At 39.4% G+C, this 72,089-nt stretch overlaps 1 pseudogene; it reads right to left on the minus strand.

The window, feature by feature from the left end:
* Positions 1-23,310: 23,310 nt before the first annotated feature.
* LOC114470476 (uncharacterized) lies at positions 23,311-23,428 on the minus strand (annotated as a pseudogene).
* Between the last annotated feature and the right edge of the window lie 48,661 nt (positions 23,429-72,089).

A 72,089-nucleotide genomic window follows, 5' to 3' on the forward strand; every position in this document is an offset into this window, starting at 1 on the left:
AAGCAAAGATGAGCTGCAACTCTTGGCTTATTAAAGACAAGGCAGGCCTCGGCTGTGAAATATGTAAAAAAAAAAAAAAAAAGGAGTGAGGATACAAAGGTCTCCATGGTTGTTGTTTTTCAACCCCGACTCCCTCTTCCCTGTTCTCTTCCCCCTCACCAAGGTGTAACACTGCCCTCTCTTTTTTTATATCCTCCCTTTAATAAAGTGTTTCTTACCCTTCCTTAGGGAGGGCTGGTGATGGTCACAATTATGCAATAAAATACATTCTTTTATTTAATTGCAATAACAAAACATGCATTGCTGTCCTAAAACTGATTGCTCTACTTGTAGCGTTGACCTTCGACAGCATATACAGACAAAGTGAAAAAAATAAATGAAAAAAAGTTTGCTATTTGTTGGTTTATGGTCATCCCTGGTGGGCACTTGAACATCGGTGTTGGTCAGTCCGTTCTTCTGTCTATTAGCTACTAAAGAGTCTGCTGGAGCATCTGTCCATCCTGACTCCTGAACTTGAATAGGAGCCATTATTCCAATGTTTTCGCTGTACCTCTTTTTTCCTTTGCTTATTTAAGATGTCTTTACTTTGGGGTACCAGCCAGTGTGACATTTCTAAATGCATCCATATTGTTTCTTAAGTGTGTATAAGTACTCTGAGTCACGTCTACAGCTTTTTAGGGTTGTGCACATCCATACTGTCCCTCGGGTAGCCAGCCATTCTCAATCATTACTCTGATAGTTTGAAGCTCAAGTAGTGAGTCAGTCTCATTTCCAAGTAAGCCAGCAGGCAGCCTGCGTCACTCAAACTTAACCTTGTGGATTCTAAGTGTTACACATCATTATAGAGGAATGTAATGGCCTGTGGCTTGGTGGCTTGTTTAAGAGACAGACACAAGTACAGCTCCTGTATCTACCCCCTGTCTCTTCTTTTACAGTATTTCTAAGTTGTCTGGAAGTGTAGGGATACTTGAAACCAAACCATTGGCAAGTGCTTGGCAAATTCATTCTGCAGGTGATGCAACCTCATCATTTTTGTGAGCATGGAAGAGTAATAACTCCCTCTTGAATGTGTGTATTACAACTCGATACGCAGGTGTTCCTTAGCAATTCTTTCATTCATCCATCATCCGACCGGCTTGTCCCCTGTCAGGGTCGCGGGGGTCTGATGGTGCCCATCTCCACCACTCAGAGGGCACTAGGTGAGGGTACACCTTGGACATCACAGGGCAAACTCCACACAGAATGGACCCAAGAGTGAACCAAAGGGTTTGAACCCAGGACCTTCTGACTGTGAGGCACTTTTCACCACAGCTGGTAAAAAGTGACACAACCACAATTTACCAGCTTGACTTATTTTTCTTTAGATGTATGGCTTTCATAAGAAGTTCATACTGAGAAAGTCAAACAAAACTTTCATTACCTGCATTTAACAACATTTAACTTCAGTGTTAAGCATTGAAGTTAAATGTTGTTAAATGCAGGTATTTCAGATGTGCAGATAACCAGTGTTTGGAATAACGGCGTTTAAAATAACGGCGTTAGGTAACGGCGTTTGTTTTTCAGTAACGGGGTAATCTAACTAATTACTTTTTATGCCGTTATAACGCCGTTATTGTTACTGAACGTTAAATGCGGTGCGTTGCATGTATTGATTGAATAAACTTTTATCCGAAAGCATCCCTGGCTCCGTACGCAGCTGTAGTGATGAGAAGGGTTAAAAACAAGGTAAGTGATTATGATTGGCTAAGGCGGTGTCATGTTTCATGATAGCCAATCAGAGCCAGTGTTTTTACACATGTGCCAGCAAGAGGAGGCGGGTTAAAAACAAGGTGAGCGATTGTGATTGGCTAAGGCGAACACACACACGAACACGCAAACACACACGCGCGCACACACGATTTGATGAAGCAGCAGTGATGGCGAGCGTGGAGCAGTCGAATGAAAAGTTGTCATTTTTAAGGTGACGATACAAACACTACTTTAAATTAATTGTGGTCAAAGGCAAGAACGTGCATGTGAAGTGTACATTATATCCAGGAGTGAAGAGTTTGTTGACAGCCGTTGTAAGCAACTCAAATTTAATGAAGCACCTCACACAACACGCATCTAAAAAAATGAATTCTTTGACATATAGCAACTTTTTTTTTTTTTTTTCACAGTAAGGCAAATAGTTACTTTTCTTGGTAATGAGTTACTTTTATTATAGAGTAATTCAGTTACTAATGCAGTGACTTTTTGGAACAAGTAGTGAGTAACTATAACTAATTACTTTTTTAAAGTAACGTTCCCAACACTGCAGACAACTAATTATACACTTTTAGTCAGTTTTATTCTGAATGAGCGAACGAGCAGAGAACACGCACACACACACACACACACACACACGTTCATCATTAAAGGGACTAAAATACAATCAAATGACACATAGCACTCTGTTTAAAAGCATACTTTGGGAAGAAGGGTGGAACTTGAATTAACCTGTGTTGGAGATAGAAAGAAGGAGCAGTTATTCAGTGGTCTCTGGCATCATGCCTGGCCAACTCTGAGGTGAGATATACTCTTATGGATCTAAAGTCAGTACCTTGCAATATTCTGTCCCTTCACGTTCATAATAACCTTGCCATTGTGACTTATTAGAGATAGGGCAGGCAGGGAAAAAGCAAGGGAAATGAAAGAAACGGTTTAAAAATTCTGCTCACAATTTGAAAAGATGCCTGAAGATGAAATTCTGTCCAGCTAAAGATCTGATCTGTGTGTGTGTGTGCGTGTGTTAAAAAGATCTAAATCTGTAAAGCACACCTGAGAGAAAAGAAGAAAAATAATCTTTGGGAGTCTTATGTGTTTCTTTTTTTTCACCTGCCTCTGCACATGTCAGACTGTAATGCATCTGCTGGCCCTGTGGTCTATTCTCTGTCTGCGCCTCCCCCTCTCCTCTCTAAACTTCCCTTGGGTTGGTGACTCTATAGACCTTGAGTCCAGCTTTCCCAGACGGTGATTTAAAATAACAATTGCATGCGTATCAGATTTCAGGCCTCTGAAATACATGTGAGATGAGGTAATGTGATCAGCCCAGGGATCCATCCAAACCCCTCTCTCTCTCTCTCTCTCTCTCTGAGCATGCTTGTGCAAGTGTAGACTTTACTGTTAGTATTTATGTTTTTAATTAACAATTAAACAGACTGTACCATAGCAATGCAGTGGAACTGTTTTATTTTTTGTTTTGTTTCTTATTTATTTATGTTTTAAAACAAATAATACATGTAAAACGCATATGAAAAATCAACTACTACACAGAACTTAGCTAATCTTAGTAATATGGTCACTAAGCATCAAAGTTGAGTGCCTGTTTTCAATTACATCCTAAGTTAAAACCACATTATGCTCTTACATGACTCCATTGAGTTAAAATTACAACTCAATTAATACCTCATAAAATGGCCACAGAGTTAACGATTGAGCAAAGAGACCAAGCCATAACATTACCCATTCCATTTAAATCTGAAGTCAGGGTTGCCTCACTGCACAGAGAGACAAAGAACGTTTCACGACCCAGTAAGTACCAGCAAGTAATCTTAATCTAAAAAAATAGAATATTATGAAAAAGCTTAATATTTTTGTCACTCAGTTCAGAAAGTCAAACCCATATATGATAGAGGCTCATGGCACAGAGTGAAATAATTCAAGCATTTATTTCTTGAAACTTTGATGATTATGGCTTAAAGATAATGAAAACCCAAAATGCAATGTATCAGAAAATTAGAATATTGTGAAAAAGTTCCGTGTTGGAAAGTCATGGGTCCTTTCTCAATCTGTGCACTTGTGCAGACTTGTGTGCTTGTGGACTTGTGCATCATCATGCGCAGCCTAAGTTCTGTACCAATTCAAAGTTCGCTTCTCAGCAAGTCCGCTGTAAATACCTGAATGAGAACTTGTTCCGCCCTTTTTACCGAGCATGCATCAGAGGAGACTTGTACATACTCCGCCAGCTATATTTCCCAGCATGCACTTCAAAAATGCGGATGATTCCTTTATTATTACCATTTTGTAAATTTTTCTTTTCCTTTTCTTCTTCACTTATTATTTTTCTATTATTATCTTTAACCATTGAAATAATAAATGTATTTATCTTCTTCATCCTTCTATCATTAATAGCCAACTATTCTTATTTTTCTTTTTAATTATTTTATTATTACCACTATTTTGTAACTATGTTTTTTCTTTTCCCTTTATTTATTATTGTTATCTATGTCATCTATACCTGTCCGATCCATTGTAAATGATCCTTTATAATTGTTTGGATACATTGTGTGTATCTCCTATTGCCTGGTTGCTTCTTAGGATTTTTTTCAAAGGTGTTTTGGCTATCCAATTAGCCATGGCCAGATTACCTATTTATAGGGACTGTCAATATATTAAACAAAACATACATACACACGTCTATTATATTTAAATTTTTGTTCCTATTTCTTTTTAAAAAAAATTTTACCAAATGTTTTTTTAGTTTACAAAATAATACTCAATGATACATATAATTTTCTTTGATGTATACAGTGGAGCGCACATACTTCACACTGTTGCGCACAGATGTCAGGAAGTTTGCTTTTTTCCAAAATTCCAAATATGCGAAGTCTGCGCTTGCGCACTCCGCAAGTCCGTTCTCCAAGTTTGCTCCCACGAGTCCATACCCAGGAGTTCACAAGTACGGAGTGTGCATACTTAGAATTGAGAAACGGCCATGGTATCACACCCTAATCAGCTAATTACCTCAAAACACCAGCAAAGGTTTCCTGAGCTTTTAAATGGTCTCAGTCTGGGTCAGTAGGCTACACAATCATGGGGAAGACTTTGATGAAAAAGCTAGTTGTTCACAGAGTGCTGTATCCAAGCATATTCATAGATAGTTGAGTGGAAGGAAAAAGTGTGGTAGGAAAAGGTGCACCAGCAAAAGCGATGACCACAGCCTTGAGAGGATTGTCAAGCAAAATGCATTCAAGAATTTGTGGGAGCTTCACTAGGAGTGGACTGAGGCTGGAGTCAGCGCATCAAGAGCCACTACGCACAGACGAATCCTAGACATGGGATACAAATGTTGTATTCCTCATGTCAAACCACTCCTGAACAAGAGACAACATCAGAAGCGTCTTACCTGGACTGTGGAGAAAAAGAACTGGACTGTTGCTCATATCATTTGCATATCATATGGAAATCAAGGTCCCAGAGTCTGGAGGAAGAGTGGAGAGGCTCAGAATCCACGTTACTTGTGTCCAGTGTGAAGTTTCCGCAGTCTGTGATGATTTGGACTGCTATGTCATCTGCTGGTGTCGGTCCACTGTGTTTTCTGAAGTCTACAGTCAACGCAACCCTCTACCAGGAAATGTTTGAGCACGTCATGCTTCCGTCTGCTGACAAGCTTTATGGAGATGCTGATTTCATTTTCCAGCAGGACTTGGCACCTGCCCACACTGCCAAAGGTACCAAAAGCTGGTTCAATGACCATGGTGTTACTGGGCTTGATTGGCCTGAACCCCATAGAGAATCTATGAGGTATTGTCAAGAGGAAGGTGAGAGGCATCAGACCGAACAATGCAGATGACCTGAAGGCTGCTATCAAAGCACCCTGGGGTTCCATTACACCTGAGCAGTGCCACAGGTTACTTGCCTCCATGCCACGCCACATTGATAGTCATCATGCAAAAGGAGGTCCAACCAAATATTGAGTGCATAGAAATGAACAAACTTTTAAGAAGTCTTACATTTTTTGTTTAAAATACCCTTTTTCATTATCTGTAAGCCATAATCATCAAAAATTCAAGAAATAAAGGGATGGAATATTTCACTCAATGTGTCATGAGCCTATATCATATATGGGTTTAACTTTCTGAAAAGAGTGACCAAAAATGTTAAAGTTTTTCATGACGTCCAATTTTTTTTTTATATGCACCTGTAATAGCTTCCATAAAGCCACTCATATGGCACAGAGGGCCAGGCCTGTGGGGACCATTAAAAATCCTGTGGCTCAAGACATCCTTCACAAGATCGGTGTAGAAGTCCTTTGGTTTGTGTGGCACTGTTGGAGGGCAGCTAAATGAAGTGATAAGTGTGCTTGTTGGAAGCAAAGAGCCAGAGAGTGAGGAAGCAGGCCAAAATAATGGAATAAATACTACAATTGAACACTATGCAGGGAAGCAATGATTTATCTTTTCAGTATCAGGAGATGATTATTATTAGGTTAATGTAACCCAGTCATATTTATCATTAGAACTTGTGAAACTTCAGTAAAACGCCTGGTGTTTGCCAACATATTTAAATCCAGCAAAATGGAAAACACAATCTTTACTCAGTGAAATAACATCAGCAACCAAATATTTTCTGCCTGCGTACAGTTTCTGTAATGAGACTAGGGTTCTGCATGCCAAACTTCAGTCCATCTTTCTGCAATTATTTTCCTCCATCTCTGAAATTACACTCCCCTTATAAGTATGGATTTACAAAACATGCAGTTGTGTTTTTAATCTCTCAAGAAAATGGTCATCTTATTGCAGAAAGTAGGCAAAAATCCCTAGTTTATATCATCCCAGTCATGTCTTCTATTGTTCCAGCTACTTCTTTCCAATGACAGGTACCATTCAATTACATAACCGTTGGTTAAGAAGCCATTTTCCATTTCTCCCCTTTATTGAATACTGGCCATATATATAGACAGGGCCATGTTGGGATGGTTGATAATGGGGTGAAAGACTAGGCTTCACCCATTTTGTCAGAGGAAGCTGAGAAAGAAGAGCTTCTTATCAGCACACCACAGCTGCCAATTTCTCACCAAATTGGCTTCTTTGTGACATCTCCCCTGTTCTTATTCCCCTTTTACACTTCCCACAATTCAACTTTTGCTGCTTCCCCTCTCCTTGTGCAACTTTTATTGAAATTCCCTTTCTGCACTATTGATCCTTCCTTTGGATGGAATTCTTCGTGCTGCTACACAATAGTTGCTTGCTTGCACATTTAGAGGAAGCTGGAGCACTCAGAATAAAACCTCAACAAGCTTAGAAAGAACATGAAAACTCCACAGGGGCAGACCGGCCCTTGAACCAAAGACTTTTAAGCATTACCTCCTCCAAGGAGGTAATATTTTCACTACTATTTATTTGTCTGTTAGCAGGATTGCTTCAAAAGCAACATTTTAACCAAAGATAGACCATACAAGATGAAAGATTCCAATACATTTTGGAAGGGATCCAGATCCACATACAGTACTTGATCAGTTTTCATCATTGATGAAATTTCCAAAAATGTATATCGGTTCACAATTGACCATTTTTTATTAAATTTGACTCAGTTATGTTAGGTTTTTTCCGCAATTACCCCAGTTTAGTCTGGATTGCACCTCGATTGTGCATTCCATCGAAATTCCATTTCATTTTTATTTGAAAGAATTTGAATTGTACACTTCAACTTTTGAGCTATTGCTATACTTTGAGATACAGTTACTTTGCTGCAGGATGGTATTTAACAGATACTTTTTAATATTCATGGTTTTGAATCAACTGCAATTGAACAATGAATCAAGCTGAAAAAAGTTTTAAGAGGTTAAAATAAAATGTTTACTTTATAAATATTGAAGGTCTGTCTATTTACATTGCTACAATGAAAACATAATCCTCCCTCCAAGAAGTGTACAAAAAAGAGAACATTTATTTTCAAGCAATGAATCCAGTTTTTAAGTGAAAACACAAAAACAACTGGGTCCAAATAATGCGCCAAGCCTAACACACTGTCCCTTTCTTTTTCAATATTTTTCCCAATATTCCCAAACATTCCCTTTCATCCATGTATGTGTGCAATTAAAGTGCAATCTTCTCTCCAGCTCCCCCCTCTTTCCCATATGTTGTTGAGTGGCGAAGCTGTTGAGAAATAGAAGTGTTAACCACTTCTCCAAACCGCAGGCAGAAGGGCTGCATTCCTCCCCGAGTACTCAACGTGGTGTTTATCTGCATCCATGCACTCTGTCGCCATGGCAACCCCAACCAAATACACCGGCCTGTTCAGCTCTGTTTAATTTTTTTTCCTCCTTTTTTTGATTTCATCACTGGGCTCCCATGCTCACTCTCACTAAGATAAACAGAAATGAAGCCCATACTCAGCCAAGCCTGCTGGAGTTTATTTTGAGTCTCCGCCCGCTTCAGTCCATGACGTTGTTTCGCCATCCCTCTAACTTTTCACAGCTTTGAAATTGGAAAATACTCAGCGTTTGTGAGGAGACTGGAGGAACTGTGGTTGGATTTGGCTGGACTTAGCCGAGACATAACGCCCCAAATAGTTCTGGAGCAGCGTGTTTGTTGCATGGTTTATGACATGTAAAATTCAGCGATTAGACCGGTCCTAAAAAGAGTGGTCTCTGGGAGAGACAAATACTTATTATTCAATATTGTTATCTAACATTCCCTCTATTTGACATTTTTTTTTTTTTTAATCAGTGGGCAAACTCATGGTCAAACTCATTCTACTATAATTTGCAAATGCTGATGAGTCGAGGCCTAAAACTTCTATGAACGGAGGAGCCTGTAAGACAACACTTTGTTCTCTTAATTAGCACTCCTTTTTCTCCATTCAGCTGCTGTTCCAATGGTTGACTATTCCTTTATTAGGCAGGATTCCATCTCCAGCTTTCCAATAGGCACTTAACTCCTGCCTAATAGAGGATTTTCCCACACTTCCTCTGACAACTCATTCAACTGAGAAGAGTTAATTTGTTTCTAATGCTTGACTAATGGAGGATTCTAGTGGCAGGAATTGAGTACAGGTTTTTTTTTCCCCGAAGGATAGACTTGAGAATATAGCACAAACTGGTCTTTAAGATGATACAGAACCCCAGTTTACCCCAAACCTTCCATGATTAAAAAGATGGCAAGTGAACTAGCAAGAGTGGAAAAGTTCTACTCCACTATATTGAACTGAGTGCCAAAAGCTCCCAAAAGTCCATTCAGAAGACTGAAATTTTCACACAAAAAAGCAACTCTGTCCTGCAATGGTGCATACGCTGTTGCTCAAAGTGAATGTCAAAGAAGGGATTCTTTGGGGCTATCTCGGTTGTGCAGTGGCCAGTCGGTTAACCTTTGATTGACAGCTGGTCTCGCTATCAACTGTCCTGCTGCACAGCAGGAGTGTCGCAGGGAGGGAGCAGGAGGAGCGGGCGAGGACAAAAGAGCCTTGCTAGCTGAAAAGAATGCAGCTCACCAAAGTCAGGCTAGAAAAGCCCAGAATGTGGCTTCTCTGATCAATCCAATTTCTTCTGCAGGCTCTGGCTTTTTCTCTCTTAAACGTCTCTTGAATGAGTCAAGGTAACCTCTGTTTAACCTGCCACATTCTTTACAAATTATACTCTTTATAAAACCATATCTAGCCTGGATATGGTTTTATAGAGTATAATCCAGGAATTCTCTTCACATGCGCTTATTGTGTTTGAGTCCACACAGTACTGATATATCCTACTCAAGTAGAAGAAGTTACTTGTTTGAAATTGTACTAAAGTACAAGTAAGTCATACACAAAATACCAATGTACAAGTATAAAGTCACTTAATTTTTGTTCACTTTTGATCATTCTTGACAGGGTTACCTTGCATACAGTAAACATGTCATAAACGTAATAGATTTTTGAGGTTTAATTTGAACTTATCTGCATTTTACTATTCCCAACAAACATTTGTGCTTTCTCTACGGTCTCATATCATATTACTCCGGGCTGCATCAGCACTTAAGCTTTTAACATGTTCCAGGAAGTGAAGTGCATCCACTGCAATATGCATGACAACAGCATGAAAAGGCAAGTGTCGGATAATAGAAAATATTTGGCTTTGAACACACCTGTGTTCTGCAAGAGCAAGCAAGCAGCAAGTAATGTAAGCTGGTGACAGATGATCATCAGGGCATTTTGTTTAAGTGGAGCGATGCAATGATCTGTGGGTAGGGCTATTTTAAAGGTATACCATGGACTCTGTTATTACATATCAGACAGCGTGGGGGTGAGGAAAGATATGAAGATGAGACTTTAACGAGGCAGCGGTGACTCTCTGCACACCTGCTCAGCTCCTGATTGCCGAGGGATTTGTCCATCCCCAAACCTGCTACAACGCCACACAGAGAATTGAAATCCTGATGGAAATATGGGCAGATCAAAGAGGATCCGTCAGAAATAAATATGTTAATAGTTGTGGGTATTAGCATAAGAGAGAAGTGATATCTGATAATGTATGGGATAGATTTATTTTCTTTTGTTCTCCTTCAAAGTTGCTTGGTTTTTATCAAATCGGATAAAAATATCTTTGCTGAAGATAGATTTCATCAAGGTCAAACTGAAAACAACTTCATTTTATTTATTTATTTATTTTTTAATCTCCTTCCTCCGATATCTCTTTGGATTTGAAAATACTTTTTTTCCTCTTTCCCACATGAAGACAGGGACACTAGCGGGTTATTGATCCACTGCTTCATTGTTTAATGTCTGTGCGTTCAATGTATGTTTGTGTTTGTGCCAAGAATAAATGTGTGCCTGCTCTTATAGCTTTGTTGTTGTTTGCCATGCCTGTGGAATCAAGAAAAGAGCGCACACAAGAAAAGATGGTGACTTGTCAGGATAATTAGGACTGGTAATGAGATGTGCCGGGTGGAGTCCATGTACCTTGCTATTGCTGATGACCAATGTCCTTGAAGTCCATCAGAGCTATGAAGGTGGAGATATACAGCCAGTTCAGCACAGAAGCAATAACATATCGACAACACTGTACTACAAAAACAGCATATGTGATGCGTTTTAGAAATAAATCTATTAATCTTGTGTTACACAAAACACCATACTGGTCTTTGCCTGTAAAACTTGCAGCTGCTTGCCTGATTTATTGAATTATCATGTTTAGTATTATATTTACTCTTGCGACAGCAGATTATTTAGATTCTTTATAGCACTAGAGAGCAGGCCAGACTAACACCTTACCCAGAGCTGTGTGCTCCTCATTGGACACCACAATGCAAAAGACGAAAGATTAAAATAATTGATCAATTTACTCTGGGACCAAACTAATCAATGAGATACATTATTAAAAGAAGGCTATTGATCAGCATGGAGGCAAGCAGAGTAAAATGTTTACCGCAGCAGAGAAACTAGGATCAATTGTGCAGCCAATGTAGTTGAATAGAGCCCTGCATGGATCGATGTGTGATGGAGCAATAGGCCTTATGGATTTGCCCACTGTCCACTGTCCCGTTCTAGCAGAGCAAGAATAAAAGATGGAAAACCAGTAAAACACTGGAGATCACATGTAGAAGGGAAGGGTGTGCCATCTTTTTCTGCCACAATCGTCAACAAAAATGTATATGAACAATCGGAACCTAGAGCAGTTCTTTAAGGGTCAGTGTATATTCTGGTCATTGGATTTTTCATTCAGAAAAATGGTAAATGGTAAAAATGGACTTGATTTTATATAGCGCTTTATCACCACACTGAAGCAGTCTCAAAGCGCTTTACATATCAGCTCATTCACCCAATCACTCTCACATTCACACACCAGTGGGACAGGACTGCCATGCAAGGCGCTAGTCGACCACTGGGAGCAACTTAGGGTTCAGTGTCTTGCCCAAGGACACTTCGACACAGAGTCAGGTACTGGGATCGAACCCCCAACCTCTCCCAAGATATTAACCCTTGTGCAATATAAATAACATATACATGCAGGGCTTTAAATTAACTTTTTAGATCACCAACCAGCATGACGAGTATATTCTTAAAGTTATCAGCCACCCAGATTTTCCACCAGCGAAAATAAACTACATGATGAGTACCACAGAATAGATTTAAGCGTTTATGTTTCTTTAAATAGTTTCTTTTTTTAGTTGATTCCAGAAATACATTAAAATGGTAAAAATATAAACATTTGATTTAAAAGCAATGTTGTAACAATGGCTAAAAGGTGCGATATTGAACTTTGGGTGTGTCGGAGAAGTGAACTTTTAATAAAGTATATTCTCATAACTTAATAAACAAACTTAACTCAGATGAAAATTGGATCCCTGGAACACTGTTTGAAGTTTGACATGTACTGTAGAGAAAAAATGCTTTACTAATGTAACATCTCCACATTTATTTGTTTTTTCCTAACTCATTTTACAACTTAACTTCAGCTCCTATTGTTTGTTTTGTGCCGTTCCGTTTGTCTTCTCCGATACCAAAAGTAGCATGTACGCTATTCTATTTAAAGTACAGTTTAGGTACTAACAGATAGCAATACATTTATGATTTGGGCTAGACTCAGAAGATTAGGTTTGACTTTTTGAGTGGAGAATGAGACACTGAAAATGGTTTAGATTTTAGTGATACCATATATTATATTAGTGAAAACAACCAACATTAAACATTAAAAATACAAATGGCGATACATAGAGTAACAGTATGTACAATTAATTTTGTCATTGGACATTAAATAATTTTGCAGTACACATATGGTCCATAAATGCCAAAAAAAAAAAAAAAGAGTTCAAGTTTTGCCTGTAATGGCAAGGCGCAACCACAGTTTACGGCCCAACGGTTGAGTGTCCAATGAAATATCTGGTGTGTGCACACATTATCAAAACCATTCAGAATTACCAGTACTCAATAACACAAGCTGCATTACAATTAGCAGTATTTCAATTAAAGTAATCCAATATTGTACAATGTAATCAGTTCATAACATAAAAATATGATTGAGTAATTAATATATTTGTTATATTAATGCATTCATTACAGTGCTCATGCATCAAGAAGACCAGCAAACACAAATAAAGTGCATGGAAGCCCAGTGATTAACTGGACTGCATTAAAGTACATTGGATACCAATACAAGTAAACTGGCTTTAAAGTGCTTAAATTACATTCATAATTATCAAAAATATAATATAAAGTCATAAAAAATGAGTTACAATGCTAACATTTCATTCAGCAGGAGAAACACACAGAGAAACTAGGCATACAAGATGCTATTGACCACACCAATCAATCAATCGGTAGTGGTAGCGGCTCGGCTAAGCTAACCCATTCAAATGAATAACATTAGTGCGACTCACCAATTCCATTGTTTAAGCGGTACACAGCTCTGTTTCAGACACTTGGTGGCTCTGGTAGTCAACTCCTACAGTATGACATTTATTGTATTTAATTTCGGGACATTTACTTTTCATTTAAGCGACTCGTTACTACCTTCTCGTTACTACCGGCAACCACAGCTGTGTTTATGTTAAGATGATTGGGCGCGCTATGTCACATGACTGCGTGGCGTGAGGACATACAACATAATCACGTAACCATATCAATCACGCTAACGTAAGCACGTAGCCAATTGCTGTATGACACGTCACAACATAGTGATCATAAGAAAAGCAGGATTAATACAACTATATTACGTTTTAAAATCTAAACACACAATCTTCAAATTTTTTGGTGAAAAACAGCCCAATCTGGCAATAATCACTCGTTGCATCGTTTCTGCAGCCTGTCGATTCAAACAGACGAGGTGTTATTTGTTTCGTTCCTCACCCACCAAAACGGACTGTAACACTACAATGTTACCCGCCAAAGTCAATTGGCGGGTTGGCTGGTCTTAATTTAAAGCCCTATATACTGTATATGTATGGTTAATATTTGCTCTTAACATCACATTTCTGAATTAAAGTTCTAATTATGTTTTGTTTGTTTTAATAAAATGTAATAAAAAAGAAAATCAATACGCAATTAAGATATGAGTGGAAAAAATGAAATTAATTTACAAATGAAGCAAGGTTTTTCATTTATTTGAGCATCATTTTAAACGTGACACATTTGTGTCAGTCTACGCAGAACACATAGGAACAATGTCAGTTTGGCCAACACATCAGCCTCATACCAGCCTATAGAATATAGAGTTTTACTGTATGTATTATTTATTTCTTCCAATTGAAGCTTGTATATTGTGTTTTTCTGTCTATCTTGGGTCCATACACTCTGCGCTTCTTCTTGTTGCTGCTGTCCACAACCTAAAACAATAAAACCATCATGAATTGCAAGGCATGGGGATCAGATGTGTAATGCAACAGCACCACATACTTCAGGCTCAGCAGATAATGGTTGTGTGGTTCAAGTTCACGTGGATTTGGCATCAACACTCCTCATGAATCCTACTCTTGATGGCTGCAGAGGCTACGGTTCTTGGAACCGATCTTGTTGGGTTGTTTCTTTCTTACAATGGACTTTTTATTTTGTTAAGTGCACTGAGATGACTTTGTTGTAATTTGCGCTATGTGAATAAAGTTGAATTGAATTGAACATGTTCTCTTCTCTGGCTTTCAGGTCTCACCAGTGCTCTACCTAGTTCCTTCTGTTCCACTCGGTTCACAACCATCCAGATGACAAAAGCATTGTAGGCCTAGACATCCAACATGTCAAAAATCATCACCAGGGGCCAGTGTAAGTAATTATTTCACAGCTGTAGTTAGTTACCAGCTTGTCCATGTTGTCCACTCCTCATTCAGTACCATTCTAATACATGGTGATCTCTGGTTTTTGACGCTCCTGGCCACAAATGATCCCATCCCTGCAGTGTACTCATGCCCTCTCTCTCTCATTGTGTATGCAATACAAATGTATGGGGGGGTTTTTTCAAAGAAATGTTCATCACATAAAATGAGCCAAGGCCAATGAATCTGACTTTGATAAAATAATTACTAATTATTATTACTCATTGTTTTCAATGAAAATTGAAAACAGGTCCCATCGATCAGGACAACACACAAGGGTTAAAAAACATTTTATTTTACAACTCAAAAATGAAGGCTTAAATCCAAATATGATGAAGAAAAACGCCTTGAATTCAAATCTTAATTTTTAAACTTTAAAATGACAATCAAATAACCACTTATTTTTTGTCTTTTTTAATATATTTTTCTAAACAGAAAAATCCAATGGCCAAAACATACACTATCCTTTAGGGCTTTTTCATGCACAATATAACATATACTCCTATACTGCTTGCACTGACATAGCTGGTCTCCAGTGACGTGCCGTGACCACTAGGGGTGGGTAAGCACATTGCATGTCGAGACCACCTATGACAATTTCATATGTTTCTGCTAGCAAGTGTTAATTCAATTCAAATCAATTTTATTGATATTATTCTCTGGTAACTCAGGTCTTGGTCTCCATTTTTTAAAAGCTGTCGTTTTTCCTCAAAAAAAAGTTTCTCTATCATCTCTGGCGCTGTCATCCTGACTGTAGTGTTATCCCGCCCACTAGCTACAGAACGTATCAGCAGCGGTCACGTGGCATCTATTCACTAATGTACTGTGAACTTACCTATAGCATTTAGCATAGCGCGGTTACGTCCAAAGGCAGCTCTCTACGCTGCCTTTGGACGTAAATGGTTGTCATCTTGGGTACCTGACACGTAAAAACTTGCAATGGGAACGGAGGCAGAGGAGCAACGTGCCTTTGGGAGAGGGCGTGGCCTCCCTCTGCCTTAAAGCGAAGTAAAAAAAAAAAAAAAAAAAAAAAAAAAAAGACTGCAGCTGTTCCAGGAAATAGCGGACACTTTCAAACTTATAGGTACTGTAGGCTATTGGAAATGGAAAAATAAATAATTTTTAATTATATTATAATTAAAACAAATAATCAAAAAATCAATTCACCCTTGGGTAGGCACTGCCTACCTTGCCTACCCTGACGGCACGTCACTGCTGGTCTCAGTAGGTTGAAGGTTCTAATGTAAGTCTATAGTCTAAATATTGCAATAACACATTTTTGTCTTCACCAAAAACAATGGATAGTTTTACACAGCACATCTGAAGAATACTTGAAACACACAAAATCATTGGCTTAAAGAGTCCAAACTGGACCTGGACACTTGAGCATATAAAAAAAACACATACACACACAAAAGCATTTAAGGGATTTAGATCATTTTCACTCCCAATATTAATACTAATATTTTTTATTTAATTTTAAACATTTGTTTATTTTTCAGGTAATGTTTGATTAAGTCCATCCTAAAAACCAATTGTGCAAAGTGCAGACCCACTGACACGCAATGCGTTGTCAACTGTAGGAATTATTGATTGTAGAAAGGAACATTTTTTTTTAAAGTCAACACACACCACTGCTCCGCCATCAGTTCAAGGAGCTATTTTCCACACAAAAGAAAGCTTTGAGGGGAGAAAAGAGAGGGGCAGAAAAAAGAAACAGATTTTAAAATGTGCTCTAAAGACCAGCAGACTCAAGGCTCCTCTCTTCTCTCTCTTCTTTTTTGGCTCCTTTCTTTGCAGCTATAGAAGGGAACAGAATGATTGTGGGGTGAGATCGGGGGTGGTGGTGGGGGGGAAACCTGGGTTACTGAATAGACCTTAACACTTTTACAGATTTCCTCTCTCTACCATGGAGGACATCTGACCTTTGAGGGGCGAGAATGGGGGAGGCAGAGATAAAGAAGGGGGCAGTTGGAAGAGAAGGGAGGGAAATCATAATGAAAAGTGGTAATTCCTTAGAGAGCGAGTGAGAAAGAAATTTCTAAGGGCCAGTAATGAGATCGTCTGACTAGCGGGTTTCCATAGCAACCACCACAGTATTACTATACACTACACTGTATGAATGAGAGAAAGACCATCTATTGTGGCCACAAGTGGATGGGTCAAAAAGAGAAAGAAAAAGTATGAACTGAGAGAAGCTGCTTGATGTTCAACTGGTGACACATTAAATGCCCATAAATGCACCACATAAAGGTTAAAGGGTTCACGTTTTGCAAAGAAATCCAAGAACATTCTTTTTTCTTGGCAGATTCACAGCACTATAACATTGCCGTCTTAATTTAAGGCAATAATTCACCTCATCAGTTTTTGTAGGGACAACTTGCTCTATTTCTATAGTGTTCACTGTTTAATCGGCCAGCATGGGATGCAGGTGGTGGAGATTTAACCCTTTTACAATCGTGTCTGTATTTGTGAGGTCAGACTCTCGTAGCTCCGAGTTGAGCAGCAGATCTGATTACTGAGGTCTCTTTACAACGCCTGCTTCCACCACCTGCTCCCACTCCACTTTTCCAGCCTCTGATAAACTATCATCACCACAGATTGAGACAAATGATCTCCCTGTCTCTTGCAGTGCCACTGCCATACTGTTTGTGCATGTGTCAGTGTCAATGTGTGTGTCCAACAAAAGCATTTTATGGAACTCGAGAACCGTCAAAAACAGAACAGTCCACACAACGGCTGTAATTACTTCCTGCTCATGTGAATAAAAATCAGAATAATATGGATTACCTCCTAAGAACTAAAAATATCCAGAGAGACGCCACAAGAGATCTGTTTGCCTATGATTCTTTGTTACACTTGCCTTTTTGGGTCTGCACAGTGTAATCGTGTGACATCGGCCTGCAAAACGAACATTTCCTTCCTTGAAGGAAGCACTGGTTCATGTGAGCCCCGGAGACAGGAGGCGGTGCGGGTCAGTGATAATCACACTGAATGGACAATGCCATAGATAGGTTTGGGCAAGCTAACACGCATGCCTTGCCCGACAGGGAGGGCCTTCAGGAACTGGCCAAGAATACACACATTATGAGGTCAACAACAAACAAAAAAGTCAGATAAGAAGCACATGCATCCTTTTTCGATTTGTTAAGTACAAAGACATGTTCTTCATCTAGTAGACTGTGTATATTTTACAATAAAGTCTTTATATGGGCAAGTTTGTGTGTACATATGCATACACACATTTGTTCATTGGGCAAACATGATGTGTAGGTTATACTGAATACAACTATAAAATGGCTAATTAGCTAATGTAAATGTTAGCTAAATGAAAATGCATTTGATCCGTGCAATACAGACCTCATACACTGTAGGCCAAGGACACAGACGTACTGCTGTCAGTCAGGAAAGACGCTGAGTAAAACAGTGTAGCTGGATGAAAACTGAAATTTTCTATGCTATAGAGGCGTTTGGACTGTTGGACTTTGGGTTGTTAAGTGATTTGATGCAGGACTGACTCTGGCTGCATCATGATGATGACAATTATCCCTTCCACCACCATTCACCAGTCTCCCTGGATCCATGACAGACTCAGAAATGTTACCATCCTAATTGATCCGATTTAGTGACACAAGTTAGAGGATTCCATACATCTTAACACCTCAGACTAAAATGATCCAGTTAATTAGTGGACACACCATAACCACAAAGGACTTGCCGTAAACATCTCAAGGTCTCATGATCTAGTTCACTGACAGGATGAATTACATTCAATGAAATATTAGACTCAGATAAACTGGATGAAAATAAGCATAAAATAACCACTTACATTGAATTTTTAATCAGCATCTGTCAAACAGATCACTGTAGTTAAGTGGCGGTGGGAATGAAACAGTTAAAGATGCGGGCTTGTAATCAGAGGGTCACATTTGCAACATTAAACGATGCATCGACTCACATTTTTGTTGTCAACCCTATCAATTATGTCATTAATAGAGCTGTCAAAATTGACGCGTTATTAACACGTTAACGCAAATTCCCTTTAACGCCACTATTTTTTTTAATGCGTGATTAACGTACGCCCCGTTGCAGGAGATTGATTGAGCTTGGAGCCATCAGTAGAAGGCGGTAATGCCCCAAATGGTGGAGGTCGACCACCGATAAAAACCACAAAGAAGAACATCCAGGCGGCCCCGTGCGTGGTTTTCGATTCAGGTAGCAACGTGTTTGTGGATAAAGGTAGTGCAGCATGAAGCTATCGACACAGAAAAAGGGCTTTTCGATGGAAAGTTCAGCTTCAAAGTGCATGCAAGTACTCAGCAACGCCTGCTACATCTGTACCATGCGAGAGGTTATTTTCACTGTCTGGGCATGTTGTTCAGAAAAAGAGAACTACCCTGTCGTCTGAAAATGTAAACATGCTTGTGTGTTTGAGCAACTGGCACAGTGCTAAGAAACCAAAGTAATGTGAACAACCCACATATATAGAAGCTCTTTGGTTTTGTTCATTTTGTCAAGAATAGGATGGGAAAGGATACGCTGAATACAATATGAGAGCTGTTAATGGCACAATTTATTTGTTTTATTTTTTTTTTTTGTAACACCCTATGTTGAGCCTACTTTGTAGTTTGGGATGATTTTGTGTCATGTTTTATTTCTACCCATGTGAGGTGGTTAGCCACAATCATATTGTGTGCTATTTGCTTTGAGGTGGTACATTTAGATCAGGTGTTCTCAAATGGTCTCACCCTTGGACCCACATTTTGCCACGGTCATTAAATCGCGACCCATTTTTTTTTTTTTTTAGAAGTCAACCAACCAAGTTTATTTTTTCAAAAATAGCTGAAAACACATACATAATCTTTTTAAAAACATAAATCTATGTATTTTCCTGTGCAACATGCATTTCACAGCATGCCTGTCAAAAGAAAAGTTTCTTTAAAGATAAAAGGAATATTGAGTATTTATTTTTGACCAGCTGTCCGCGACCCACCCAGTACAGGTCGGTGAACCACTTTTGGGTACCGACCCACCAGTTGAGAATTGCTGGTTTAGATGACGAATTGAAAATGTCTCTGCTGTGATGCAGTAGGTTCAATTATTTTAAGCTCTTTGAAAACTGGATGTTTAATAATTCTTTCCAAATGTTCAGTTGGACACATTGTCGATTTTGAATTTATGTTAATGTGCCCATTTGATGATTCCTGTTGGGCTGAGTTTTAAATGTTGCAATAATAAATATGTTTGCATAATGTAAGCATATTGGTCCACGCCTATGTTTATAAGAGTATAATAAAGTTGAAAAATATCCTTTTAATGTATCAGAACAGATAACAAATGTGCAATTATTCATGAGTTAATTATGGAAGTCGTGCAATTAATTGCGATTAAAAAAATGAATCATTTGAGACCCCGAGTTACTAATCATTTTTGCATTATTGTACATGTTGTGGTTGCCGCAAATCTCGAGTCAGTCTATATATTTACAGAAGTTCTATTTTTACTTTTGCCAACCCTGGCAAGATTCTCAAACTCCGCCTATGCTGGTTCAAATCTAACCTGGGCAATGACTGTGGGATGTTGAGCAAGTACTTTAACCCTAACTGCTCGTGTTTCACTTTTGATAAACATGATATTGTCATGAAATGGATTGTACTTTGGCAGGTGTCTCAGAAATTAGGCAATAACAGGAGTCAATAATCTACCACCACAGGAAAGGGCTGCTGATCTGATATAGCATGGTTACTTATGTTCAAAAATACAAAATGATCTCAGCTTCAAAATCAAAAGAATCTAAAAACATCAATGAAAGACACAATTGAATCCCAACTTCATCCTCAAAGCTTTTGTTTCCATAAACAATTGATTATTTGAGAATAGCAATTTTACAAGAAAACTAATTTGCCAAGAACCAATGCCAGTTGACTTTTTATAATAAATTATACACAAATGTTCTCACCCATTCAAACAAAAGGGTTGTTTATTCCTTGCAGAGGTTTTTGAACCAACAAATCAATGGAACTTTGAATGTTTGTACTAAAATGTATGAGCGATATGCTATTATGCAATGAAGAAAATAATATTAAAAACAAATGGCCTCAAACATTTAAAAAAGCAGGTGGTGGAACAACAAAGATCTACAGTCACATAACTTCAATCCAATAATCCAAGAGGACGTCATTTGGAGGTGGAAAAAGCAGTGAAGTACGTGACTACACCAGTGGAAAAACAAAGAACAATGCCAACATTTTGAGAAAACTAAAATATAGTGTTTATTTTTTTCTCTTTCCATCTTTCTAAACTGGCAGTGTGTCCAATGTTCATCCTCCATGTCTGTAAAATAAATGCTACATACTGTGTTAACTGTATTTGGACCAATGAGAGAGTGATATAACTTGGGAAAGATTTTGTGTCCTTGCCGTTTGCTCTTTATGTTTAATAAAGAGAGTAACCAAGGCAACCTCAGGATGTGTTGTTGTTCTAAAGCTGTAAAAGGGAAATAAATGCCATTTCTATCTATGTCTTATCAGCTCTGGACCGGGGGACACAAGCTGCCCTTCCTTGTCCCTGCGCCTACCTCTTTTAGGAATCTGGGGCCACCACTCACCATTGTGCTGTCCTTCAGGAAGTACGGTTCACTGCTCACTCCCAGCATTCACTGGGTTTCCTGTGTCAGGTTACCATGTCCTGTGTTTATTTTCTTTGCTTTTTCTCTGTATCCACCCAATAGGATTTTTCTAACACCCATCAAAAGAAAGGATGGCACTATCTACATTTTCAGGGAGGGTTGTAACAACTGCTTTTATCTTTCTGAAGAGATACAGTAAACAGAAGTGCAGTTCTTGGCAGGTGTAAAAAAAAAAAAACTAAAAATTAAAATTAAATTTCTTTTTTTTTAATCATTACAGATCTTTGTAATAATATTTCTAAATCGACAGCTGTGTCTGATTTCTTTTCAGCAAATTCAAAATAAGAGACTGAAAAGATCATGATGCCATGATGCACACTTCAGTAATTCTTAAAGTGTGCTTTAAGACCAAACATTGGAATTGTTTGTCGGAATATCAAAAATGTGTATATCAAAGCGTTTCTTGCTAAAAGCCAACATTGGTGCTGCATAGTGAGCTGCAGCCACCAGGGGGCCCTGCTGACTGGGTGCAGTATAGGTCATAAACCCCGCCTCCTCAATGATAACAGATGTTGGTCAAACTGTAAAGTTAAAATACTCATCACATAATTTTTTTTCCAAACATAAACTCTGCTGTGATCATTAGTTATTATTACCTACATTGTGTTCAAGTGCTCATTTTTCTGTGAAGTTTGTTTTTAAGTTATTTGAGGTAAAAAATGGGATTTGACGTCATATATGACGATGATTGACAGCCTCAGATCTTGCGTAGCTCTCTTTGTAAATAGCATAAGCAGTTACGTCGTGAAGGAAAGCTGAGACGCCATTAAACTTTCTCGTTCAGTTTGTTGGTCTTTTTTGAGCTACTAGTGCTAGTACTAACCTCTATGATCTGATCATCTGAACAAGACGTTGGCAAAATTCCCAGTGGGAAAGAAACTTAAGTTTGTGGCATAGCTGGGCTGCGTAACTCATCAGGGCAGTACTCTCAATGGGTGGGGGCGTGTTACCAGGGCTCCTCCCACCAGACACTGGCTCCAAATGACGTAAAATTTGCAAGATGGGAGCGCCCCTAAGCGCTGTATTTTGGCTTCAGTGGGAACAGCTACAGTGCACACCCACTGCTTTAAACAGTATAACAGTTATTTTTGGTGTTCCCAAAAATATATATACAATCCTGTATTTTACAAATAAAAATGCATGTTTGTTTCTTGCATTGATAATTCAGGTAAAAATGTTGGTAGAGTAGTTTATAATTGGTTGTTTTTTTTCCACTTTTCCTGAAAGATTTCATATCTGTAGCAATATTAATGTTTTCTAAGCTGTTCGCATCAACACAAATGGGCTGAAGAAGTAAATGGTTACTGTCTCTAACTTGGAGACAATCGAGTTTTCCAGAAAAAAAAACAGTTGCCCTCTCTTCCTAGAATCACATCACGAAGTAAGCAAGCCTACATATAACCTGTGCCTTTCCCATGACTTACTGTAGGACAACATTGAATTCTAATGAAAACCTCAAATGTTTAAATGAATATTAAAGCAGAACTAAGTAACTTTTTCAACTTAATAAATCCTTCTCGTAGTCCATCTGAAGGTAATGCAAGTGTTTATGGGGTGATTGATGTCTCTGTCTATGGCCAGAAAACCACGCTTGTAACTTTCCCTGCCTCCGACCCAGTACCAGTCTCGCAGCTCTGTTCTCATTCTCGTTACAAGATGTACTGCTTTACGACAGCCCAATACACACTAATGCTAGACTATCATCAGTTCCGTGGCTGCTCACGGTAGTCTACAAATTCACTTTTCTCAAACGTATATCATGGCGGAGCCAATAAAAAAGGCAGAGAAGACCTTTGTCTGAGGAGGGGAGGAAAAAGAAACGGGATAATAATGCAATAATTTTATATAGCGCTTTATCATAGACACTCAAAGACGCTTTACAGAATTAAGGCATTATTCTTTCACTCCACACTTAGTGGTGGTAAACTGCTATTGTAGCCACAGCTGCCCTGGGGCAGACTGACAGAAGCGAGGCTACCATAGTGCGCCATCGGACCCTCCGACCACCACCAACACTCACTCACACATTACGTTCATACTAGGCAATGTAGGTGAAGTGCCTTGCCCAAGGACACAATGACAGATATCACCGGAGCGACTGCCACCCCACTGTGGCACCTGGAATTCTCAGTGGTCTCCCATCCAACTACGAACCAGGCCCAGACCTGCTTAGCTTCCGAGATCTACCGGGATCGGGCAATGACAGGCTGGTGTGGCCACAGGATAGGATCGACAAAGGGCTCAAACACGAATCCACTTGGGGAAGGCATATGCTGGATGGCAATGTTCATGTTCAATAGTACCCACCTCTTCAGACATTTCTTCATGTAGCTGTGGGTGGGGGAGGCGGCGGGGGGTGCAGAGTGTTTACGACAGTGACATAGCCAAAAGGGACCTTTAGGAGGAGCGCTAAGCACAAGTTACTCAGTTCTGCTTTAAAACTGTTTTAAAGGGAATTTTAATTTGGTGCAAATAATAGTTTGACTTTCTTCTATTTCCTCATAACTTACAGTTTTTTTTACTTCAAATTTAGAATTTCAATCACCAGCTTTATTTTTCCCTCACATGTTTTTTTACAACTGTCCAAAGGACAAGCAGACTTTGGTGAAGGACGTTCGCTCGCCTTTTACAAAGACCTAAACTTTGGCCTGTTTTTAAATACACAAGCCTCTCAAGTCTGTGGAGAAAAAGTCTTCTCAGCCTCAACCAAAAGGACCTCAATCAATTTTAAATTAAGCAGTCCGTTCAATGGACATTGCCTTTGACAGATAAGCCTGTTACACCTTGAGAAAAAGGCAAAAGGAACGACTTTTAAACAATCTCTTTAAAGTAATTATTGCACGGATTGTTTTTCCCCTCTTTCCACACTTCTAAAACAAACTGCTTTGGAAAACTTAGAAGGCTGTGATTGATAGAGAGCATGAATGATGTATAAAGTCTATTTTGCAGGGATCGATACTGAATTTCATTAGGACACATCTCACCACACACATACACGCCATTCTTACTGAGGGCATTACTGAGCTTTCCCTGTTACAAGTTATCTGCTGTATTTCCATTGATGAACATAACAGGGTGAGAGTGTGCCTGTATCATCCTACATCAGCTTCCCCTAAACAAGGTGCCCCGTCTACTGCTGACTTTCACAGTTCACTTAAAGTTGCGATGATACGGTTAAGCTTTCCCCATGCTTCCTCCAAGTGTTCACCTGCATGCTAAACACTGACCCCTCAACCAAAGTAACGCGGCTCTTCTTCATTTACCTCCGTGAGATTCCCCCCGAGAATAACTCACCTCTATTGTCCTTGCTCTGACTCTTAAGTATGCCCACTGTGATGACTAGGCTGCTCCTGCATTCACATCCAACATTCACCCCTGTGTGGATCATCCACCTTGACAGGAGAGAAGGAAACTGAAAAGGAGTGAAAATATACTCGGGGAAAACGAACAGCATCCCAAAGAAGCTCTCGTGCTTGATTTGACCACTTGTCCTTAAAACGATCATAAGAAAAATACGCCGCCACAGTAGCTGAAGAAACGTGTCACATCATGTCGACATTAATAACTAAAATCAAATCATACTTTCAATTGAAGAAACAACTTTGCTGTGATTAGAGTGAAGGTGGCTCTATTTTTATATTATTATTTTTGTCAGTTTTCGTAGACAGCATTTCTTTCATTTGACGAAAACGAAACGTTGACTAAGGCTGAATAGTGAATTTTTCCAGATATATTTCAGAGCTGCTCTAAATATTTAAGGGAGGGAAGTCAATGTCTAATCAACTTTTTGATTTGGGAAAAAAAAGTGATGCTAAATTGTTGATAGTTCACTTGTTTTATTTGGTTTGTTTGCATTAATTTTACTACTGCTTTTATAGCATTCATTTTGTTATTTGCAATGCATAACTTTTTCAGGAAGAGCAGACCCACTGAAATGTTAGTTTTACTGTCTGGATCAATGATCTTCAGATAGTAATGAACACATACAGTATGTCTGTAGGTATTTAGAAACCTTATTACCATCCCACTTCAGGCTGAATATATTTATTTCTTTTGTTAAATGCATAAACTCTTATGCTTGATATTTTAAGCAACTATATCTGGAACAGATTTAGTTGATGCAAATCTTAATGCCATTCAGTTGGCTAAACCACAACTGAAATAGTTCTGATGAATAAACTTTGCTTAAAACTAAGTTGCATTTTATAAACAATGATCAACTCACAGATTCTTTCTTTTATAATTTTGTTAATTTTAGATACTTTAAAATATTCATACTGTATCCACATGGCAATAACATACTGACAACAAAATAGAGCTTTTACTTTGTGTATGGTTTGATCCACTACTGCTGATGTTATCGATGGTGTTGCTCGATAGGGCACTTACTTCTCTTTGGGAGACCATCGAGGAAAAAAGGTTTGCACTCTGGTATTTATCCTCTTCGGCATGAGTTAGTAAGAACTGGTTCAGTCCTGATGAGTGGTTCTAAAAGATATAAACAAACTACAATCATAACAGGGGACGGGACCCGGATAAGCAAACTGCTTCTCTCGTCTCCTTTTTCGGCATGTACAAAAAAAAAAAAAAAAAAAAAAAAAAAAGAAAAAAAAGTGAATGTAACCATGTCGGAAATAAACTGAATAAATAAATAAAAAAATTAAAAAAAATAATATTCAAATTAAGTACAATAAAGTGTAAATATAAACAAACGTAGAATTGTAATCATAATGAATGTTATAAGTTAAATGTAGATAATTCAAATAATATGTAGTAAAGTCAAATTAACCAGATCAACACTTCATTACAAATGACTTAGAGCAAGAATCAACCATTAACAAAGCATAAACAAAAATGTAATCCTCACTAATAAATAAACTTTACTTACAAGGAAGCTTTTCAAAAGACACATGGCACACGCCACCAAACAATTCCAGCTGCAGGTAAAGAGGAAGTCCCGCCCCTTTCAGGGCTGTATTTGAAGTATATATGAAGAAGGAAAAGCACTGGTTGCTCACTGCAGTCACTCCACCATGTGGAGTGGAGGGGAAATTAAGTTTGTAGTTTTTAACAGTGTGGTTACGTGTAGCTTAAAAAAAACTGAATAAATGTTTTAAATGCTTGTAAACAGGTTTGCTCAGCTGGAATTGGACAAGACATAGCTTAATCAACACACTCAGATATTGCGATTGATGACTGAGTCATTAGTGCATGTAGTGTTTGCTCGATTAGGATCATACACAGCGTTCTGCGAATGCACCACTCTTTCTGAGATGACCGTCTCCTGATAGAAGTAGAAGAAGATTGAGTTACTACCAGGAAAACACAGATCCACATGGTGGGTAAAAATCGGAAGATGCGGTATTGGATGAACGAGGAAAGCTATTCATGAAGCTTAAAGGTGCAGTCCGCAACTCTCAGATCCCTCTCTCCCCGCTGCTCTCTTGCCTTGCCTCCAAACTTTCCAAAGTCCCTCCCTCAGAGGAGCTAACAAGCTAACGTTAGTCTGACAGCAACAACACAGTAATATAACATGCTCTGTTAAAAGCATATTACTGCAGCGCTTCTCTCTCTCAATGTGCCACACCTCAGTAGCAGCAGCAACAACACAGCGTCACTTACAGCAGCCCACACAGAGGCTGCTGCACACACACAAACAACTCATGCACTACAGAGTTCTAGCGTAACAAATACAAATCAAACATAATGTAAATCAAGCAGCAGTAATTACCTTTCAAGCAGAAAAATTGCTAATTCCATCTTCTACTCCTCCAGACCATACACTGTAAAAAAAAAAAAAAAAAATGCGTCCCAGCCGAGGAAAGGAGTGGGAATTGTGAGCAACAGCTGTCAGAACAGTCCATCAAACACAATCCTGGCTCTTATTGGTTCTTTTTGCTCGGTTGCGGTGCATTTTGGAAATCTGCCAAAGGCTGCTGGAGCAGCAGGGGGCTCAATGGGTCTGTTTTTTTCACACAAACTACTTGTTTGATGTAAAGCTGTCCTTACATAGTGACAGCTTTAGCAATTATGGCAAAAAGTCCCTTTTATAAGAGTTGCAGACTGCACCTTTAAGGACCTGCAAATCCTTTTAAAAAATGGACAGTAGAAAAAGGAAGAACTCTGGGACAACTGGAACTTAATCAATACACACTGTAATGTAGAGGATACATCTCTGGTTTGGTTTTCTCTCCTGTATTTTTACTACAGTATAGTATGTATAGATAAGACGAGGCGTCATCAACTTGAGACCATAGCTTGATAGCTGTGTTTTCAATAAACTTGTTATAAACTTTTAAATTCCTTTCCCTTGTGGACTCTTATGACGACCTATAAGATTACAGGAAGGGGTGGTTTATGAACCCTTTTATCATTTTATATAAAGGTGCACATGCTCAACACAAGTCAGCAGTAAGTTCATCAGATAAAGGAAGAAATGCTTATATTAGCTCAATTGATCCGTGAGGGTTTGATAAATTTCAAAGTTCAAGAAAATTACAAAATAAAATAACCTACTAACAGAGCGCAGATGTTGAGACAGAAATGCGATAAAGAATAGCAACGTGTCCGTGGAGGAAAGGGGCTTTTGCACCTGAAGAACAACACAACACTAAACATGTGCACGTATAATAACTTTCTTCTATAGCCGAGAGCAAAAAGTGACTTCATGTTGGATTGAAATAGATGCAAAGGGAACAAAGTTGGTGAAGAAACCAAAACGGAAAAGTGTGAGTTAGGCACGTAATCTCAGTACTGTTCTATCTTTTCACCCCCACACATCCACCCACCAAACTGTTTTCTGGGAATTACATTCCACATGTAAAATATGCAATCCAAAAGCCCCCTGGGCCCCCCTAAGAAATAAAGACGACAGTTACTGTGGCAACCTTACACAACAGCCACACTCAACATCCCGCTGATGGACAGCGCGCTCTGTGAAGCCAGAACACAGGTGCCTTTTTAAAATATATGTCAGAGTGCTAATAATTAAAACGCCAATAACATAACCCCAGTAAATGCTTCCTCAATCCTTATTTCTATATTATATTTGATCAGACTAGATACAACTTGTTTTTTTATGATTACAATAGCACAAATGGTTTTGTTGCTTGACTATTCAAAGCCACTAATGGCAGAACAAAAGCAGCAGAGCTTAGATTTACCAACACTTAACACGTAAAAACATCAGTTGGCAAAAAGTGAGATTAAATGTAACAAGTGTCGAATGTGATAATAAAAAGAGAGAACAACCACAGAGGAGAGATGTGAGCGATAAAGGCAGAAAGAGGGGGAGTGGGAGTCGTGTTTGAGGATGTGTTAGTGGCACGGAGCGTGGGTCCAGTTCCCACTAAACACTTGATCAGCCTAATTAAAAGAACGTTGGCATGATGTGTTTTGAACAGTGGGGAGTCAGGCTTCGTGCCAGCTCTGTACTCACCTCCTCTCTCCCACTCACATCCAGACACTGCCATCAATCACAACAACATGAGGCATAGAACACAGAGATAGAGAATCCTGGACAAATTCTCAGGACATCGTGATCCATGATCAACCAGAAAAATACATTTTAAGAAAATCCTTTTTAATAAACAAAGCTTCGAACACAGCTGAGGTTGGCTTTCAAAGCTCGGCTGTCACCGACCAATGGTTCTACTGTTTGTCCTGTGAGTGTGAGAAGTGCATCCAGCAAAGTATCCTGAGTCCTAAAGTGAGTCATCTTTGGCAACTCCTAGAAAGAAAACCAGTCCTTTGGAGCACTACTGTATATATGAATCAAACTTATGCCTGTAGATGGACTGCCAGGATTTAATGCGTTGCACATTTCTGTAGCATGCAAAGACACTGTATCCTAGCACATACACACAGACACAACACAGACACATGAAATAAACTATTCAAGTTTGGTAAATTATTATTTTTTCCCTCTCTAAAATAGACACATGGAGGTTGCAACAACTGTAGAACATCATCTACTAAAAATGTTTGCTTAGTTAGAACATATTATCTTTTAAAGAGTGAAATATTTATTGGCTGGAAGACTGGAAATTATTAGAAATGTAGTGAACTTAAAATGTATGAAAGAAATCTTCACTTGTTCCTCCAAATGATGTGAGGGGGAGTCTTTTTTACCGTGCCATGCACATTGAAGACACAACAATTTGAGTTTTTGCATTTTTGACGCACATTTATTGAACAGCAATTGTTACAGTTATCAGTCGCCTTATACAATTCACTGCTCATTAGCATCATTGTTATTTCCTTCAAGGAGGAAATATTTTCAACATTTCATCATCATATTTCCATCTGTTCACAAGATTACGTCATGTCTTCTTACAGATTTTGACAAGATCTTAACCAAAGATAGACCATACACGATAGTAGACTCCAGAAAATTCTGGAAGAGATCCAGATTTTTATGGATCAGTTTAAAAAAATCAAAAAGTCCCTATCCCTCATCTTTGGCGGCATTTCAAAAACTCATGTCCAGGTTTGTACTTGGCTGTTGGTACCTGCAATAAAAACTGGCAATGGAAACACCTGAATTCCAAAAAAAAAACACTCAAATATCACTAAAAACTTTTTATGCCTTCATGACGAGGTTTTTCAGACGTTATGGAAAAACACTATGGAAGCGCTTTTTTCACAATTACACGACACAGGACGTGAGATACCTGGTCACATGACCACTTCACGGGATGAGATTTCTCAAAACAACCTTCAATGAAAACACGTTCTAAGCGCAATTATACTTTTATTTTGTGAAAATCTGTAATGAAAACAGCTACTAATTGGGGGGAAATCCAATGGTAAATGGCCACGGTTTCATGATGTTTTTTTTATTCGGAATTGGTTATTTCCAAATTAATTAATTTTGAATTAAAGTGTTCTGCTTTGTGTTTACATTGAAATAGTAATTCCCGAACTGAGGTTATACTCAGCCTGTGCAGCAGTATGGGGACGCATTTCCTCCGTCTCCGGGTTTTAGTATCACCTGTCTGATCTCCATGTGTGTGTAATAAGTCCATGTGTTCGTGTTAATTTCTGCACGTTTATGCCTCCATCTATCCACTCTTTTCAATAAATCCATGTCATTTAAGGCTCTTAATATTATTATGTCAGCTCTAGTCCGGGCGGCCATGTTGGATTATGTCGTCACCAAATGCTTCATGGCCGCAAGTCGCACATGCGGAAAATGACCGGAATTAACTTAAAGCGGCTTTAAGTGGTGTTAACTGTTTACAAGAAAGAGGAATTATTTATTTCGGAATTAAAAACGGAATAAACCAGCCACCTAATTCGGAATTAACTTTAATTCGGAATTGAATTAGCATTAGGAATTATGTCAAGGTCAGGTTAAAGAGGAATTAACTTTTATTCTGCGGAATTAAAGCTCCCATGTAAATGTGGCCATTGCAAGGTATAATGATCCTTTGCATGTCACCGTGCCACTAGAGTTTAAACCCTTTCATTGTAAGTGTTGTTCTTCCACTGTTTGGAGGAGACAGCAGGGGACAGGCAGGTAATGGGATTACCACACCCTGTTTGGGTTCAAAGCCAGGGGAGCTCTAAACTGTAGGACAGAGATCTGAGCGGTGTCGAGGGACTATCACCTGAATGTTAGAAGTCTTCAACCTGCACAAACTCATTCAGATAGGCAACAGAGAAGACAAAACCTGCAGGTGAGTTGAACGTGTTTTGCCTATGTGTGAACTATATTGCACACGTACAAATGTTCACGGTGTGATTTTTATGTTCTCAGATAATCCTACAATCTCTGTTTCGGTTCTTATATTATTGATCTATTAGATTTACAATGAAAATGTCATGAAATACAAACTTAGTTAAATGATGAAGATGTGCTCTTGATATGTTGTCATGTTTTCTAACATTTTCCCTTGTATTTGATTACACTTTATGTAGTGATCATCACAGCAAACTAACTTCACACAACCGTAAACACTACCCTCTCCACCAATTCAGTACAGACATTTTCAAACTTCCATCCCTTAAATCCCTTCACTCTTGACATTCTTACAACCAAACCCTCTTAGCAGCAAAACTGAGACATACGGCATAAAAAGAGGCATTACGAACATTATAGAAAGTGAAACAAAGAGACCAGACACAGAAAGACAATGAGAGGAGGAAGGAGAGATGGAGCTCAGTTTAGAAACTCAGGAAGAAGAGGTGAGGGTACAGCATGAAATGGTGCTGCTGTTAAGTGGTGCAACAAGAAATTACAAACACTTTCACTTTTCCAATGGTCTCTTACTGAGGCCGGGAGTGTAGAAGTGCAGACCTGTCAGCCATTGTTAACACATGTGTCCAGGCTTCCTCCAGGCCGTTTACTCAAAGAATGAAGGAGGCTCTGCACCAGAGATTTATGGCTGCCGAGGAAGAAGAGGAAGTGTGTTATTGATAAGTTGCTGAGAAAAGGTGAGGGGCACACACTGCAGTAATTAGAGGATGAACTTGCAGGCCATTGATTAAGTTTAGCCACAGACAATAACCAGAGTCACTCTATACAGTATAGAGAGTCTACAACGCACTCTGTCCTTATTGTATGTAACTGACCTCAACTCTGAACTGAGAACACAGCCTACAGAGGTGGATTATCATTTTATTTTAAATATTTTAAATAGTAATAAGGTATAGTAAAAATAAAAAAAATAAAAAAGTTTCTTTTTTTTAATTAATAGATCAAGACATTGACAGATAAACTCAGTCTCTCCCTATTATTTTTGGGGGCAAATTTCAGGAGCTGAGACTGATGCAAGATTCAACTTTGCTCTCAGGCAGGGTAACCATGGTTTGCTCCCCCTCTTTTTTTTTTTTTTTTTTTTTTTAATTATTATAACACAATACATACACAATAAATACCAAACAACTGTATAAGACAAGTGACAAGTATAAATTATCTTGTCACTTTGTGCACTAATCCTGGCTACTCTGTATTTATAACACACTTTAATAAACATGATCAAAAACTATTTCAAGAGGGGAAAAATGTCCTTGGAATTGCCAGAAATTTGTGTTATCAAAATGGGGTGATGACCCAAAAAATGTTGGGACCCACTGGTTTAAGACAACATATGATTGGGCTCTTAGGTACTTGCAAAGCAGAATGCTTTGCTGTAAGGAACAAAGGTTTCTATACAGGAGATAAAGGCAAGAAAAGCTGCACCAGCTTTTTTAATGCCAATTCGATAAAAGAAGTGATTTGATTTTACATAATTCCCCCAATAAAGTCTGGCTTTCGCTTCCTTAGGAAAGGCTGATGATGGTCATAATCATGCAATATAATGAGTTGATTAGCTTATTGCAAGAAAAAATATGCACAGATTTCACGAAGAGATTGGACTACATTTAGAGTCAAACGACAAATGCACATATGGGGATGATAATAATAATAATAATAATAATAATAATAATAATAATAATAATAATAATAATAACTCATCTGACATTATGTGCAATGCACATCTGTCAAGGATCATCAAAGCATTGAGTACTGGCTAACTACACCCATTAACACATTTCATGTTCTCGCAACATTTGTGTGACTCGAGAAACAGAAGAAGAAGAAACAGATAATATAGATGTGGTTTTGGGTCTGGAAAAGGCCATAATAAGATTTGGAGGGAAGAGCAAGAAATGGCATTTTGGCACTGCTTCCACTTTTTAAACAGCCCTAATAGAATTTTTTTGCTCTCAGGCAGAACATACATCTTTTTAACCATTTTTTTATTAAAGATTACGTTTAGTTTGTAATGTTTATCTCTGCACATATGCAGAGCAGTCAAATAATCCTCTCTGGTCAATGAAGGTCAAGATGTAGTTGCAGTAGTGCTATAAATATCCTAAGTTTCAAACACTGAAAAAAATTCACTGGGTCTCCATGGTTTCAAGATGTCATTTGAACATAGAGAATCTCAAATGAACAGACTCAAGCTCAAGGAACACAGCTGTAAAATAGGTGGATTTTCCCCAGCAGCAGGAAAACCCTGGGTTAACTACCCAGTATGGGGCTGCAGACCTTTCTTTGTGGAGGCTGTATGATCTTCTCTTGTTTGTGTTGGATTCCCCATCACTGAACAATCACAATAGTCAATATTGGTCCATTGTAGAGGTTCAGGATTAATTCCATGAAAAAAACAGAGAGAGAAACCTGTAATTTTATTATATCATTCCTTGTAAAATTAGCGTCAACAAATTTGCTGATCCAATAATAAATACTAAAGGTGGGAACATATGTAGCGCAACAAGATTAAAACGTCACAAGATGTATCGGAGAGGGCATTGCGATGTACACCAGATTGTCATGGTTTGATTTTTTTTTATTTTCCTTTGTATAATATTGTATTATTATCTTGAGCCCACTATCGTGAAGCCAGTGTACCTGTGTCACGGTCTGAGTTTACCTCATACTGAGATTGATTATGAGCATGCCCACTAGCGGAAAATGAATTTTTCCTAGTTCCGCTGTGATTTTTGCTACGTACGTACGTAATAGTGTCTCATGCAGCAATGTCAATACAAATAGCAATAGTTTATTCTCCAAAAAAACATGAATATAATAAAACTCAATACGAAAATTTTCAATACGAGAATTATTTATTTTTCAAAAAAACATAATTATAATATACATACATTACAATAAATAACAGTTAACCTAATGTAACCTTACAATAACAAGCTGTTGTATTCATATAAATTAGCAATCTGATCATGACAGTCATTTTCTTTTTTATCATTGGTCAATTTTTTATCGATGGTCGACTGATGTGATGTTTTAAGCATTTTTTTTAAAATCAGTACAGCAATCTCTGTATGACATTGTGCATGGCATTTCCAGCACGGGTACATCTCAGTACGTAGCAGTCACGTACTGAAATTGAATTGTGACAATCTCAGTACGTGACACCGTCCCTAAAAAATCCCCTCCTACACACTATTATTTTGAAAATGAGGCCTTCCCAAACTGAGCTAACACTATAGGACTCTTGCCTATGAAATCATAAAGGTTCTGTGTCTACATATGGGTGGAGGGAGGTTAAAGAGCCGCTTCTGTAAAGCTTAGCATTATCCCAGCATTCACCAATGTTTCCAGTGACCACAGACCTGGAAGACTTCCCATTCCTTCGAGACACTGCTTAGCAGAGGGACCCACTATTGTTTGAATTGGCTGCATATTCCAGTGTTTTCAGCTTTTCCTAAAAGAGGAGGGGCCTGTTGAAGCAGTGAAAAAGCCCTCGCCTGAAGGAGGAGAAGCAAGGCGTCTTTAAGTTGAAGCTACAGCCAGAAAAACACCATTGCCTAGTTTTCCTAGAAGCTGTCTCCAGAATCTGATTATTTTGGACAATTATGTCTTGTTTTTCTTCAATCAGATTTAGATGAGACAAATTTACTTATTCAAGCAGAGGCACTTGTATATTGAGAAATGAGTATATTAAGAACTGTTTTATTATTTGTACACAAAATAACTGGATCATAGTTTTGATTTACAACTATTTTAGATTCTATGTCTCTGTTGGTTTCTTACTTCTCAGGTTTATTTGAAAAAAAAAAAATAGTCCATTACTTGGTGATAATAAAGTCCATTGCCAGTCATTCTCCAGTGGATGGTGTTAATCTTAACTAATGTTATGGGACTTCCTTGACGCGTACCTTCCTGAATATTTTTGTCCCCCTGAGTCAACATTTTAACTTTGCAGGCTCCCATGTGTTAGCCATGAGCTGGTCTGAAAATCTGAAACCCTCCATCTCATTAATAGTGGATGCCCTCCATCCATGATAGTAGGAAATGCCTGAATAATCTTCTCTTGGGTTTTTATCATTCAAATGTATTCCACCCGATGAGACACCTGTTCTGCATCTTCAGTCTCCATGAGCTCGCCTGGTACCTCTTCCCTGCAGCACCTCAGAGGAGTTTTATTCCCCCCTATTTTAACTCACAAAATGAGTTTAAAACTTCTACACGATAACATGGTGTACCAAGGAGAGACTGTTCTTCCACTTCCTGAGCGCAATCAACATTCTGCACAGGCAAAAACCTGCAGGGGGGGTAAATTAACCAATGGAGCGACTACGACACTGAGTTTATTAACAGCAATAGCTAGAGTGCACTTGTATTTCTCTTACAAGCACAGCGACCCCCACTCTGTGCAACTCACGTCCGCCTTACCCTCCTTTCTGCCCAGGTGAGTATTGTTCAAGCTGCTGCAGTGGAATTACACAGGCAAGACGAAGAAAGCGGACAATTATCTTCAATATCTGTCAGACACATGACAGCAACAGCCCCCCACCCACTAAAGCACACGCGCACACACACGAACAAACACACGCACACACACACACACACACACACACACACACACACACACACACACACACACACACACACACACACACACACACACACAAAACCTAAAGTAAAGTACAAAGAATGGGGGTGTGCTGCTCTTTTAAATGTTCAGTGGCAAAGAAATCGTCTTTCTCTCTCTCTCTCTCTCTCTCTCTCTCTCTCTCTCTCTCTCTCTCTCTCTCTCTCTCTCTCTCTCTCTCTCTCTCTCTCTCTCTCACCCCTGTCTTTCTTTCACTGCCTTTTTCTGCTCATTACCCACCACATTTGCATGCTGCTGCCAAAGAGCAGGCAACTATTGGGAGGGAAATAAAATAAAAGGATTAGAACAATGGTAATCACTGGTGCTATGCATGTGCTGAAGTGTGTGTGTGTGTGTGTGTGTGTGTGTGTGTGTGTGTGTGTGTGTGTGTGTGTGTGTGTGTGTGTGTGTGTGTGTGTGTGTGTGTGTGTGTGTGTGTACATACCTCCAAGACTGGCATCAATGGGAGAAGAGATAAGGCAGCATCCACTGTGAATGCATCATAGATAGAATATTTGATGGGCGCTAGCAGGAAAAACAAAAGCCAGTGACATTTTTTTTCTATAACAACTGAAACCTGTGATAATATACATTACATCCAAACAGAATGGAAACAAATTGTCATGAGCTAACACCCTCACAATCCATGCATTCAAAAATGTTGTAGCTAAAAATGCACAGTGTTAATTTTTTTTTTTACCAAGACCCCTTGCCAATATTTTTGCCCCACGTCTGATTGCAGAGGTCATCTAGTTTCTGTACTGGAAATAAAAAAACAGGTTGGCTCGCTGGCAAATGCAGACATAAGACAAAGCTGAAAATTATGTAACTTCATTAATCATTCCTTGTACAAAATAAGAAAAATACTTCAATTCACGTCATTAGGTAAAACATTCCAAATTTGTTCATGATATTTGTTTTTAAACAAAAAATTACGATACCTGTAGCCAGTCCTACTTAAAACAGTTACTACCTACTTAAATTTGTATTTGAGTGGTTAAAATGGTATTTTTTACAAGATCCAAGGATTCAGTTTCATAGCTATATATATATATATATATATATATATATATGTCAAAAAATCAAATCGTTTGGAAATTGATAAATTCTGTGAATAATTCTTTGAGATTGTTGAGTGCCTTGTACCCCCTGCAGTCTGGTCCCCACACACAAGATGGCGGCGCTTAGTCACACCTCTCCACGGGCGATTAAGCGTCTACGTATATGATGTCTATGGTTTGATCAAAAAAACCAAGCCTCTTATTGTATCGGTTAATTATATTGGCGGACTGGCCAATGTCTGATACTTAAATTTGAAGCCAATATCAGCCGATACAATGTGTGCCGAAAATATTGTGCTTCACTTGTTTTAGCCAAAGCACAACAGCCAAGAAGTTGCATCCAGGCTGTCCACAAACCAAGAAAGTAGAATAAGTTTGAATAATTTGCAACTTTTCAAGTCCTTCGAGTGTTTACCTTCCAGAGGTGCCAACCTGTGCCCTCTGGGTAAAGAAGAGCCATAAGTGACATGAGGAGCTCAGGAATGCAGACAAGACCTAATGGAACTAGGACATATCAACATAGCTGGAGGGTCAGCAAAAACTGGCCATACAGCAGCCCAGGGTGAGACTTGCAGGAAAGACTCTTTCAGGAGGAGGAAGGTCGATGAAAGACCCCCATGAGCCCCAGAATGGATTATGTCTCCTTCCCTCTCAGCACACTGATAAGCACATCAGCTTCAAGGACCCCTCAGGGCCAGTGCAGGTGAAGCTAGCTATCTCTCTCACTTACAATCAGGAATCCTCGATGCGTCCGCTGTGTTTCAAACGCATGTGAATACAGAATGGTAAAAGTTAAAAAAGAACACACTGGGATGAAAGATGAGGCACGCAGTAATGTGAAGGATGTAGAAATGAAAGACCAATAAGCAGGAACATAAAGTGTGGGATTGCTAACCTTTGAGGGACTAGCTGTTTGAAAGAGGAGGGTGACTGGGGATCTGTGATAATAGCGCACACTTGATCACACCATTACCTCGAATAAGGGATAATTAGCCTCGGTAAACTGGGCACGAAACACGCCTATGATGTCGGGCCCAGAAGGCATGCTGTGGTACCTTTTACAGCCTCGTGGATGGTTTTGGGCACACACAACTGCTGCTCACAGCAAAGCGAGGCAGCGATAAAGAGAGTGGGCTCAACTAGCTGGTAGCAAACTGGGAGTAATTATCAAAGAGAGCTTATAATCAAACATCTGAATCGCAAACATGGACCATAAAACCCCTTTGGCAAACATCCAGGAGTCGTTTTATCCAATTAGGTAAATGGCTGTAATGTGCAAGACTGAAGTGGGGGTTTGGGGAGGGGGTGGGGGGTCCACGGCAATAAATGAGTGCCGATCAGCAAGCATGGACTGAAGAGGATTTTTGCCTTTTTTATTTGTCTTTTTGTAATTATTATACAGCTTTCAGCTGAAATAACTCAAGACCCATGCAATTAAATACTTGTTCATTCTTTGCAAATGTATTCTTCTCCTATCCTGCAGGAAAATAACAACGATTTTTGGCATCGTTTTTTTTCATCTCAATTAGCATTTACTGTATGTGTATTCAGTTGGTAAAATACACAGATAAAAGGAAGAATGTGAAGCTTGGAAGACTGGCCTGCGTCAGAACACCTAGTAAAGACCTGTTAACAAGTGAGCATATGCTGGATAATCCCAGTAATTGTGTGATTAGTATCCTAATTTAGTCTATTTAAGAACTACACATAACTACAAATCCCCATCAAGCGTACGAAAGCTGAGTAATGACTAAAATCAACTAGTGAACTTTCTTTTTAATAAGTCCTGATAGTTTAATAGACCACAACTCCTGTCAGTCCTTCTAAAGATCACTGTTTGAACTCTAGATTGCGACAGCTCTCAGTTTAAAGAGCTCTTGCCTCACTTACCTCGTTCTATGTGAGTTAATTGGGACCAGGATTGTACAGAGTGGTGATGAAATCCAGATACAACCTAGAGTGTGTGTATGAGTGTGCGTATGTGTGTGTCTTCCACTAGAGGAATGTACCAGGCATGGCAAAGAGAGAAAAGAAGGTAAACTTGTGGCCTTCGGAGGCCCTTAAACCTGAGAGTCACATTCCACATCGGCTTGACAATTCAGAAGCTACCGAACAATCCAGAATTCCCATTTTTTGACTGACAAGCTTTGCACTGTGGGCTGTTGCCATGCACTTGTCAACCCTGCTCCTCTTTCCTTCTGCCATTCAAGGCACGGCTCACACTGCACCAATACTATGTTAAGAGTTATGCAAATAGCAATTTCAGACACCACAAGCGAGTGAAGGATATTTATGGTGAAGGTTTGGAGTCACATAGAATAACACATGCTGTAAAATGGTTAACAGCAGGAGAATAAATGAATGGGCAGCAGTTTTTTTAGTAGCTCATTTAAATATGAAAACACCAATTAAAGAAATCTTGTGTTTATAGAGGTCTGCAAAAATATTAGGCTAAGTATTTGAGCTTCATAATGTGAATTACCTTAAGCACAAAGATTGAAAGTTTAAAAAGTAAAATAAAAATAAAAAATATATATATATAATGTTTATTTATATATTTTTTTATTTAACTGAGTTACTTTTAGTAAATGCTCTAAGATTAGTATATTGCCTTTTATGTCTGCCCTATATGTTTTAGCTTATTTCTTCTTCTTTTTTACTTAAATTAAAATATTTTATTTACATTTTCTTTAGTCTGAAATTGAAAACAAACAAAAATGTTATAAAACACAGTGAATGTAGAAATTATGAAACTATTTTTAAATGTACAAAAATAGCAATCAAATGTTGGATGTGACAGCTTGTTTTTTGTGTAACCACAACTATGGGTTGTTTTTCTCTTTCTGCTGTTCACACTTTTTTACGAGAGCTGCTATTTTTTAATTTCATTGCGCTTCTGAAAGAGAAACAAAGACAAAAAAGAAAATAGAGAATGTTCTTGCAAAGTAGCGGTTGCTCATGTTCATGCGCTGCTTAAAAAAAGAAAGGCATATTGCAATCTTTCATAGCCAATGACACATAGGATTAATACAAAATCCCCCATGCAGCACATTACTGTGACACGATTTTATAGCTTCAACCAAAGGTCTGTTATGTCAGAATCAGCATCAGAGCTGATAGAACTGATGCCCATGACATTCTGACATTCAGTGGATGTTATTGGCTCTAGAGATTCATTATCTACTTGGTCAACTGAGGCCAGTGTGGCACTATTTTGAGGAGGAATAAATGCACTTAACCTCGTCTCCCTGCCACAACCAACTTCAGCATTATAGTTTCAGTGTTTAAACTTAGGAATGTAACACCTTAACTCACTCTTGCTCACACAAGCTGAGCCTGTCTTCCCATCAGCCAGCACAGGGCTCTCACCATCAGACTAAGTCAAGCATGTGATGGTTGTTGTGCGTGCATGTACGGGGCATGTCCTACATGAGCAGACACATACAGAGCTGCTTGATAGTTAGGCGGCCTCTTTCCCCGGGGGCCTCAAGAGGAAAACACATGAGCAACAAGGATGGTGTTTCCTGTAAACACCTCAGTGCTGCAGTGCAGGTGTCAGGCAAGAATTAGACAGACACACGGTTTGGATGTGAGTAGGTCTGCAGGTGTTGGTACGACAGACAACAATGTTTGCATTCTTCAACTCTAAGTATGTAAAAGGGTATTCACCAAAGGGTTTTCAAGCTGTACTAAGCTGGACTAATCCCTTGGATATGGGCAAAATCTAAACAGCAATAAAAACTGGTAATGGAAACAATGATAAAAAGCTTTTACGCTTTCATGAGGAGATATTTCAGATTTCTCGATATTGAAATGTGTTGCAAAAGTGCTTTGGACACACAGAACGTGACGTATCTGGTCACATGACATGAGGTACCTGGTTTCATGACCACTGCTCTCATACAGCACATGCATGACGCGGTATGTGTAGACAGAAAAGAAGACCGGTACATTTCTTAGCATTATACTTTAAAATGATTACATTATTAGTGTTACAAGGAGGTTTGGAGCATTTGTGTTTCTGCAGCAAAGTCTCGTGGGATGAGATTTCACGGGAGTCACGAGGCTCCAAAACAACCTTCAATGGGAACACTTTCAAAGCGCTTTTATTTAGCAAAGTTGCCAAAATCTGTAATGGAAACCCAGCTAGTACCATGACCATATGATTTTACACCCCTAAAAAGAGTGCTTTATAGTAAATAAATCCCATACTTTTACAATATTTACTCCTTAATCTAGCATTAATGGATGAATTACCAATAATGTAGACAGACATCATACAAACTCTACAAGAAGTAAACTCTGGGCCCTCTGATGTCGCTGAGCTCTACACCACCATGACTTGCTTTAAGTAGGTAAAAAAAAAGACTTAGTTTTCAACCCACTGTAGTTAAGATACTTGTTTATTCAAAAGACATAAAAGCCATAATGCAATATATTCACTAAAGTAAAAATGTAATTAACACATGTTAAGTCAATGGGATCTAAGAAATAAACGTCAAACATTCGAAACAAAATAATCATTGATAATATTCTTGCTCTTCTTACTGTAAGCCTGTTTTTTCCAAAAGTAAAACAATATTAGAATTAATCCAACAAGTAGCCATGTATATTATGTACAGGAAAACATTACGTTCACTTCTAATGGATTTGTGTAGTTTTCTGGTTTCTTTCCTCTAAAAACGCAGGGAAAAAAAGAACAAATGTTCTCTTCCTTTCCCTGAGAGACTAATTGTTGTGTTTAACTGTGGGCCTGCATGCGTAAGACAATCAGGGACACTCGCCCTCTTAATGAGGCCATTAATCCGCAGACGAGCCACGCAGGCAACAGATGCAACTGCAGGCGACTTCCCTGAGAACTGCACAGGAGGAGGGCAAGGATGGCTTTAAGATTTGGGTGTGAGTGTGCGTGGGTAAGACAAGGGCTTAATGAAATAATTAAATGACATTTTCAGATGGGGTCACCTAAAATGTCTAGTAATTGATAAAAAAAAAAAAAAACACTAAATAAAATTATTATTTTCATTATTATTCTTTTTGAAGTTAAGACGCCACACACAATCTCTCTATATACTTTTACTTTCTCTAATATAAATCTAGTTAATGCTGGTTAATGTTAATGAATAACATAAACAAAAATTAAAATGCAGCATAAAACATCCTCTTGTCACTTGTCGCTTTGTGCACTAATCCTGGCAACTTGTAACGCAGTATAACAAACATGATCAAAAAAGAATTCTAGAGCAGAAAAAAAGTTTCTGGGGTCATCAGAAATGTATGAGATCAAAATGGGGTTATGACCAAAAAAAGGTTGGGAACCACCGTATTAGTTGCTTCCTATAATTTCATTAAAATACTAGTATATATTAGCAACAGCTCCATGAAATTACCATATTTTGGAAGATACCAAGCCAACAAATTAACTGGTCATATCACAATATAGATCAGGGGCTCTCAACTGGTCTCACCCTGGGACCTTTTGCCACGGTCATAAAATCCCGACCCACTTTTTTTTACAATTGTAATTTAGAAAAATACCCGGTAAAACACTAATATATAATCTTTTTCACACATTAATCTATACATTTTCCTGTGCAACATGCATTTCACAACATGACTGTCAAAGGAAAAGTTTCTTTCATAATAAAAGTCAAGTCCAACATGAGAAACTTTAAGTATTTATATATTTTTGACCAGCTGTCTGTGACCCACCCAGTATAAGTCCGCGACCCACCAGTTGAGAATCGTTGATATAGATGACAGAATTCAATAGCCTCTTGTTATTACTTTTGCCAAGGAGTTTTTGTTGTTGTTGCTGTTTATTTATTGGTCTGTGTATTAACTCAAAAACTAGTGGTTGCATTTTGAGGAGAAATAAGAAATTTGTCAGAAAATATGCAAAATGGGATAAGGAGCAAGTCATTTGGGATGATCTAGATCATTATCCCAAATCTAACATTTAGGTGAAAAATGGGGGACTGCTGTGGCATTACGCAGGTCTGAGCTTGTTTTCTATTTGAAATAATACAGACACTTGGCTTCTCAAACTTTAACATAGTCTGAGCAGCACAGTGTGATTATTACTGCTATTATCAAATAATCAGGTGGACTGAATGTGTCCTTTAGCGCGAGCTAATGTGTTAAGCTGCAGGGCAGCAGCAGAGGCATGAGCATGACTGATCTATTGAGAGGATCATCAGTGTGAATGCAGTCATGGCTCCAATCAATATCACCTTTTTTTTGTTTCTGTGCACAAGAGCGTAAAATTGTGTGGAGTTTCCCTATGTCTCTCTTTCATGTTGTTAGAACTTTGCAATGAGGGAACAACTGTGATGTGCTGAGTGGAACCACAGCTGGGATAAAGAGAGATAGTTGGCATTTACGTCCCCACAGCAGGACGAGTGCAAGCGGTGTTTATTGAATGATCCTTCCTTTGCTCACAAACAGAATTAAGCCACGTTTCTTTTCCACAGTGAGAAAGAGTCTATGCCTTCATTTTGTGTTTACCTGCTCAGCATCCATTTCATGTTCCTCTTGCTTCATTTGGTGTCCAATGAGTTGAGAGCTCACAGGTTTCTGACACGAAATGGTGAACTATTTAACAACGAAAATGGCTCCACTTTAAGCTTTCTTCTGGAACAATAATCAGACTGTATTTGCATTACTTAAAACACTATTTATCATTTATTTTGCTGGACTTTACACCAAAGAGAATGTAAAAGATCCCTAAAATTAGATGTTTTTTTTTTACTTTCCTGATGTGATGCATTCTCTGTGACACAACATTAAGGAATGTTAAACTGATTATTTAATTCAGATTGAGTGGGAATGTGTAAAACTGTAGAGGTTGAGACAACTTAAATGCTATTTTTGCTGATAGCCACCTGCAGCTAAATTTAACTGGCATTGTGTCAGGAGAATCCCAGTGCTACAGGGACCTCCCAGTCACGTGACCCCCTAGCCGAGTGTTAGCCATTTTGACAGTCAACGACTGAGCGGAACGTCATGTCGTCATAATGTTTATCATCTGAAAAAGCTAATTACAAGAGGAAGATAAAGGAATATTGGTTTTAGAATCAAAAATTGAAAATCAACTGATTTTTAGCTGTTTGTTTATCCCTTTTTGGCCCTGAAGAAGAAATACGCCTTGAATTTGAAAAAATGGATATGAAAAAACCACTTACCAGTTGTGACTCTGTAGCTAACTGAGCTGTTCCATGGCTCTCTTCTCTACTCTATATTCTGTTTCTAGCTAATGTTGGTAGGTTTTTTCACTGCTACAATTTTTTCTTTTTTATATATAAAGTAGTCAACCATACACCGTTAGAACCGTGACAAAATGCGCAATCTTTTTATCATAAAGGGCGACAGCTAAACATTTGATTAACAATTGATTTTGTGTTTCCATCAAAAAAATAAATAAATAAATATTGGAAAATTGGGAGCCTGTTGTGTCAGGCTAACGACAATCTAATGTAAGGTTGAATGTTTGATACTGCACACAAACATTGCAGATTTCTATGGTAACAGTGAATTTATAACATTAAATCCCGAACTCACAGAGAAATCATTCATTAGCCTATGAGGTGACTACTTACCTGATCCAAAATGAAGACTGCAAAACCGCGTGTGTTGAGTTGGAAGCCAAACACCGCCATCAGCGTTTTGCCTGTTTATTGCCGCCAACCACTCGCTTCTCCGGTTTGTTTCTTTTGGAATACGGTATAAAGATATTACTTTAGTAGGATCACAAATCTGATAGCATCCAACAGCACAACATCGCTCCGGTATAATAGCGACTACCTGTAGACTGTCAAAATGGCTACTCCAAATGGCGTGACGCCACACGAGATGTCCCTATAACACAAGAGGCAAAAAGTGAGCTGCAGGAGGCAAGAGTGTCTGCAGTTACGGAGGTATCAATCACTCTATATCGTTTTTATTATGCATGTCAACAGGTTAAGGAGCCAGTGTCCCTTCTGGAAAATCCAATGGATATTTACAATAGGATATAAATAAATAAATACAGTAACACATTATCAGTTTTAATATTTTTCGACTGAATTTGTTTCCCTCTGAGTGCTACTATGCATATAATCCTATTTACATCACCTGGAGACCAAAAAAGGGTAACCACACATGCAAATATAGCACAAAAATGTGCAGTGAGATTTTTGTTTTCAGGTCTCTGGTGTCAAATATCATGGATCAAATATCAAAAATAGGCCCTGCTCACAAGTGACCCCTGCCTTATCACGTCATACAGAGAGCACAGAGCCTTACTGAAACATTAAGTGACTGCAGGAGAATGCTTTCTGCGAACGATGAGGAGCATCTATTATTGGCCCAGTGGTTTGACCTTACACCTGTTTGGCCTGACACTATTGGAATGGTATTAATGTAGTGTGTGTGTGTGTGTGTGTGCGTGAGTTTGTGCATGTCATGTGAGCAGAGCTTTTATGCTTCACACATTGATGTAACTGAACATTCCATTTCTGAGTGCACTTCAGTACAACAGTAATTATTTCAATGCGTGAGGAGGATTTGTCTGCTCATTACCTGACTGTGCGGTCCTATAAGGTAAGTTTGTATTCCAACAGTAGGTATTCACCCACAACCTTCACCCATGGGGACAACGCAATCAAACATCACCACAGGACTTGATATAATGATCGCTGTGGAGTGTGCTAATTAACGCTGAATGGAACTCATAAGCGTGTTCCCTTTTTGCTAACAAATCAGTCGACAGCACACACTCGTTTGTCAATGAGTCGAACAGTGACAGGGTCACATGCTTGCAACCAAATTCCTTTCATTCTAAAGAAATCACCTTGTTACTTATGCAGACACATGAGCAGTACATAGTAAATACATGCTCCTTGATAATAGGCACAAGACATTGAAGGAACTGTGTCCTTATTCAAGTGCCCTTAGGCTGTTTTCACTCCATGCTGCTGTAAACAGTATCATTATTTATATCACCGTTGCCGAACAGTGTGTGCATACAGTGAGAAAGCACAATACTGCTGTTAGCTGTGCAAAAATTCAAACACACACACTCATACAAACAAGCACTGGTCTCCTTTGAGATGTCAGCGAGCCGCTCACGGTTTGGTGGAGCCATTGTTAAGAAGGGCTCATATTCTTGAACGGAGAGCTTTTGTTGTTGTAAACAGCATGAATTTTTAATCCAGCCCAAGATTCCGCGCTGGTAATGAATGTGTCTCAGTAGCTAGACTCTCTGGGGAGGGAGGCCCCTGGCTCCTGTTGCTAAGTTTCAGCAATGCCTAACTTCTGGAGAAAAGAGCATGTGACGCCCCACCAATCCAGCGCACAGCCACACAAACACTCATACACACTGCTGTAAATGAGAACATGTGAACAATAAGCCTTTTCACACTCTCGTACTGGTTCGGTACTTCCGCATTAGGTCAAAGGTCAAGAGGGATATACTCGCCATGGCTGACGGTGGAGGAAGCGAGTCTGACAGAGATTTGGATTATTTTACGTGTTTGAGCATTGATTCCTTGAAATAATTTTTGCGTAAACGCAGTATATGTCTCCGAGGCAGAAAGACGGAGTTAGCTGCTAAAGCTAATGCTTCACACAAGCTAAAAATTCTGTTTTTTCCTGACTTTACAAACTGTTTCAGCTGATGGCGTGACTCCAGTTCACTTATCGACCTGTCCATCTTGTGCACTTCCTTCAAATTTGTAAATTTAATTAAGATAATAGCTTGATAAAAAATAACCATGGACCTGGTTAGTGCAGGTGTACCTCGTAAATTTACCTTTTCAAAGTAAGAACTCATACTATCCTTTTCACACTCGGAAATCTCACTTGTCCCATCAATAATAGAAATAATATATTTTTATTTATAAGCGCTTTTTTCAAAAACTCTAAAACACCTGTGGCACTGCTCAGGTATAATGGAAGCCTTGCCCGTGCTGGGGCCTCCCCTGGGGTCGTTCTGGGTGGGTGTATGTGAGGACGTGGCCTGTGGCTCCTGTCCTGGCGGATCCACGTCAGGGGTGGTTGTTCTGCTGGCTGGGGGTGCCGAGACCCGTGGGTGTCCCGGGGGTGGGTCTTTGGGTTAGGCGTCTCGGGGCGCGCTCCCCCACCATCTGCCCGGGGACTGGCCACAGCTCAGTATGGCACCGCGGCGCCTTGGGCGGGACGGAGCTGGTTTGGGGGGGGTGGGATCCCAGCGGGGGCCTTGGGGTTGGGGGTTGGGGTAGGTGGCAGGATGCGCTGGGTGCTCAGGTCCTTGGGGCTTTCTCGAATGTGTATGTGGGGGGCGGTGGCTGCTCTCCGCCTGGGATCTCGGGGGCATCTGGGGGGCTGCTCTGCCATGGGTGGGTGGCCTGGGGCTCCTTGGCTAAGTTTCACACTTGTCACCAGATCTGTTTGTTTTTGTTCATTAATATATTTTTTAGCCCCATTCTATACTGCCTCTACAAAAATAACAACTTATTTATTTAAATTGACCACAACAGTTTTATTGTGGTGAAAAAAAGAGTAACAAACTAACTCAGTTTTCACGCACACACAAACTCGGAAAATGACCTTCGGTGGACAGTACCGCACTATTTGGCCATGAAAGTACTGTAGCTTACCACTGTAAAGCTATTTGATGGTGAAATAGTGACGCTACGACCACGCTATTGAGAAATTTAGTTGAACTAGCAACACCGCTACCTAACACTGACCATTTCTGACCTCTGTCCATACTCAAATATTACAATTTCATTGCTTTACAACTTCAATAGACAGAATACACAGTTTGTATGTGCGCTGCAATTGAAACACTTTTACTATTAAGTCAATATAAACAAAAAGGGTATTCGATGCAAGAAACACATGCTTCATCTCTCTCGAGGGTAAAGCCATTCACAGAATAGCCACATTTTTCAATTAACTCTTCTTTTCCATTAAGAGTCTTTTCTGGCCAGGCTGATGAGAGGTGTCTGTTCTCTTTTTCCCAAGTTTGCTTTTTTTTTAACCTCTTCAGAAGATCCATACCTTTGATTCAACAGCAGAGGTCACTCATTTTATTACTCTAAAGCTTGTTTGTCCAATAATGTCAATCCTGAGCGCCAGAAATTGACCTACTAAAGTTTCCTTTAAACACTCAACTCCGAATTAACCGCTTTTTCAACTGCTCCAGAACTTATCCCAAAGGTCACACCATCGACCTCAAAGCAGCCTACTGAGGAAACGGGATTTAGATTTTGTCCTGATACGGACACAAAACCCTGAATTATGTATGATTCCTCTAAGTCGTACTTCACATTATTTCTGTCTGAATATCACATTAGATGGTATCGAAAAAAGAATAGCCCTTTTCCCTCTGGAGTCTCTCGTGTCATAGGGAAAAAGCTTCAATAAAACTGAAGGATGTATACTATATGTCACAGGGTTAAATCAAAGTGCTGCTTTTTTTTTAAGTAAAAAAGCTGTAGAATTTTTTTTCCTGTCCTCCTTTTTTTTCTCTCTCCCTCCCAAAGCGATTAAATTGCTGATTGATTTTTGTATCTCAGCTTGATTCCTTGCCCCTCACCCTCCGTCTCTTGCCATTGATCCTCGCAAGGCTGCTGACTCCAGAGTCAGAGGACTCATCCTCTCTGGCCTCCGGAAATGAACATGTTAGATGGGCTGTGCGATTTATTGCACATGAGGCCAGAGTGTCTGAGTGTGTGAATGTGGGAGAGTCTATACGGTCCGAACATGGGCACGTGTGTATATGAGGGAGAGAGAGAGAGGGCGCTACTTTTACGGTTAGGAATTTATTTCAAGTCTGCATTTCTTGTGGTTGAGTTTACGAATGTGTCAGTGTAAGGTTGGAAACTGTTGGATTTATACCAGTGGGTGTTTGTGAGAGTGTATGAAGGTATTTCCGCTATGTTTAATGTTACATTGCAAAAAGTTTTTTTTTTTGTTCATTATTATTTAGATACCGCTTTTATATTATTATCTATATTATAATTATTATTATTTTAAACTTTTAGGTAAAATTATTATGTAAAGCTCAGATGAGTGGAATTGATTCAAGCAAATTCTATTTGATTATGATTCAGAAGTCCGAATTCTATTCAGTCCCTTGAGGATTTTGCTGCCAATTTGCATTTAGATATTTTCGATCCTAATTTAAAAGTTTTCAGTGCAGAAAATGCTAAACAGAAAATATGTGGCTGTTTAAGTTTTTCAAAATTCCTCAAATACATAAATTGTACTTTTCTTGTAAAAATCTGAATGTTTACTGCAGTACAGGTAACAACCTAATCCTCAGAGATCTGTAAAATTATTCAAGTATATTTTATAAATATGCGATGCAACAAAAAATGGATTAGTTCAGAATCAGAAAGGATTGTTTTCGCCAGGTACGCTTTAGAACAGTACAAGGAATTAAACTCGGTAGTTACAGCGGAAAGAACACACATCAACACACCGCGGCTGACATTTCCGGCGCCATCATGTTTAGATGAGAAGTTTACACATTGGTCAAAAAAGCAGAAATGCTGCTGGGATTGGATATAATTGCCTGGGATTGGCTGAATTTGCATTAATAATTGCGATTGCAACATCACAAAATTCTAGAAAGACTTTCTAATTAATTTCGGCCTAGTCATGTTTTAGTAACTAAGTACACAGAGATAGTTATTTGACCAAATCGTTTTAGATGATTGGTTGATTAAGATTACCTTTGTTCCACAAAGTGATTTTCTTAATCTCATTTAACCCTTCTCTATCCTGAGTAACTCACTCTTACTTCAGAATTCTCCCAGAATATTTGTTGACGAATTTAACCTTGATGGGTCCAAGATCAGTTAATTAGCTAGAATGCACACACATCAAATAAAGGCTTTGTTTGTCTGCTGATATTAGAGTGTGAGACTTTGTTGTTCTAGGTGTGGTACTTACTGTCTACCTGGCTGTGTTGTCCTCCACTGCAGCCTCCACTGACATATTGATTGGGTTCCATTTAAAAGCCCTGTTCTCCCACCGTTATTTACTCCAATAGTAAATCTTTACAATGCCGTAAAAGACTGTTTTACACACTTGGGTTATACAATCCCACTGCTGGCGTGTGTGGAGAGGAGATGTAAAGTCAGCTCCTCATCTTTCCCTAGAGGCTAGAGCAGCACATTGGCACCAGAGACAGTCTTGGCAATACATTAAGAAAATGCTGAAAAAGAATGATCTGCCTTCAGTACTTCAACTTTGTTTTTCTCAATCCAGCAGACTCTGGCAACTCTCTTCTTTTATGCTCAGCTACAGTCTTTTTCCTTTGCTGGTCGGGAATTGAATTTAGATGTATAACCAGTTTGTGTCAGACCATAGAGCTGCAGAATGTGATCTTACGTCATTTAACCTGATCTCCAACTATATGAAAATTCAACCGACTGAAGGTCTGATTAATCATGAGAAAATGAAGATAGTTATTCATTTGATTTTCTGCAAAAAATGATTAAAAATATATATAATTACAAGCTATAAAAAGATGCAATGTCAGTTTTGAATGATTGGTCCTCTTTAGGATGTGAGTGTTAATGAAAAAAGAAGCCATGGAAGGTTTGACAAGCAAATTCAAGAGGTCACCGAGCATCAGCGTAAATCATTCATCTTGGGTGTAGCTGATGTCTTTATTTCATTAGTAGACATATGCTCTGCTTGTTCTCACTGCCTGCCTTCTTTGTCCACACTGGGCCCTCTGCCGAACCCCCGTCCACATGTCCAAGTCACACCAACAGTAATAACTACTTAATTTATTAACATGGAGACAGGCCATGTGCGGTGGTTATTGGTGTTGATGCCGAGCAGACTTCAAAAAGTCACAGGGCGTATATTTTATCTCTCTCCATGGACCCCAAGTGTTTTAGGAAAGTGAGGAAGATGTGGAAGGTAAATGAGTGTGAAAGAGACAGAAAAAAGGAGATGGGATACATGTCTTTAGTGGGTGTTTAATACCGCCAGGCTGTTGGCTTTAGTGTCCTTATTCTTTGATGTCAGTAATATGATCATCAAGGATCTCTTTCACCAACCCCCCGCTGTAGTTTTGCACCAGCAGCGGCGCATTCCTCTCTCACAACCTCATCCAAGTTGAAGTTGGCTCTCCAAATCATCTACTTCTGGTAGCACTCACATGGGATAGGCAAGCAGAAAGTATACACTCCAAAAAAAAAGATCATTTGGAATAAACAATAAATAATTCAGCAGTGTGGTTAAATAAGTAATAGTGTGATATCTATTTCTTTGGTGGTGCTATTGCCTTGCTTTATTTATTAATGTGCTTAATAGACACAGTGACTTACCATGAAGAGCAAATTCTAAAAAGCCTATCAAGAGTCTCTTGAACTGAGTCCTTAAGGGAATGAGAAAGTTCTGGCTAAGTTCATCATGTCTGTCTCCCTACATGCCCTTTGGTCTGTCTCTGTGAAGTGGAGAAACTCAGAGTTGAGTCTAGACTCAGACTTATACATTAGTGGGGGACATGTGAGAGAGCAGGTCAAGGAGTGACATGGGCCAGCTGTGGAATCCTCATCTGAGCTGCATTCTCAATTATTCTCCTCCTTCACTGGACATGTGTTCACCTACTCCGCTATCCCATGATCTCCTGTAGGAATATTGAGATACACAACTGCATCCACTGTATGAAATCTGATTTACTTTTGGAACATGTCTTTGTATCCGACAACCATGACCACAATTTAAAACCAGGCTTCCATAAAATATTTTTTTAATATTTTTTTATAATTCAACCACTTTCAGATAGTTTCGGTTCTGAAGTGATTGTATTTGGAACTATGTAAACATATACATTGATTGTATACAACCATTTCTAAATTGTAAATCTTGACAGGGCTTTGATGAAATTGATTTTAGTCGGTAATGTTTTGGCCTGAACTTTCTGTGTATGCCCAAAAGTTAACGTCCACCATAGTTTTGCCACACATTTTAGTCCGTGAAAACACCAGAAATGTGTTGGGAAGTCACTTTGACAGTGCTTTTGGGCTAAACAAAAGAAATGACTGTAAGAATGAAGTAAAATGCATCCATCTACGAGATTCCAGATTGCACAACGTAATGTGCGAAACCTTTCCGACAATGTCAAAAAGTGAGTGTTTACAGTAGAGTAAAACAAACTTTAGAGCAGGAATTTCAACCTTTTACATCAATGCAGAAATGTTTGACCCAGTTGGACAAGCTTTTCTCTTGTGTTTAAGTGTTGACACCCTTTTATATAATGACGAATGTGTTCTTGAGTGGCCAGTCAACAACTTGTTAATATACGACTACAACTCTGCTACAATATTCCCACGTTGAGACAGCAGAGGCATTGTACAGCATAAACTGAGGAGTGTAAGTGTTTTTGCAGATAGGTGGAAGAGAACATGCCATTACCCTGAAACATGACTAGTTTCAGCCAGAAGCGGTAAATCAAGAAGGACCTGAATCTCAACACTGGCCACAGTGTCACTGTACAATGTAGCATTCTGTTCTTTTTAAAAAAGTACTGCATATTTCTACACAAGCATCCACTTTCTTTTTTTAATTTATTGTTTTTAACTCACTGCAGACACTTAATTAAGTGTGTGCACAGGTACGTGTGCACAGACATGCATACTTGAATACTTTTAAGTGTGTACTAGGATTAAGATAGGAAAAAAAAAAGACTTTACAACGTCTGGCCCATGGCTGTTGAAAAAGTGGATGCCTTAAGCCTCCCGTTTCCCTTAGTCCACAGGAGGCGCAACTCAACACAGCATCTGACCCATCTGTCCCGCATGGCTAACTGGGCTCCTGTGTATTCATCACAGCAGAGAAATGGTGGAGGGAGGTAAGGGTGAGGGGGCCTCCAACATCTGGGAACCATCAAGCCAAAAGAGTCTTAGATCCTGAGATTCCAGTCTTCGACCCCTCTTCACTTCTCTGCCCCCCTTCCCACCCTGGCTTTCTCTCATCCCCTCCACCACTACCTTTCCTCTCCATCTGTCTCCCTCTTTCTCCTCCTCTTCCCCCCTTCTTCTACTTTTCCTCTTATCCCAGCTGCCCATCATTTCCATGTCTCTTCGGCAGTGAGCCTAATCCAAACAGATTGTCTAACTGTTTCAAAAACATACTCCCTTTTCTGAGCCCCCCCCCCTCTCTCTCCTGTGTTCATCCCAGGGAACAGACACTCTTTCATTGTGGAGGAGGTGCTTGTGTCAGTCTGGTCTAGGTTAGCAGGTTACTGTTCAACAGAACCATTTCCAGAGGAATGAGCAAGCCAGGGCTCAAAGCTCTTTGATAGATCCCCATTTAATACTCAATCCTGACACATTACACATCAGCCAGCCCCTTTTTTCACCCATCCCTCCACCTCCCCACTAAGCAAGTGGGCTTATGAATAGCTACAACTGGCCACATAGACACACAGTGTATGTGTGTGTTTCAAAGGCTATTGTCTCAAGCAAATTTTCCAGTTCTGCCACAGGCTAGAGTTAGGCCAGAAAAAAAGCCCAATAGGAGTATGTCCCGGTAGGGTGCTTGGGAGCAGGGAGGTATCCCAGGAGACCACCAGGCCCCCCACAGTGTAGCCTGCCAACATCAGAGGCTCCCCCAACTGCTGCCTGCAAACTACTGCATACTGTGTTTTGTTTAGAAGGAAGCTGTGTCCCTATTTACCATAATTGAATTAAAAGGATTAACATGGTTCTGGTGTTGCTCACATCTGTCTTCTCTATGATCCCACTTCTTTCCTTGTGTCTTAGATTTGTGAGGGAGGGGGTACGCGGTTTGATGTTGCTCAAAAAGGTATAATTTAGTATAGAATCAGATTTACATTTAAAAGTCCATGTATTATGTGGGGTTATCATTTTATTAATGATAATACTGCAATAATGCACTTTAGATTATGCATCTCAGCTTTATTGATTATACATCTGAGAACCTATAAATGTAATACTGTTTACGTTGATGTGTAATATAAGGTCAAGTAAACCTTGCAGAAAGAATCTCAGTGTTGATTTTGGCTCCCACCGTGTAGCCTCAGTCCCAATTGGATTGTGACTGAGGGTCATAAGAGCAGTGGCCTGCAGATCAGAGACTGGATTAATTGTTGACACTCTCTCAGTCCAAACAGAACCCTCTCTACCCCCATGACACACACCACACAAGCGCACACACACACACCACACTGAGGTCCTGACAGACACTTTGATTTATGTCTCGCCACCAACAAAAAAAAGAGAACAAAATCAATTGGCTATTACCACACTTAGCACTGGGCTGTCACCACCTGGGAGTATGGTGTTGAAAATGAAAGACAGAGTCCATACAACACTTCCATACCACTTGATATACTCATTCCCACTGGGGGAGACACAGATCGGTGCTCAATCTCCATATACAAAGTCTCCAAACTGACCGTCTTTAACAACTGCGCTTTGGGGCAGCATTAGCCCAGAGCTCCCAGATGCTGGTCTGGGACCAAAGTCTTCATGGTTGAAAGTGTCAGACATGCTGAAAAACTGTGCGTGAAAGAACACAACAAGCACAGTGCTCTCCTGCTTGTCTCCAGTCTTCATCTGGCTGACAGAAAAATTCAAGAATTTATGAAGATTTCAGCCCAGAGTGCATGCAATTGTGTAGTCATTAGTTATAGCACACAACAGATCAGATGTGATTGATCAGAAATAAATCTGTAACTCAGTTTTTACTGATGATTGGGAGTCAACAAACCAAGCTGCAACATTCACAACTTTTTCTGCAAGTAGACTTTGTCTTCAATTCCCTCATGTCGGAGTGTCTTTCTTTGTTCTCTACATTTTTACTCTTTTAAAATTAATTGCTTGACTTGATAGACCTACTAAGCAAATTCTGGTAACAATATATTTTTCAAATTATTACCATAACATACGAACATACATTTAGTGAGCTATAATAACGCAGTCTGGAATACACACTCTTTACTGTTTCTGCACCCCTTCACCTTCCTGTGACCCTTCTGTGCTATGTTGTTAACTGTCCTGCTGTTTTTTTGTTTTTTTTTTATTCTCAATGGAAACTATTCACTGCATGCATCATGCAAGAAATAGAAGGATATTTTTATGACCAAAGTGTTACTTACAAAGAGCTACAGGACAGTGGCACAAAAAGAACAAGGTTAAATTATCTGAGGTGAAAATATGAAACAATTTTTTTTAGACTTATAAAGGAAAGCCAACAAAATGAGCAGTTGAAGGAAAATCCAGAGGTTATTTCACACTCTATAACAGACAAGGGCAACTGGCGGCCAAAGGGGCCACATGCGGAATGTCGGCCTAATTTTGTGCGACACAAACTGAAAACAAAAATACACAAAAAGACAATAATTATACACAAACTTAACAGAAAAATTGAGAAAACACCAACAAAATTAAACAAAAATGACTCCAAAAGCACACAATGTGAGAAAAATACACCAAATGTCTCCAAAAACACAAAACACTACAAAAAAAAAAACAAAAATGAGAGAGAAAATGAACAAAACGACAACAAAAACTCATAAAAACTATTTGTTCTTTCCTGCTGCTCAGATTGTTCATTATTCTAAATTCTGACATGAATGTTGATAATATGGCCCTCGCAACAGAAAATCATATTTTTTGTGGTCCCAGCTGCAATAAAAGTTGCCCATCTCTGCAAGAGGAGATGGGCAACAATCTTTTACAAGAAATATACCAATCAAAGTACCATTGTCAGTGGAAAAATGGGTGACAATGAAGTGCAAATCCCCCACCCCCACCCCGACTCTTCGACCACATTCGTTCAAGTCCTTCCTTGTAACTGTGTCTCTCTGCCTGCACTAGAACCATGTCTGACCCAACAACTGCGTGTCTGCCAACTGGAATGTGGGCCAGGGTCAGTGGCTGAGGCCTTATGGCCTCTGAAGAACTATTCTGAGAGCAAGAGCTCATCAACGTTCCCAAACCATGTAGCAGGGTCTTGTGACTGTGGTTAAAAATGGCCTGATGTGCTCACTAGTTCTAAAACATATTCACTCATGCACTCCCTCTTACAAATAAACACACAAACACATACAATATTATGTCACAATGTTTATATGGTTGCTTTTGTCAATTACATGTTAGAAATATGTTGCCTCCTATTAGGCTGAATTTGTTTTTTTTTAACGAAGAAGGAATAATAATAATAATAATAATAATAATAATAATTTTATAATTTCTTCAGTCTTTATTAAAATGGTTTTAAGGCACTTATACAGAAGTGATTGACAACGGTAATGACCCGACACTGCTATTACAAACACACTGCCCTGTATAAAAGAAGAAAAAAATCATATGTTGCGCAGCACTAATTCACAAATCATCTTTGTATCTCTCTGATGTTCCAGTTCCAGCCCACTGGCCATATGCCGTAATCACTGTGTATTTAGCTTTATCTTTGGAGAGCTGGCATGCGTGAGTCCGCTTTACGACACCGTAAACTTTAACTGCCAAGGTCTTAGTGCTTTAACTCCAGTCCAGCCACCCAAGGGAACCAGTGTGCTCATGGGATTTGATAGGGAGAAAGCCTCTATCATCCATCCCAACAGTAGCAGCAAACATGACGGCACACACTCGCGCTGCCGTGAAACAGCTGTATTGGCCACTAAGATATGTGTATCAAAATAGGAATACTGAGTCCTGCAACTGATTAGCGGTTATTTTTTTCTTCCAGTCATATGTATGTTCAGGATGACTTTACGGTATTTATTTGCAAAGTGCTTCTGGATAACAGCTTTGTTTCTCTCAAGCTCACTACGGATTTTTTTCTCCAAATCTAGATGTTGAGGCTCCTTGCTGTTAAATCATCTATTTCATTAGATGCTGGCACAGAGTGGGAAAAAAAACTCAAGGAGGCTATTAGAGCCTGACAGTGTTAATGCAACAAGCCATTAAAAATCCCCATGGAGCTGAGAAATTGGACTCAAGCACTTAAGTCATATGAACACATTGGTGAAGCTTGGGCCAGACCTATAGAAAAATCTGCCTGCACACACAAAACATACAGTTATAGATATCAAAAAATGTATATGTGGCCACTGAACACCATCATTTAAAGTACGACAGTGCACTCTTTGTCATTATACTGAATAAGTTCATGGGAACTAATCATTAAATGATCGCTGCTTTTGAGCAAACCCGTGAACAATTCTACACATTCACAGCTGATTATCTACACATACCACAGGGACACCTGTTGTGATGATCATATTGCTACACTGCAGAGATTGTTGGGTGATTTTGGGTGCTTGTTCGCGTGCTCAAGAGGTTGGAACAGAGCGACCTTCTGGTGCCATACAAACAGGACTTTTATAGGCATGTTTACGAGCAGGCTGTCATAGCTCCCCGTTTTAGGACTGGCTGGGCTGAGCTAGCCTGAGTGGAGGTGCCCACGAGAAGGATTGATGGCAGGTGGGACAACACAAACCTGTCTGGGCGTCTGGGTCATACACCATGGCCTCTGCTCTCTCTGGTTTCATCTCAGGTTGCCATTTCATGTGGGCTCTCCTACAGGGGGACACTAACTGTCAACATAGTTTCTCTGTGAAAGGCATAGGTCAGTGCACATGTGTAGTTGTAGGCTGTCTGCTAGATGCTCACAGTAGATCATAGAGAGAAAGCACCCCACTGTGTAAATGAACACAATAAATAGGAAGAGTTACCGACGGTGCTCACCTTAAAATTGTGATTTCAGTCAAACCAGTTCGTCTTTTTTGAGCCAATATGTTACTGATGCTACAATCACATGTTGATAATGTGTGCTAATGAGGCCATGATCAACAGTTAACTTTCAACGTAAGAGTTACTCCTTTTTATGGGTCGCAGGGACTCCTGGTGCATATCACCAGCTGTCATTGGGCGCTAGGCGGGGGTACACCCTGAACAGGGCGCCAGTATTGTCAACCCAATAAGTAGCTAATTATATATAAACCATTGGAGGTCAGCTACATTTATAGCCAGGTCCTTATAACTATTATAAAATGCATTCGCACATTAAAAATTACATAGGACAATGTGGGTGAAGTGTCTCACCTGACACAATATCTACGATAAGGGTGGAGTGGATTCTCTGCTTCACTCTTGAGCTACTGCTGGCCAAAATAAGTTATCATAAATCACTTGTGCTTGTCTATGATACTAGATCCACTATTAATTTAATCATACACGGCCTCTCTCTCTCTCTCTCTCTGTATTGCCTTCCCTGCGAGGCGTGATCTTGATGACTGTTCACACATACCCTAAAGGTGCATCATGTGCTAGTGTGTAAGCATTATCAGCACTGGTTAGACTTATCAAATTCAGATAGAGATTAATGGACTTTGATTGTCCTTTTTATTTTTCACATATAAATTTACACTCGTAGTAGTGAAAAATAATTATAGTCTTGAGTGGTGCAGGCATACAAGTGTTGCTGTTTACCTGGTGCGTGTTTCATCAAAGTGTTCTTAAGAGAGCCAGGCCTACGGTTTAAACCTGATTTAGCCAAGCCGTCCGTGACCATGCTGGCTTTTCCCATTCCATCAAACTCTTCTCAGCTTGGAGTTCACCTGCTGAGCCAAGCCAGCTGACAGTGTTTGGCTTAAATGTTCATCTTGATAAGACTTACGAGATCGATCACAGATGGAAAATGTGCACGCTGATCACCTCCCAAAAAACGATACTGTTTACGGAGTTTGTCATCGGGGAGCCTTACCCCGAATTTCCACTGGATACGTCCCCGCTGCGTTACGGCTCCGATTCGGTTTTGCTCCGCTGTCCGCCTTCCGGCAATCCCCAGCAGTTGCGTTTTGAGTGTGTCCAGTCGGACGACTGACGTCACGGAAAACCGAGGCGATCTCGTGATATTTACATAATCGTGCGAGAACGCAGTTCAAGGTATGTGTTATAATTGCAACAACAAACGGAAAAACAGGTCAGTGTTCCTAACGAAGGAGTACAAGAAGGTTGGACTCTCTGGATTTGTCTCTTCACAATGGGTAAGTAGCCTGTTTATATCTAAATGCTCTGTTTAGAGAGTGCTTTGTTGTTAAAGTTTACCTTTAGTTGTTGTCCTAGCCACATTTTTTGATGTTTTGGTGATGTAGTTACTTGAAATATGATCTGAAGTGTTTTATTTTGAAAAAGTAACCAGATGTTTTAATGTTGAGTATGTGCTTAACTTCCTGTTTTGCTATATTTGTTCTGTGCTGAATTGATTGATCGTGCTCTGGCATCCACCAGAAATAGAAGTCCTGCATATCTCTGCCAGAGGGCTCCGGACTGTCGGAGCTGGGACAGAGCAGATATGCAGCGCACAGGAACCGGTAGAAATTAACACATAGACTAAAGTGAAACCTATCAGCTTGTATCGATGTAAAATCTTAATTAAGCATTTACCATGAAATCCTGTTTCATTTCCTTTTTAAATACCGCATTAAAGCTGTATTTCAAAGTATAACAGAAGTCTTTTTGACTTCTTTTTCCTTTTGTAGATATTTGTTGAGTGTTTTAAAGCATCACTAAATGACTTCATTCAACATGATGAGAGTGCATCTGCACCTTAAGCCAAGCCTGTTGCTTAAACCTGGTCAGGAGCAGGTTTGTCCCACGGACTCTGTTACTATGGTAACTAAATTGTTTTCTCGTTGATGAAACCGCAGTTCCAGTTAGAACCAGAGCCGGACTCTCAGGTTAAACCTGGTTTCCTTGTTCAAGTCCCATTTAGGGGTGTCCCAATTCAACCTTTTAACTTCCAATATGATAACGATATTGCATCCTTGAATATTAGTCGACACCGCTATTGATCCAATACAATATAAACACTGACTGAATCCAATAAACAAAAATTACCGTATGTATTGGAGTGCTTACATGTGCACTTTTAGACTCCAGCCAATATAATCCAAAACTCTGTTTTTGTTTAGTTTTTTGTTGATATCAGACCAATATCCCATAAAGATATGGGATTGGGACACCCATTCACATAAGGAAAGACATCAGATATTTAAAACAACTAGAGTGATTGATTGTTTATGTATACACTAAAACACAGTGTGCCCTTATATTTATGTCATTAAAGGATGAAAATACACAAACTGAAAATTGTAGAAAAAAATAAGAAAATTTGTTTTTGATAGGGATTTTAAAAATGAAAATTTTATGTTATGAGTCCCAGCCTCTCATTAAATTTCTGGGGGGTTTTGGAGCCACTGGTGTTTTTGAACCGCAATTGTGCAGAAGGCCAGATGAGGCAGTGACCCTATGGGCTAAGGAATCATTATAGGCTCATAAAAAGGCCCTGTGCCAAGCCTCCACTCAATAAACCTGAATCCACATGGAGACATTGCAGCTGATTAATTAGTCAAGCAATCAATGATCTGTGCCTTTCACTCGCTGATTTCCTCTAGTATTTTGCACAGGTGCAGATGAATTACTATAAATGTACAAAGTATACAGCACATACACACACGAATAGCAAATGTAGTGGCACTTGATAGAGACCTCCAAATACACACACAAGCGATCATACACTTGCTTCTAAAAATGATAATGAAGTACAAAAACAAAGAAAAACACTTTGAGAATAAGAGGTGGCAAAGGGAGGGAAAAAAGCTGTGGGAATAAGCAAGAAAGTTCTCACCTTCAAAGCAGTGAGAGTGAGCAGGCTGTCAGTCAGAGGAGGGAGGTGCCATTTGAAGGATCAGTCATCCTTGACAGCGCTGTCATGGAGAGCCTTAATTAGCCAGGATTACTTCCTCACTTAATGAAGCATGTGCTTCTTCGTCTCGGCCCGGATACCACTTTCTCCTCTCCCTATTTTCATTCCCTAACATTTTTGCCTCCGTCTATCCCTCTCACTTTTTCTCTACAGCACTTCTCTCTTCTCCATGCTTCTGCGAGCAGGCTGGTCAAAATGCTTCTAATATTGGAAGATTCACCTGTCCTCTTTAATAGATGAACTGTCACTTTCATTAACTTATGTGGGGTGTGTCTTCACTACTCTTAAACATTCAAAGTGATGGCCCTCATGTATCAACTTTGAGTCAGATTTCCAAATTAAATAGCTGCAGTGTATTGTCTCCTAAGACCATGACGAAGCTTCTATTAAACCGTGATGAGGATTTGAGCTTTTTTGGTTAAAGTTTGTACAAAACTACATCATAGTGGAAGATTTATGGTTTACTGTGCATGTTCTTGACTATATACTGTATGGGTTTTCCTTGAGTTCTCTGGATTTCCCAATGTCCAAAAGCACATTTGATGAATTTAAGTTTCTAAATAACCCATAGCACTGAACCTAAGTGTGTGACTGTTTGTTAGCACTACGAAGGAAACATAATAGATATTTGTGAATTTGTGGATTCAACTGCTACTTTGGATGCCAAATACTAAAGAAAAGACTTGTTAACTATTAAAGTCATCACAAGATAAATCATTTGGACCTGTTGCATTAGAAAGCAAGGATGGATTAGAAAGGGGCATAAAAGAAAAGGGGTAATGGAAAGGGCTGACTAATAAAGCAGCGAGGTGATAAGAGGATGAAGAGAGGAGGAGGAGTGAAGGTGAGGTGTAGGCTTGAAGGAGCAAGGAGAGCAATTTGCCGCCACAGCGCACACAATGTCCCCTCCATGCCTGTGGGCCATGTGATGACGACTCCTTCAATTACACTCCACATTGCTAGAAGAAGAGACAGCGAGACAGTCAGCGTAGAAGACAAAACTAGAGGCAGGGACCAATTGACTTAAAAGTTTATAACTTATGGACACTGTGATATGTAGATCACTGAAAAGAGTAAGTGCTCAGAGAAAACAAGACATAAAAACACCAGTGCAATGTCTTTTATCTTGTTTTTTTTATGCTATAACTTTGTTGACATCACCAATCAACTCACTGGATAGAAAGGAGCCAAAGAGGCACTTGTGCCAAAAAGGACAGGAGTTGAGTAAGACATGAACTACACTTTAGACGAGACGACAAAGCAGGTCCTCACACAAACTTTTGATTGTAAAGCAAATGATATGATAGATGGACTGAAGTGTTATAGTTAAAATTGCTATCAGACATGAACATGATAGAGTGGCTGAATAAAGGTGACAGGCCTCGTGTTCTAATACAGGTCATCATTGTCATCGTCTCGCTGCCACTCCTCCACCCCCACCTCAATACTTCTCCTCTCAAACATGCCCACCAGGCAAGGGCTGGCTGCTGTGGAGGAGGAGGAGGAGGTGGGGGGATTGAGGAATGGAGAAGGAGGTTTGAGTGAGGCAGGACTGAGGCGGGGTGGTGGTGGTGGGGTGCCTGTATCAATCCGTCGCAGACTGACAGCTGACTCCTGTGCTCGCCATAGCCATGGGCATCTTACCAGAACCAGAGCAGAGCTGGCCAGCTCTGTGTGTGCATGCATGTGTGTACATCTCAGAGTTTGCAACATGTGCATACACACACACACACGGTATATATTCTACATTTTACATCCAACAACAGCCGTATCTTTCTTGCTATCATTCTTCCTCCCTCACCATCCCTGCATGCACAGCCTGTCTTTGACATCTTACAAGTCAATCAATCAGTTTCTGCAAGCTGGCATGAGGGCACTGCCTTTACACGGAGCACACCTTGCCTGTCATACTTGCTTAAGTATTTTTATTTCAACTGACCTTCAAACAAATTCACTTTCTTCCTCTTCAACGCCTCCAGTGTAGCAAACATCATAAGAGTCCTCAGAGGGAGAGGAATGGCAGAGCGCAACATCTGGCATTTTTTAGTTCTATCCTCAGCTCAGCAACTTTTATCATACCTGAGCTCCTGTTATGGGAAAACCTCTGTTACCCCCCTCAGAAAAATAACAATTTGTACTTTCTTTTCCATCCATTTATGCGCATGTCAACTTTTATGCACTGACACAACTTATTTGTGATGTACTTTACATTTACCTATATTCTAAAGGATGGTGTTCTATAAACCTTTGGGAATGTTGATTTGGTCGTTTTTAATATTATTCTATAACTCTAACACTAACTGGCTTCAGGATTCCTAACAAAAGTCATTTTCTGTACTAAAAAATAGATCCTTTAAAATGAATCAACGAAGTCTATAGCATAGACTGATTATAGTCCAAACACACTTCCTTTGTTCAACTGTAGGGGCAGCAACATGGATCTAGACTACTATAAAAACAACAAAAATAGAGGGAAGGGAGAGTCGGATGTCAAAATCTGATTGGAAAAAAACAACGTAACACCCCACCATCCCCTCACACCCGCACGATACACATGGACCACCTGACGAGACATAACGTGACATTTTAATATCATGGGATCTCGTTGCGTGAGATATCGTCTGACTTATAGTTATTGCCTATTTATTCTATTTCACACACACATCTACAATATGCAAAATTGGAAATACATGTTTATTTCCTTCTAAATTAAAGGCCTAATGCACAATCCTTCATGCAGGCTGACAAATTAATGAAGTAGCTGCTGTGAAACCTCTGTTAAAAAAGAGAACACTGGATGCCTCTATACTGGCTAACTATAGACCAATCAGCAACCTTCCATTCATGGCCAAGATCATTGAGAAGGTGGTCTTCAACCAACTGAGTCAATTCTTCACATTCAACAAAATATTTAATACATTTCAGTCAGGTTTTTGTTCTCATCACAGCACTATCAAAGTGATCAATGACATAAGGTTGAACACTGATTCCGGAAAAGTATCTGTTCTCATTTTATTGGATCGAAGTGCTGCATTTGACACTGTAGATCATACAATTTTGTTGCACAGATTGCAAACATGGGTTGTACTAAATGGAAAAGTAATGCAATGGTTTAAGTCCTACTTGGAGGAGCGAAGTTATTTTGTAAGCATTGGAAACTGAATCTGACAGATTACCAATGTCCTGTGGAGTTCCTCAGGGCTCTGTTCTTGGACCCCTTCTGTTTAGCCTTTCCTGTTTTGCTTCCTTTAGGACAAATTTTACAGAACTGTAAGGTTGATTACCAGAGCTACGCAGATGACACACAACTATATCTATCACTGAACCCAGATGACTATGGTCCCATTGAGGTGTTGTGTGACTGCTTAGAAAAAGTAAACTGCTGGATGAGTGAAAACTTCCTTCAACTAAACCATAACAAGATGGAGGTGATTGTCTTTGGTAACAAGGAAAAGAGGACTGCTGTCAGCAATTATCTTGAGTCTCGATATTTAAAAGCTAAAGACCAAGTCAAAAACCTTGGTGTTCTGATTGACTGAGATCTTACATTCAGCAGTCAGATCAAATCTATCACAAAAACAGCCTTCTACCACCTAAAGAACATCTCCAGAGTGAAAGGTTTAATGACTCGGAAAGATCAGGAGAAACTGGTCCATGCTTTTATCTCCAGCAGACTGGACTATTGTAATGGCCTTCTAACAGGAATCCCCCAAAAGAGCATCAAACAGCTACAGCTGGTTCAGAACGCTGCAGCTCAGGTCTTAACCAGAACAAAGAGATCAGAACACATTACTCAAGTTTTAAAGTCTTTACACTGGATCCCAGTCAGCCTCAGAATAGACTTTAAAGTTCTGCTGCTGGTGTATAAATCTGTGCATGGGTTTGGTCCAGAATACATCATGTTAGTCAGGTATGAACCCAGCAGGTCTCTCAGATCTATGGACACAGGTCAGATCGTGGAGCCCAGAGCTCACAGTAAACATGGTGATGCTGTATTTAGTTGTTATGCTGCAAAGAAGTGGAACAAACTGCCAGCAGAGCTGAAGTCAGCATCTAATGTGAACATTTTAAATCAAAGTTTCTCTACTGCATATGATTGAGAGAGAGATTTTTGGTCATGTTGTTGATGTAATGTGTTTGTTGATGATTTGAATTGATTTTACTGATGATTTTAAATGTTCTTATTGATTTTAAACAATTGAATGTTTTATCATGTAAAGCACATTGAGTTGCCTTGTGTATGAAATGTGCTATACAAATAAATTTGCCTTGCCTTTATCTCTTTACATCTGTTACCTTGGGATCACCACCTACACTATTTAACAACTTCCTCCAACATCTTTATCATCCCTTCTCATCATGCCCCGATAAGTCCCCATTACCACCACCACCGCCCCCGTATACCTCATCATCCCACCCCAGCTTCTGACAGTACCACAGCATGAGATCTCAGCTCTGATGGATGCCACAGCTGGGTCTTTCCCTTGGATCTCCCAGCCTTAACACAGTGTGTACTCGGCAGGGTCAGAAGCCAGGACTCCGCATGAAATACTGGTTGTAGAAGGAAACAATAGAGGGGCCTCCGTCCCCCACCAAAAACTATGACACCCCCTTTGGAGTGCATTCCCAAAAACAGAGAGAGAGCATTGAATCCCACCAGAAACAGTTTTTTAAAAAAAACAAAACAAAAGTGTGCTCAGGTGTATACGTATGGTGGTTGGCAAAAGAAAAGAGTGAAAAGGGCTCCAGGAAGAGAACTTTGAGGGACATGGCCAAAAAAAAGATTATTGTCCTAGCTTGTCTAAAGGCGTTTGTCTCTCTTCTCGATAGAAGCAGTGACTTGTATAGTAAGAAACACCACTCTTCAGGTAAAAAGTGTGAACCCTTTACGTATTGTACAAAACGCAGATCAAGCACAGATGTAATTAGAAAGTGTTACGTCAGATTTTACCCTGTTTACACATTTGGTACAGTTCTCGTGTGCATTTCTTGGTGTAGTATAGTCATAGTGTAGTTTGTAAATGTTGAATAAAAGCTATTGTGTTTTAGATGCGGCAAAAGCAAAATTGAAGCTCAAAATAGTTAAAATCTTAATCCACTGCCCACTATCACCTTCCAGATGCCTAATCTATAATGCTGCTTTCATATCAGAATAGTCCTGTACTTGCCTTAATTAAGCAAATAACAGCTGATGATTTTATCACCTCGACTTAGCTTGAGTCAGCGACTTTGTGACTGGCTTCACCACAGCGAGTCACAGTGACTTCATCAGTGCTCCTCAGCAATACTTCACATCTGCATATGCGACTTTAAAAAAATAAAGACAGTATTACCTGCTGCACTTGTATATATGTATATATTTATCCTTTATCCTCTATCTATCCTTTATTTATTCCTTACCTTTGACATTTATCATTATTATTATTATAGTTTCTGGTTAGTTTTTTGTTTTGTTTTGGGTTTTTTTTTTTTTGTATTTTGTTTTTTGCACCAACAATAAAGTCAAGTTCCTTGTGCTGTTTTAAACTGTACTTGGCAAAAAAAAAACCTTTCTGATTCTGATTTAAGTCACTATGAAAACTACAAGTTATATACTCGGGTGATGCCTTCATGGACCCTGTGCTTTCACTTTACCTACCCTAAATTAGATACAGGATGGTGTGTGCAAATATGCGTGAATAGCGCTGCCTGTGGGTGTGTGTCCACATTAGTCTGAGTTAAACTATTTCTAGTTAGATTCCAGCCTGTTGTATCTGGGAGTAGTACCAGGCAACATAGCCAGCCTCTGGCTATCATCTAAATTAAAGGTCTAATGCACAATCCTTCGTGCAGGCTGACAAACTAATGAAATGGAGAAGTAGAGTCCCCAGGAGGATTGGCCGGCACATGAAGAAGCCCCTGAAGCAGACACCTTGTTCTTTCCGTCCACATTTGACTCCACTCATACACAGTCCTGTTCATTGTTTTGTATTTTCTCTTTTCTTAACTCTTTTTTTCATTTTCCTTCTGTTTTTCTGCTTACCGCAAAGCCTACATGTCTTTATATTTACGCAATTGAGACACTTACAAGAAAGTAGAGACCATGTAGTGATGCTGACTCCAAAGAAATCGTAATTTCTATTTGTTGTCACCAAACAATAAAGTCCCCACAGAGACAGATTAAACTTAACCTACTAACCTTGGAAGACGAGTTTTGCCTATAAATAACTCCTACCAATTAAAGCTGTTTTTCTGCGTCCTTTACCCACTGAGCTCAGCTTCTCCAGGTCCCTGACGACCCATCCCCCCAAAGGAGCCACCACCCCGTTAATTAAAGTTGCTATCGTTCACCTGCCACTGTCTCGCTCATTGTGTCTCGCCCCCTCATGAAGACAGGCATGTTCATGCACACAAACGTCACAGACTTACAACTAAAAACTGCTTCTTTTTTGCCTTGTCATCACAAAATAATACGTAGGATTATACCATTCACATAAAAAAAAACTAAGCAGAAACATGCAACAACCATTCTGAGATGAAAATTACAGTAGAAAATGTAAAAAAAAAATTGCAATGAAATGAACTTGACTCAATTAATGTCCCTGATATCATGCAAATGACTTCTGCTTTGATCTGGATCTTTTCCTATAATGTCTTCAAGGTGTTTTCCAAAGATGTATTTTAACATTCTAATTGCTGCCTACTGCAATGCTTAGAAATACCTATCAGTACATTATCAGCATAACAATTAGAAACAAACCTAGAAAATATGATACTCTAATAGTAAGTACCAGAACAGTAAATCTGACTTTCATTGTCATTGACAAATTCATATAGATCTAATCATAACAAAAGGTTAATATTATTTTAAGGTACTTCATTAACTGATTACAAAATAATTTCATGTATAAAGAAGTAAATAAGTAAAAAATGAAATAGTTTTGTTCTACTGAAAAGGCTGAATTTATTCCTAAAGCTATGTGATTAGTTGGTTATACACAGCCCAACATCTACCCACAAGCGGCCAAGCTTATGGTCCGTCAAGACAGGTGAAAAAAAAAAGTCACCTGCAAACAAACGCACTGAGCGGTAAGTATTGTTCATTACACTCACGGTGCAAATGGGGTGAAACTGTTTCTTTCTCAACTCTTAAAGATCAAATTGATGATTAAAGACATTAGTTTACATCAACTGGATATTTATTTGTCCATGCAAAAAGCTTATACTATATAAAGCTTTTAGTCATACTTTTTAGTCATTTTGTTAGACATGTTTTTTGATTGTCCACACTTGAGATGTGACAGAATTTTTTTTATTTGTGTGTGTATTTTAATGCAGTTTTTTCTGATTACTGTACATCTAATTAAAATTTCTCCTCAATTTTAGGTTTACGTTGGAAAAATCTGTCCCACTTTAGATAGGTGTAAAATCACTTTTCTCTTCGTTGCCAACTCTTTATATTACCTTAATGAACCTAAAGTATGTATGAGCGCTCAGAAATAGATAAATGCTCAAATGCATTTTTCCCTCGGCTGCTCTTATATTTGTCATTGTTATAGTGTGAAATTGGTCAGTCAGAGGCTGATGATGAAATGGTTGAAATGTAATGCATTTTATCCAGCCTGTAAGTGTCTGTGCCTAAGGTTGATCAAAGGTTAACACCATTTCACCCCTAAGACAGGTCCCATTAGCGGTTATATTGGGTTCATGCCAGAGTTTGTGTATTGTCTCACTCGTGTGCGTGTGTGTGTGGCTGTGCTTTAGCGAGTACTTGATCATTGCATAACTATCGAAATGGCTCTGTGATTGAGCTTAGACGTGAAGAATGTCCCATGTGCCACTGACACTTAGACCACAACTGGGAACTGTCAGTCAAACCCTATCTGTCCATCAGTGTCTGCTAAGCAGCCTGCAGTCAGTGTGCTGTGCTAAATGCCATTTTTACACAATAATGCATCTGATTATATCAAGCGATAGATGGGAAACTGTGGCAGCAGCACAACATGCTCTATTCTCTGCCACATCCCCGAAAACAAGCCATGCTAATAGTCCTGCCTTTGACATTTAAGGTAACATTATTATAGGCCTCATTTGGAGCCAAGAAGCCCCAGGAAGGACGCTGTGTTCATCAGGTAGGCCAGGGCAGCAAAACACTGGGAGGGTCAGGTAGGGTTGGGGGCATATAGTGAGTGGGCGGTGGGTGTCAGAGTCCCCCTGGGTTTGACATTCACAGCACAACAGACAGCAGAGATGGATGCTGGGTAGCATTCCATATGTGCACGCATGACAGAACCGCAGCCGCATTCAATCCCAAAGATGACCTTTCAAGAAAACTGAGGTCAACTTTAGTGATTTTTTTTTTCTTCTTCTTTTTCTTTGCTGTGCTCGTTTTGCTCCATGAGTGAAGCAGCAGCTGATCTGACTGGATTTCAGCCAAGCTACAAACCATCAGCATATCTAAAAACTGGTCAATGGCTTAGTTTTGTGGATCAGCACTAAAGTAGTAGTCCTATTTCTAATGCTTTTTCCCTAGTCTTTAACCTTTGGTACTACGTTCAGTTCAAATGGTGAGGGAATGGTGTGTGTGTGTGTGCTGTGCAAGTGCCTGTCTTGTATGTGATGTATTCATGTGTGCGTGTGCAGGTTAGGTGGGGCTCACAGGGTCAGAGGATGCTGCAGGGCTCTGCTGACGGCTGCAGGAAACCAATCAACCTTGTCTGTGTATTCCACAACCCGTCGTTTTCTTAATGACCTGCCCTGACAGGCCTTCTGCAGCCCCAGCCACGCCTCCCTGCACCACTCAATGGATGACCAGCCGCCATCAGCAACATGCTAATGACCTGGGGAGGAGAAGGGAGAGGTGCAGGTAAGAAAAGAAGGGGGAAAGCACAGAGCAGACAAACGAATAAACGAGTGAAGGCCAGATGGAAAAAGTTACACAATGTGTATGAAGTCTTGTTGCGTCTCCTCACCTGTACCTGCTCATGCTAAAACCTGTCTCCACTGACATTCGCTGAATGATGATGGCAGTGGCCAGGACCTTTGTTGTTTGCTTTTACCTTAAAGCTGGGTTACTCAAATTATTTTCTTTAATTTAAAAAAAGATTCTAATTAGCATATAGTATATCGTAAAAGTTATCATTTCTGAAAAAATCGTGTCTGCGTGCTGTTTCTGCCTTATAATGAAGTATTTTAGTTAATAAAACCCCGAAAGACAAAATCTTAGCGGTCACCCCCTCCAGCTCCAATCACAGGATTTAGAGAAAGGAGGGGTGAGCAGAGCCCACGATGGAGCTTCCTCATTGGCTGCCGCGATATATAGTGAAGCGCGTGCACGGTGCTAACTTGTTTTCAGTGAAGCATGGCTGCCGAACACCCACCAGGAAAGATCACTATACCTGCGCTTGCTGTTACTGCATATGCTGCTAAAAAACCCAAAAAGAGAAAATCAGAGGAAGAAAAGAAAGAGATGATTGGATGCAACTTCAGACTGTCAACCTATGTGTGTGCACGTTCAGCGCTCATACGCAACTTCGTGCACTTCCAGAGGAAGAGACTGGGAGGGATTATTAGAGTGGGGGACAAGATTTATGATTCTAATTCAGCCATGCCCCTCTGTCATGGTTCACGATTCAGGTAGTGCAGCTTTAAAGCTTCTGGAGAATATTTATTTCAGATCATAAAGACATAGTATCTGCTTCATAGATCAATAAATTAAGGATCATTTGCTGGACATGTAAAAGGTTGACATTGCCGCTCGAAAGTTTGTTTTTATCTCCACTCGGAAAGGTTTTGCCCATTGCATTGTGGGATGTGGAGTCATGGAGACTGATGCAAGTGTTTGTACTTCATTTTTACCACGATTTTTTGTGTTTGCCCCAAAAAACTGCCAAATGTTGTGGCAAAACAATAGCGGATGTTTCTTTTGGGGCTTACACAATGAAAGATCAGAGCCTAGTCAAAATTAAGTGTCTCACGGAGTGAGATATCACAGAAAATACAGGAAACAAACTTAAATAGAAGAAACAGAAGAAATTATGGTAAGTATGAAGTAAAAACACTATGCATCTGTTTGTTAGACTCCCACATCCCACAATGCAGTGTGCAAAACTTGTATGAAAATGTCAATAAAGTGAGTGTTTACAGTGCTTTAAAAAAAAGAAACCTCTCGAGCGGCAATTTCAAGCTTTTTACATCTGTTTTTTATAGCCAATAAAAAATAATAATAATAATATCATCACCAGCAGCTTTAAAGCTCTGAGTTGAACTGTCTAAAGGCATTAGTCCACAAATGGTTGAATGAAAGTTGAATGCTTCAGCAGCCATTATCAAAACACAAAGCCAATAAAGTAATCCAATGTTTTATAATGGTTCAACTTATTGAATCTACTTATCTACTAACAGCAGTGAGAGAAAACACTATAGTTGAACCTTGTCATATACTCCCACAATAGTTTTAACTCCTGTACAGTTTACTCGCAAAGTAGTGGGTGTGAAGTGGTCCCTTTGCATTGTTTACAGTTTTCCTTATGGAACATAATTAGTTATGTTATAAAAGTCAGTGCAATGTAATGCATTTATTTTAACTAATTGTCAGTATATGCTTGATGAAGCCTGTTCCAGATTTGACCATTGAGACAAAAATGCATGTCCTAACGACAGGACCGGTCCGGTCAGGGTCAAACTAGACAAACATAACTCAGTGTTCAGTTTGACTGAATTAAGACAAGCGATTTATCTGAAATCTTCATTTTTCCTGTAACCCTTCTTTGAATTTGTCAAGATATGAGTCAGGTTATGATTAGAACTCAGTGTAATCATGATACATGAGAAGCTCTAAAAAATCTATTGAAAATGTTTACTTTGACTATGAAAGGTAAATATTCCAAAATCAGTTGATTATGTCTATGTCTTTTTGACCAGCATCTTGTCTGCATTGTTCCTTAATAATCCTAGGATAATCTCAGGTGATCTGTGAACCTGAACATGCCAAGCAAGCAATGATAGTTGGCTGCATGGTTTGATCTTTATATTTTCTTTTTTCTGTCATTATTTGATCTTTTTTTTTATTGCATCTTGAAATGCTGAGTGTTCATTTGCCTAATCTAATTCACTTCATATTGGTCATGCATGTACAAGGTGTTTTTTCTCTCACTTTGATCATTACTTAACCAATTTGAGTCATTTTTGTTATAGTATACACTTCTATTATAGCTGATAAATACTCCAAAATCAGTTAAATTTGTCCCCCTAGGCATCAATTTACCAGCCAAAACACCAGCCCTGCTGCTGCTTGTTTCTCCTCCTTTCATACCTGCTACGTGCTGCTGTTTGGTCATTAGGATCATTGACCTGAAATCTGATAGCAGTCAATGGGCTAACCAAATGAGCCACCTAATATCTGAATCCTGCTTCAAGCACAGACACTCTCAGTAATGTTGTGTACATTAGTAACAGCATTAACACACAAGAGGAGGAAGGGCGGCATGGGTGGTGTGTGTGTACGTTTGTCTTCTTTCTTCTTCTGAAGAAGAAAAAAAAAAAAAACCTTATCACTAATATATTTTTTTTGCTGCTGCGCAAAACACATCTGCACACTCAATCCATCATATTTTCTTTAGCAAACGTGCGGACTCCCATACAAACGAGTAGGATGAAATATGTCTGTTGAATAAATTGCAAATATTCTGCATTTTCTCACTGTGATAGAACAGTATTTCAATCCCTGTCATTGTGC

This window comes from Gouania willdenowi, chromosome 9 (genome assembly GCF_900634775.1).
Source record: "Gouania willdenowi chromosome 9, fGouWil2.1, whole genome shotgun sequence".
Classification (NCBI taxonomy): Eukaryota; Metazoa; Chordata; class Actinopteri; order Blenniiformes; family Gobiesocidae; genus Gouania; species Gouania willdenowi.